This window comes from Opisthocomus hoazin, chromosome Z, assembly GCF_030867145.1.
Source record: "Opisthocomus hoazin isolate bOpiHoa1 chromosome Z, bOpiHoa1.hap1, whole genome shotgun sequence".
NCBI classification, from domain to species: Eukaryota; Metazoa; Chordata; class Aves; order Opisthocomiformes; family Opisthocomidae; genus Opisthocomus; species Opisthocomus hoazin.
The window spans coordinates 81,008,954-81,069,901 of NC_134454.1; the positions used below are offsets into that span (position 1 = coordinate 81,008,954).

Here is a 60,948-nt window from a genome sequence, read left to right on the forward strand (position 1 = left end):
CTCTCCTGAATAAGAGAAGTCCTCAACTTTCTTGCAGTGCTGGCATTCTCCTGTTTTTTCCCTGGGTAGGCATCTGGGTCCCTGTGGGCCATTCCCTTCCCCAGTTGACATGAACCCTCTCTCCTTTCCAAAAATCATGTCTAAGCTGTGCCTTGGGGCTATTCTCAACCTTACAGCTTATAGTCAAGTCCTGAAAATCTGAACATCACCCCACTGCAAAACATCCCTTCAAATACGCCCCTAAGCAGAAGAACTACCTCCTTTCCACCTGTGCAGCTCATGGATTCCCTCTCCCAGCTCTCTGTCAGCGGCTTGTGAATCCCAGGTGTTACCCTGAGCCAGGCAGCTTCTTCAGAAAAGTTAGCCCAGAGCTTTCAACACATCTCTGAGCCCTAAGAACATGCCTGCTGCAGTCTGTACAAGAGGAGAAAACTGAGAGTAGAGCCCGACTAGATTTTTCCTTTTCAGTCCAAATTGAATCAATTACTCATCCAACCGTGCTTTCCTTGTTATGCACTTAAGGGATATTCTCACTTAAGCAATTTCTGAGCCAGAGTCTTATTTGGAGGGTGTGTTATCATTCAGCTAGCAAGCTGGGGCAGCTCTCCCTGGCAAGCTCGAGGTACTGAAAGGATCTTGGCTTCGATAGATGAAGATAATTGGGGGAGACTGGACAAAGGAGAAAGAAGAGAGGGAAGAGAGCTTGTTTCATCCAGTTATGCATACAGACTGTTAAGTAATCACACAACTTGGTAGTAATGATTCATCTTGGTGATGCCTTATTAAAGTTTTGGGCTAGATGAGTCTTGCACCCATGTTCTAGGCTGAAATGGGGACAAAACCGGCTTGTTAAATATTGAGTAAGGGACTCAGCTCCCTTTTCTAGTGGAAGCAGAGGCTAACTCTGGAGGGGTTGGTGTGCGTGGCTCAGGGCTTTCGACATGGCAGGAGCAGCTGGCTGGTGGTGGAAGGTATCTACAAAATGAGGAGCGACATGTGCTTCTAGTCTGTGGAAAACATGGGGCTTTGCCAGCAGCCACTTTTGTCAAAGTGTGCTCTTTCCAACTGCAACATTGGCAGAGAGCACATACGAGCCATGCACATGCCTTGCTTCTGGTGACATTAATCAGACAGTGATTTCCTTTGGGGCCAAAGGCGTTTTGGATCAGTAGGAGCTGGCCTATTGTCCAAGATTACTGTCTTTTAATCCTGGCTTTGGTTTTATGCAGATTTTCTTCATCTTGCCTCAAGCAAACCAGTTCCTTTTTCTGCAGCCTGTAAGAGGAAGAAGAAGTTTTCTCTGGCTGCGGCATTATGGGTCCATAGTGGGGCACAAAAGGCGAAGGAAAAGCCTTATTCCTCTTGGTGTGAATGTTAGCCGAGCCAGACCAGTAGAGGAGGGAATTCTGTGTTACATGCACATTGTGTTATTGGTGACAAGTGCAAGTATCGCATTCTTAGCTTTGAATGTATAGGAAACCAAGACCTGGACAGACTGGGGCATAGGAAGGTCTAGGAAATTAGAATCACTAGTTCATTCCTAGAATGGGGATGTTGTAAGAGTTTCATGACGTATTTGAGTTTCTAAGTATTGAGTGAACTCAGTTCAGCCCCATGTGATGAGGAACTAATTTCTTAGCTTTCCTTGCAGGAGGGTCACTGAGTTCTGTCCATGATGGAGGTGTGCCCGCATCCCACAGGATGAACCTGTGTCCCAGTAAAAAAATCTAGGGACTGCAGGAATGATGGAGATGGGGGGTTGTGCTTCTGTAACCCTCAATACGCAGTCTGTACGCTGCTGGGTCATGTCACAACACAGATTTGAACAAAAGCAGGTTCGAGTCCTGAATAAATTTAAAATCACATAGCCAGGATACATAATACAGACTTTAGGCAACAGGTACGTTTTTGTACATGCCTGACCCAGCACACTGAAGACAGAGTTAGTGCATGATTGCCTGCCAACATCAGCCAGGCCAAGCATGGCCTGCTGCCACCTTGTCCTCTCTGTCCCTGCAAGCGTGGCCACATGGCCTGAGCATATCGTCCTCTTCATTGCTGGGTGAGTGTTAGATGGATGCGCTCCCTGAACTGACTTGGCAGTGGAGCACAAGAACACTGGCAGTGGCACAAAGGAGAAGCTGGAGGAGGAAGCAGAAGGAGAAGGAAGACGACACACAGGTCAGAAAAAATGGGAGAAGGAAGTGGTGACTGTGGCTTAACCACCACGATTTGATACTATATGGGCTTAGTGCAGTCAGATGACATCTGATTTGAGCTAGAGACAGCACAGTACAGACCATGCTGAGTCTGATCCAGAACAAAACCTTCCAGGTCAGAGGCAAACCTTGGAATAGATTCCTGCCAGCAATGTCAACTTCTGCTGTACCAGAGCATTGCTTCACGTGGCAACAGCTTATTTTTCTAGTACTAGGAGCCCTCTTGAACCCTTGGATGCATGTGGAGAGGGCACTGGCTTTCTGCTTACCCAGCTCGATCATCAAGTACAACTCAGATCTGACAGTCCAGTATGGCAGGAAATATCTATTCCTTTGCACAGACAAAAGGCAGGTCAAGACCTCTGTTCCCACAGCTATTTTTCCACCTGGTTCATAAATAGTAGGTCTTGATGTGGAAACCCATGTGAAACACAAAAGCTATTCCCTTAGCAACAGGTGGTATAACAAGACATGAGTCTAGATCGGAGTAGCGGGAGCAACTCTAGCATGATGCCACATGTCTTGGCTCACCTGTGCATTTCTTTCAGAGCAGGAGAGACTTCTTGCTGTCTTTAACCCTCCCACATGGTGTTGTCACCACAAAGGGATTGTCATGGGGACTGAGTGATGTAAGTACAGGCAGCAGGTCCCTTGCAGGAATGCTTTTGCCAGGGCACTTATGTTATCTGCGAGACCATGAGCAAGTCACTTTGCTCTCTGTGTTCAGGTATTTTCACTAAAGCATTGAAGACCTGGTGTTGCCTCTTTCTGTGCATACATACAGTGCTGGTATAACTGGATCTTGCTGCAGTTATATTCTCCTAGGGACTGTGTAAGGCACAGCAGAACCACAGAATCCCAGAATCCCAGAATGGTAGGGGTTGGAAGGGACCTCTGTGGGTCGTCTAGTCCAACTCCCCTGCCGAAGCAGGGTCACCTACAGCAGGCTGCACAGGACCTTGTCCAGGCAGGTCTTGAATATCTCCAGAGAAGGAGACTCCACAACCTCCCTGGGCAGCCTGTTCCAGTGCTCCGTCACCCTCAGAGGGAAGAAGTTGTTCCTCGTGTTCAGATGGAACTTCCTATGCTTCAGTTTGTGCCCACTGCCCCTTGTCCTGTTGCTGGGCACCACTGAAAGGAGTCTGGCCCCATCCTCCTGCACTATCAGAGCGTCTTGTGAATCTGTGGGTTGAATAACTTTGGGTCACCTGATATGGGGAACACTGTAGGGCCTCCAGGGATAATGCGATGCGTGGGTTTCTTGGATAGGATTCAGCTTGCAGGTTAAGACTCATGCATTTAGGTGATATTTCAAATGCTCTGAAAAATCCTCATGTCACTGTTAGACCCGACACATGAACAACTGCAAACCCATAACCGCAGCTTAGCATAGCATCTCAAAGTGACCATGCAGCAGATTTAAGACCTATCTCAACAACTCTTCAGTTCCCCATACCATCTCCGTCACTGTGGTGCCCCAAACCTGAGCACCTCTCTTCACCTTCAGCCACGAAACTGACAGGGGAGTCCAGGCCCCAATGCTGGGATGTGCAGTCTATGCTTCATCTATTTCTTCCATTGGTCTTGGGATGTGTGATAGAAAGAGTGCGTAAGTCTTTCTCAAAGCCCCAGCTCTCGTCTTTGTTTGCATCCTCTTTTGCCTCTGCACATAGAGCTGCACGTGCAACTTTTTCACCACTGATGTCACACCCTTTTCTAAGGAACTGTAATGCAACTGCAACTGTATGCAGACTACTCCTTCAAAGTGCAAATGCATCCATAATTAACAGATCACAAATTGGTGGTGCTTCATACCAACCTTTTCTGAGCTTTTTGCCCACTTCTATTAAAACGAACTCCCATGCCTGATTCAGGCAGGCAAGTGGGCATGAGAGAAGCAGCATTTCTCAGTGTTCTGTCTAATCAGAGCAAATTCCTCAGAAATTGCTCCCTGGCCTGCTGACCTGAGCTGTTCCCCACAACACAAACTCAACTACTGGACTACTGGATCTGCAGTGTTTGGCCACTCAGTGGCCTCTGGTTGGTTGGTCGGTCTGCACTGATCCTGTTCCTGATCTGCCCAGCAAGAGGGTCGAGATAATGTCTAACACTCTGCCCATGGCCACAGCACCCAAATGCTGTCATCCCACAAGGCAGTGTGTGACTGCCCTGTTGAAGCTCATCTCTTCCTCCAGTGAACATTTCCTTTTGCAAGAGAAAAGGGATAATGCACCAATCCCCTTTGCCCTGCACATGTAATTCCTTTCTCTTAATTGCCTGCATCCCTAGGCTGGAGGCAGACGCTGAACTCCCTTCATTGTGTTTTTCCTCATTTGCCTTTACTCTACACACTTCTACAGTTTGGCTACGTGTCACTAGCAGACAGAAATGGATGGGATATGCCTATCCACCAAAGGAACCCAGAGGGCTGCTCCAGAAGCTAGAGAAATCCCAATATATTCCACTTTTCAGAGCGTTTGCTCAGAGCTCCCCACTGCTTGCTGCAGACTTTCCAGTACGTGAGTTATCATGGCATCAGGTAAGAGACCAAGAGGAGAAATGTTTATTCCATGCATGACGAAATGTAGGGCTGGTGTACGCTGGAGTGCCACTGAGTGCAACAGCTGAGAAGGTAATGTTTTGGAGACTATTTGAAGAAAGAAATGTTTCGCTTCACAATCAGTCAAAACTTTAAAAAGCAGAAAGTGTTAAAACACTCTTTTAAGTGAAACTGAATCTCTCTCTACATCCAGAAGACACTGCTTCCTATTTTCACCAGTTTGGTTAATGAAGTGAAAGAATAGAAGGAGCAGTCTTTCCACTAGTCACATTATTGGCTTGCTCCTATCCAGGCACAGCCCAAGAGACCTCGGATATCTTCACATTGTCGGCAGGTCTTCCTTCGGATCATGATTTTGAGAAGGTCTTGTCATAGAGAAGAGGAATATTGCTCCCATGGTCTCACTCAGGTCCTTCCTGGCAAGAAGTCCCCTCCTGTAGCAGCCAAATCTGCCCTAGAGCCTCTGCCAGGACGCAGCACCAGTGTGCTACATTTGTTCTTTTGTGTCACCCTCACACTAAGGTTTTCCGTGTAACCAGTGAATGTAATTTTGGCTTTCCTTAAACTGAGATACAGCTATTTTAAATACCTCATGAAAACAATGCAGAGATCTGGATCTCAGTTGTATTCCTCAATCAGTCTATGTTCCTGTAAAAATTCAAATATAAAGATGACAAAAACTTTCTTGAAAAAAGTTATGTTAGGCAGGAAGTTTTGCTCTAATATGGAACTGCCCTAGTCTTTTAGTAATCTTATAATCCCCTTTTTACATATCTGCCTTTCTTCTTTCACATTTGTTTTTATTTTCATCCTGTATCCACCTAATTATCATTTCCATACATTTCATATCACTAGCACTGGAAGTTCCCATGTCTTATCTGTATGACATTATTTTTTATTTACTCATTATACTGCATGATTAAGTTGTTAAGTAAATTTCTTTTAATCTGTTTCCATAAAACCTAATGTCTCTGGGGCAGTCTCATTAAAACCTTGTGGTTATCCAGATGATTCCTTGAGGCCTAAAACACATACAAACCCCATCCATTTATCAGTGTATCACCCCTATCTGGTATATTTATAATACCCCAGGTTTGAAGATGTGGGGCAGACTAATTTAAGACCATGTTTGGGGGGATTTTGTTTGCATTTATGTCACTGATGTTAAGAAACTTTTTATTGGGACATATTCTTGTTGTAAAACTTTGATTTTGTATTAAAAAAGGGTTTGCAACGAACCCCAAGACATCCTGTAGCCTGGTCTCCTGACTTGCTGAAACCAGTCACTTTTTGGTTGGTGCAGCAGAGTGAGGGCCTATGTGTGAAAATGTATCTATTATCATACATTACCTTGGAGAGAGCTTCTTGCCAGAATGGTTTTTATCTTCACAACCAGGGTGTTTGTTAGGGAGTAAGAAACCCTGTGGGCTGAGTAGGTAGGAGCATGGCATCCATGGAACAGTTTGTCCCTTGCAAGGTTGCTCATCATTTTCTGCTCATCACTTCTGCCTGGCTCTTTCCAGTCTGCCCAGCTGAGGACAAGCAATGTCAAAGTCATTTTTCTTGTTGCATACACAGCGCTGGACATTGCCCACCAGGGGCTACCATTGATTTCTGACCCCTCAGATTCTGGTGTAACCAGGTGGGAGGCTGCTGTGTGAGCAGCTCCATGCAGCGCAGGGCAGCACCCTTTGCTCTGGACCCCGAAGGTCAGAATGGCACCCCCCCACCCAACCTGCTTGCAGGACCTGAGCTGATGTCTCCCAGCTCGTGCTGAGCTGCCACAGGTGTCAACACGCTGTGTGCTGTGGAAGTTTGCTTGGATCTCTCTCCCTGCCGTTCATTGTTTGCTGTTTCTGGGTATTTACCTGATGTTTGCTGTAATATTTGAACATCCCACAGTATTACAGCTTGTCAAACAGTTGTTTTGCCTGGGGGCTCACCCTTCCTTGGGCAATGGATGCATTTCCGCATGAATGTGTAAGAAAATGAAAGAAGAACATGTTTTCTTTAGCTCTTCAAAAAAAATAAGGCAAACACAACAACAGCTTTTGCTTTCTGAAAGTGACTGTTGACTAGAAAACTGCCCAAACCAACGCACACTTTGAGCAAATGTGCTCTTCTTAGTGCTGAATGACACACTCGTCTGGGAATACCTTTTTTTAATGATGTTTATCACACAATGAACAATGTTGGATTGGAAAGTGATGGGAAAGATGAGCATCATTTGGAAAGATGGGAACACGTCTCTTGGTGCTGCAGGGCATGGGTTTCCAGGCTCTTCCTTATGCAATGTCTCATGCTTCACAATCAGGGACTGGAAAGAGGAGGCAGAAGCTGGCACTGATAAGTGCACAACACCTGGGCTCATTAGAAATGATGTGTGCTTTGCACACAGAGGAAAAATCCTGCAACAGAAAAGAACGACATCGATGGAGTGAGGTCACACGTCTCAGAGATGGGATGCCAAAAATTGTAATGAGGGTTCAGCCAGTTCCAGATTACTTCAATTTAAGAAAAGGTGGTAAACGCGCTTGTCTGGATCTTCAGACTTCAAAGACCTCTGATGTAAACAGAGTCTCTACATCTGTGTGATGGTTCAAAGAAATACCTGCATGCAAATACTTCCCACTATTGGCAGATTTTGTAGCCAGAACCTAACCTTTTGTCTTGAGCCTATTGGTAACACATAAATTTTTCTGATTTGGCTGCATCTGCCCATTTCGAAGGCAGGTCTTACTCAGCCATGACTACTACTTTTGATGATAAGATCTTGTTTCCTGATGGTGGGACTTGGTTAGTAATTGACTAAATAGGAAGAGAGGATGGGAAAGTGATAAAGTCATATTCTTAAGAATAAATGCAATCAAGGGCAAAATTTAATCCCTTTACCCATTACACACCTTCTGTTTCCAAGTATCTTGTAGTCTGTTTTAAGGAGGCTTCCCAGGCCAGGGGTGCCCAGATGGGAGCAGTGGATAACCAGAGGGAAGGAGTGGGTGAGTAAAGGACTGAATGAGTCTTTGTCCTCCAAAATCCCCCACATCAGCCTAGCACCTACAGTCCACTATGCCTCTTCTGCAGGTTGGCTTTGGCTGGCTCCTTTTTTCAAGCACAAAATTAGGCTTTTAAAGGAAGTTTATAAATTCCCATTCATTTCATTGCTTCCTTCACGAAGTCCATTGTGATGCACAGGCAGTCACTTGTGCTTCCCAGCACTTGGGACCTTCAGCACCAACCCCAAGCTTCAGCTGTGTGGTAGGGGGGGCTCTTTTTACAAAAAGCAGCAAACAAGAAAGCCATTTAGAAGAGACAGAGACTTTCACATACTTTACGTCAACTTGCCAGAGACTTGGGGTCACGCCAGTTTGCCAAGGGACGAGAGCAGACACAAATTACTTGAGTGTCCATTTAGAAGTAATCCCTATAATGCTGAGTTTCTATTCCATTTCGAGGCTCCTAACCACTCCAATTAACGATAAGATGTGTGGCTATTAATACCGTACTAAAAGACTTCCCCTCCTCTTTTACATTCATTGTCTAGTGACACCAGCCCATGGCATCTTTAGCTTTATCTTAATAGACCATTTAAAACTTAATAGGCCAACCAGTGAACTGGTTGGCCTCAGCTACCAGCCTGGAACTCTTTTCGCAAAAAAAATCTGTTGCAAATGTTAACGAAGTTGCATGTTGGAGCAGCTCAGTGAAGAGGAGGTTGAAATATGCATATCTAATAAGGACTGTGAATGTCTAATAAGGACTTACTTTTTACATCATCCAGCAGTGGGTTAAGTAGTTGCTGTTGTCTTGATCGCTTGAAGATGGCATTGATGATCATTCACGCCAGAACAGAAAGTATGCTGAACATGCTAACATGCATATAAATCTATCTTCATTCCAGGATGCCTGAAAAACAGCTGGATTCCCTGGTGATTGAAAAGGTAATTACTGGCCAGGCTACAAAAAATACATCAGTGTTATTTCCATTGTTGCCATAAATGGTGTAGGATCAAAGGTAAAACAAAATGTCCCTTGCACTCCTTTAAAGGTCTTGATGTCTTGAAAAATGAAGTTACATGAATTGATAATATTCAGTAATTTGATTGTGTGTATTTCAATTGACACCCTATTACAGGTGTGCTGCTCTTCCAGCCACGCACTAAATTCCTCACTGAAAAACCCTTGGGACCGTGAGCTCCCATGTAGGCGGAAGGGATGGCTTTGCTCCTTTGAGCCATCTGGGTGCCACCAGACTTTCCTCTGCGTCTCCTGTTTCAAGCACAGAGCCCAGATCAGCAATAGGTGGGGAGAGACAATAAACCCCCTCCTCTCTGCCCTGGGGTCAGGTGGTGAAGCACTGCAGGGAACACAGCTGAAAGGGTGCCTTGTGAGCTGTTGGGAAGATCCTAATCAGGAGTGGCAACTAGATTTACACTGACCTCCCACCTCCTGGCTGGTTTATTAATTTGTGCAAGCACGGCTGAAACAAATGACCACCAAGAGCTTCTTCAGCCCGTAGCCAGCCAGCAAACAGTGAGATTCCTCTTGCCCTCACCCTTTGGGGCAGGCGTACTAATCCCTGCGTGGGGTGGCTGGGGTTGCTGTCTTCTGTTTCCTTGCCCGGTTAACCAGATTGGCAGGTTTTGCCAATCTCTGTTCTGGAGAACAAGGAATCAGCTCAGAAAATGGGTGGGTTTGATTCTTCTTTTACAGCCTTTTTACGGGTTGCGGATGACTTCACTGTTGAAATGTCCCAACGTGTTAGGGCTCTGTCCTCTGGCATCATGGGTGAAGGGGGGTAGGGAGATACCTTTGCTCTATTGCTCCGACAGAAGCTGTAGCTGGGCTTTTGGGACACTGACTTGTTCTCTCTTACTGGTGGTGTTCAAGTTGTTGGGGGTATTCAGGGTCCTGGAGCCACAGGCAGCACCATGCTAGCCTAGCAATGCATAAGAGTCAGGACTGTCCTCTAACAGAAGCAGAAAAAGAGGCATATTGTGGTTAAAAATGGCTTTTCTGGGTGTGATGGCCCCTCCAAGCCTGGTTCTGGAGCTGTGTCCTGGCAATGTGGAATATCATGGACAGTGGGCGACCGTACCTCGGTGGCTGCCACCAGCCTGGATGACCCTCTGGACCCAGCTGAGCACCCAGGCCACGCAAGGACCCTGTGTACAGGGCTTCAACCTGACATGATGACACGCATCTGACTACATTATCCATGACCTGGAGCATTCATGTGACCATATTCTTCCTCAGGTCTCTGCTTTGATCTGAGCCTCACCTACTCCTCCTCCCTGCTCAGCTACAAGCAGTGGCAGCAGGCACAATGGGGGCTGTTCAGCTCCACTCCTGTTCAGCCACCCCAACGCCATCAAGCTGCTGCTGCACCTGATGGGTGGCTGACCCGCATCCAAGAGATGCTCCTCCCTAGAGCTGGCTGCGGGATGCAGTACTCATGCTCTGTTGGGGTAGTGGCCTGGAAAAGAACCCAAACAACCGAATAGTGGATGTAAGCAGAGCCCTGAGGAAGATCAGAGCAAACATACTCCTATTTCCATACTGCTCTGCCAGCCCCAGCTGCTTCAGTGGTGGGGCTTCCTGAGTCAGATACAGTTTCACAGAGTTAATGACCCCCAGTGAACCTCACATAAATATGGACAGTTCCTCAAAGGTTGTCTGCAGACCAGGATATCTCCAAATGAGGCATTTGGTGAGACATATCAATTGGATTTAGATTGTCGATGTGAGCTATGCCCCTGAGCTGAGCAGTTACATTGCAATGGCCTCTGTCTGGGTTCTTGTTTTTGTCTATTGTTGCAGAAAGAGCTTTGCTGGCTTCCCAGCTGCTGGGAGGGGAGCCTTCATCATGGTGGTACCAACCCTTGGAGACGCAGTAACTGTGAGGGATAACGGCTGGCAGCCACAGTGCACTTGCCTGGACCCCAAGTTGTGTTGGCTTTGCCCTTGACCCAGGCACACGATGTCCTTCTGGCTCGTTCTCAAGTGTTTCATCACAGGAACAGGGTGCTTATCTCGGCCCCAGCTGATCTCGGCGCCAGCTGATTTCACCATCAGAGAGTTTATGCTTTGCTCTGATCTCACTTCTTCTTTCTTAAAGCCATGATTGTCATTATCCCTTGAACGTGTCCTTACACTTCAACCCCAGATAGGTCTATAAAAGGCTTTTGCCCAGCATCTCCTACACAAGCTGTACAGCCCCAGCCCTTTCTATATTTTCCTTTCTTTGTCACATCTTTGCCACTTTTCTTACTTTTTCCAGAGATTTCTGACCTGGGTTCTCCAGCTGTGATGTAAACCTGATTCATTAACTTCATGCTTTGATGACATATCTTTATGTTTGGGTTCTTAGAACGTGAGGAAACAGCCTCAAGTTGCACCAGGGAAGGTTTAGATTGGATATTAGGAAAAATTTCTTCACTGAAAGGGTTGTCAAGCACTGGAACAGCTGTCCAGAGAAGTGGTTGAATGACCATCACTGGAGTTATTTAAAAGATGTGTAGATGTGGTGCTTAGGGACATGATATCGTGGTGGACTTGGTAATGTTAGGTTAAAAGTTGGGCTTGATATTACGGGTCTTTTCCAAGCTAAATGACTCTATGATTCGATGAAACCCACTGGCCTTTTCTGCCACAAACTTGTATGAGAAATTCACATACGACTTTTGTCCATGCTCTAGCCTAGACGGTTTCTTCTGCTGAACATCTTTCTTTTGAATATATCCCCTTCTTCTAACCTTCCTGCCAATGTATCTGCAGCTGTGGATTTCTAACTTTTCTCACCTCACAGATTTCTCTGATCTCCCCAGCCTCTGCCTTACTTCCCCTTAGAGTGTGACTATTGTATTATCACCTTCCTCTGCTTCTGGAAACATGGACATGCTGCAGAAGACAGGTGCTTCATGCACACTATGAAATTAATGTATACGAACCAATTCAGAAAGGATCTTGAGAGAGAGTATCTAATCCACCTTTCAGCTCTGGAGCAGGATCCTATCAACTTCAATAATTCCCTAACCTGTATTTGTCTAGCCTGTTTTTCCAAGCCACCCAGGATGGAGGTTCCACACCTTCCTAGGCATTCAAGGTTCACTGTTGTCACTGTTGGATAAGTTCACTGTGCCCAGTGTAAGCCTCCTGTGACACTTTTTCCTACCCAGCCCTTGTTTTTGCAGACATATGTGATACGACTGGGTGTTCCCTGAGCACCTTTATTGTTTCCACCTTCTCTCATAAGTCTTATTTTTCAGGTCTCTTATTGCTGCAGATCATGGCTCCTGCTTGCTATGCTTGGTTTCATCTCTAAAAATGCACATGAAAAGCCTGCAGCTTCACACCCTCCCTTCACAAGAGGCGGGAAACAGGTGAATTCAGTATAATTGAGTGGGGCTAGTGCAGTCATGTCACTTATGGAAAATCCCCCAGGCACTTCAGTAATCATCTTAAATGAAAGGGCATGAAATTAAAATCACCAGAGACAGCCACATCCACCCATCTACCTCTCTGTATCTGCAGACCCAAATGTAGTTAAATGGCGGGATCACCCTGGTCTGACTGCCTCAGCCTACCTGGGGACAGGGTTTTATTCAGTCTGAGGTTTCAGACCAATGAGGAATGAATTTTAATTCTGGAATGGCTGCAGTCAGAGTTTTGACTTCATTATAATGTATCCACTGTGACCTGAGACAATTTCTAAGCTGAAAAAGAAATTAAAGGTGATGATATCACTACTGCTTATCTTCTTGTGATACCAGCTTTATGGACATTCCCCAGGGTTCAATACTTGGCCCAGTCTTGTTCAACTTATTCATCAATGACCTGGATGAAGGGACGGGGTGTACCCTCAGAAAATTTGCTGAGGACACAAAACTGGGAGGAGTGGCTGATACACCGGAACACTGTGCTGCAATTCAGCAAGACCTGAACAGGCTGGAGAGTTAGACGGAGAGAAATCTGATGAAGTTCAGCAACGGCAAGTGCAAGGTCCTGCACCTGGGGAGGAATAACCCCAATGCACCAGTACAGGCCAGGGTTTGACCTGCTGGAAAGGAGCTCTACGGAGAGGGACCTGGGTGTCCTGGTGGACGACAAGTCACAAGTGGTGTTCCTCAGTGCACAGTTTTGAGGCCAGTCTTGTTTAGTATCTTTATCAATGATCTAGATAAAGGGATTGAGTGCTCCCTCAGTAAGTTTGCAGATGACACCAAGTGGGGGGGCAGTGTTGGTCTGCTTGAGGGTAGGAAGGCTCTGCAGAGGGATCTGGACAGGCAGGATCGACGGGCTGAGGCCAACTGTATGAGGTTGAACAAGGCCAAGAGCCGGGTCCTGCACTTCTGTCACAACAACCCCATGCAATGCTACAGGCTTGGGGAAGAGTGGCTGGAAAGCTGCCCGGCAGAAAAGGACCTTGGGGTGTTGGTCGACAGCCGGCTGATCATGAGCCAGCAGTGTGCCCAGGTGGCCAAGAAGGCCAAGGGCATCCTGGCTTGTATCAGGAATAGTGTGGCCAGCAGCAGTAGGGCAGTGACCATGCCCCTGTACTCGGCACTGGTGAGGCCGCACCTTGAGTGCTATGTTCAGTTTAGGGCCCCTCACTACAAGAAGGACACTGAGGTGCTGGAACGTGTCCAGAGAAGGGCAATGAGGCTGGTGAGGGGTCTAGAGAACAAGTCTTATAAGGAATGGCTGAGGGAGCCAGGGCTGTTTAATCTGGAGAAGAGGAGGCTGAGCCTTATCGCTCTCTACAACTACTTGAAAAGAGATTGTAGTGAGGCAGTTGTTGGTCTCTTCTCCCAGCTAACTAGAGATAGGATGAGAGGCAATGGCCTCAAGTTGCATCAGGGGAGGTTTAGATTAGATATTAGGAAAAATTTATTTACTGAAAGAGTGGTCAGACATTGGAACAGGCTTCCCAGGGAGGTGGTTGCGTCACCATCCCTGGAGGTGCTCGAAAAACACGTAGCTGTGGCACTTCAGGATATGGCTTAGCAGCCATGGTGGTGTTGGGTTGATGGTTGGATTTGATGATCTTAGAAGTCTTTTCCAACCTTTATGATTCTATGATTCTATGAAGCTGACCATGAGCCAGCAGTGTGCCCTTGTTGCCAAGAAGGCCAATGGTATTCTGGGGTGCATTAAGAAGAGTTTGGCCAGCAGGTCGAGGGAGATTCTCCTGTCCCTCTACTCTGCCCTAGTGAGGACCCACATAGAGTACTGCATCCAGTTCTTGGCTCCCGAGTTCAAGAAAGATGACGAACTACTGGAGAAAGTCTGGAGGAGGGCTGCAAAGAGGATTAGGGGACCGGAGCATATCTTGTATGAGGAAAGGCTGAGGGAGCTGGGCTTGTTTAGCCTGGAGAAGTGAAGGCTGAGAGGCGATCTTCTAAATGCCTATAAATATCTTAAGGGTGGGTGTCAGGAGGACAGGGCCAGATTCTTTTCAGTGGTACCCAGAAGCAGGACAAGGGACAACGGGCACAAACTGAAGCACAGGAAGATCCATCTGAACACGAGGAAGAACTTTTTACTTTAAGGGTGATGGAACACTGGAACAGGTTGCCCAAGGAGGTTGTGGAGTCTCCTTCTCTGGAGATATTCAGTACCGCCTGGATGAGGTCCTGTGCAGCCTGCTCTAGGTGAAGCTGCTTTGGCAGGGGTGTTGGACTAGATAATCCCCAAGAGGTCCCTTTCAACCCCTACCATTCTGTGATTCTGTGGTTCTGTTGGGAGACCTAGGCTTTTATCCAGTGTGATGGCACTGATGTGCATTCTCATAGTGCTGTGGGTTTAGCTAAGATGAAGTCGCACTGGACTACTCAATGTATTTGGAAATGTCACAAGACCACTTTTCCTCTGAAGACGTTAGTGCCAAATGGAAAAAGCAGACAGGGAGGTGGGAGAGAGAAACAGAAAATCAAAGCAAAAGAGTGTGGAAACATGAGAGAGATCTGTGATTTTTCTCTATGGATTTGCAGGAAATCTTTGGTAGAGCCAGGAACAGCACTTAGCTCATTTGCGCATCACTAGGAAACTTCAGCAGTGAAACCCTCTCTGCTCCTTACCAAACACCTAGCCCTGCCAGGTTCAAGGTGAGAGTCCTTCCCCAGCAGACCAGATTTCACTGTTTCATGATACAACCACACGGGCAGCCCTTGTCGTGGGCTAGAGCTGCCCTGGGCAGCAGGATGGATTGGGTGAGCCTCAGAAGGTCCTTGCACCTTGTATTTGTGATTCATTACCTCTCTGTATTTGTGGTCTGAATGCCCCTGCTGTGGAAGACTTCTTGTTTGGGGTGCTCTTGTGTCTGGAGGTCAGATGAGCCCAGCACGCTGCTGTGCTACACAGGAATAAGTCTACCTGGAGCCATATCTCGCCCAAGGAGCTGATACTTCAGCTGAGAGGGGGCACAAGGGCATTTCAGTTCTTCCTTGCCGTCCGTGAAAAAAGTCCCAGAGGACCATAAACTAACTGACTGTGTCCAGTCTGGTGCAGTTCAGACATACAGAGAGTATCTTCAGGGTAGGGAATGGCTTCAGTGAGGCAGTACATCCCCATAAAACTTGCACACGGGGCAGGGAACCTTTGGGCCAATGGCAGGCTGATGGCTGCTGCTTGGCATTATCTCATCATGAGATCTCAGGGAATGGAAAACCCACTATAACATTACCTAAGCTGTGGCCAGGCTGTCTCATAGCCACGTCAATGTATTCTCCCTGCTGGCTGGTTTGATTTAAAAACCAGAGTTACACTAGAAGACTTTCTTATCAACTTCCAAGTGTTTGTTGTCAAAACCTGCACCCTGGAGGGCCTGCTTTGCAGCTCTGACATATTCACCCCAGGAACCGTTGACTGAGCCTGCTCCAAGGTGTGCATTGGCAGTCATTTTGCAAACAGAAGCTTCATGCCAGCTTGGAGAGGAAGCTCACTGCTTTGCCACTGTCTGCTTTGCTGCTGTATTCAGGGCATAAGAGCTCCTGACTGTCTGATGGGAAGGGAGATGGGAAACCAGCCAGCAAAAACTCAGCCACTGGCCCTTGCTGTGCTTAGCTTCTTTGGGCCTAACAGTGAGAGCACAACAGGGCTGTTCAAATCGTTTCTTCTTCATCATTCATATGTATGGCAGAGGCTGAATGTTGTTCAAACAAAGTCTGCACTGGAGACATACCTGATAGACCCCAGGCAAGCCAGTCTTTCCCCACAGGCTGCATACTCTAGACTGGGGAAAGACAAACAGCATTACTCATGTGGAGGAAAAGGCAAAACTTGTGCTTTAAATAAAAAAAAAAAAAGTGGTGTTACTGCTCTGCAGTTCTTCAGAACACTTCCCCAACGTTCACTTCCCCAAAACACCCTGTTTCCCTCCAGTTTATAAAGCCTTGTGGCACACAGTGCTGTGTTCAGCAAGACTTGGCAGCTCCCTGTGCTTACATCTGATCAGCATGAAAGTTTTCCTTGGTGTCAGCTTCTTCCTGGCTTTCTTGGACCCAGGTGAGTTTTCTGCTGGGACCTGCAGGTCTGTGAGACATGGAAGTGGTCTGGGAATGGGTGCTCCGCGTGTGGGGCCATTCCTGCCACCTGAGCCGTAGGAACCCCTCATCCAGGGGGTGCTTGCACTGCAGAGGTGTGACTGGTCTTGGGGGATCTTTGGTGCTATGAGCCAATGTGCAGATGAAGCTGGAGGCACTTACAATGTGAACCTTCTGTCTAAGCTCCCGTGGTGGTCACTGGTGATCTAGCTGGGACAGTCACAGGAGTGACTCGGGTTACTCTGAGGCAGACAGACCTTTGGTCATCTGAATCAATCTCCAGCCACCACTTACCACAAATTTAGGGGCTCATTTATTTCCAGGGTCATGTGACATTTTAAACATTATATGTTATTTCAGCTGTCCTGCAGCTCTGCTCTTGAAGAGCACTGGTGTCTTGGAGGTCTTGTCATACCTGCCACCCCATGTAGATTTCACAGCCACTCTAAGGTGCCTTAGATGGCACCTGGGTTTAGGGAAATGACACATGCCTCGGACCTGTTCATCTTGTAATCATGCTGGACCCTTGGAACCCAATGAGAATGTGTCAGGGAAGACATGCTGTTTGTCTTCTTGCTGATGAACATTTTATTCCTTTCTAAGTGTTTCACGCTGTCTGATATTCTGATCTGCTTAAGGTGTTCCAGCAGGCAGTTGGTAAAGTGGTTTCCTCTCATGACTACAAAGAAATATGCCATTCCCCAGTTTGTACATAGCACAGTCAATACCCGCTGGCAGCCTCTTGATCTCCAGACCTTTGGATGTCCCTGCTTACTTCAAAGAGAAGATTTGGGGCCTGAGAATCCAGGGACACCTGAATGCCTGTCAGGATGGAGGGGTTTGTGGGGATGCTTTCCTTAGCAACCCTGGGAAAACCAAGCAAACATCATTGCACAGGAGACAAGGGAGACTGGCTGGGTATTGGTGGCTAAAATGTAAAATGCTGTTCTAAAACGGCTTCCCCTTGCTTGCCCAAAATCAAGTTCATATTAGAATAAATAAAAATAAAAATAAGAAAAAAGCTCACTAATTGAGCAATGAGACAGGGCAAATAAGGAAAGAGGAATGTGAAAAGTGCTGATCAAATGCTGAAACAAACATCAATAAAAGGGGAACTGAGATCCCTCATTACTGCTGCAGGAGGTGGGTGCCCTGGCAACAGAGTATACAGAGAAGGCAGAGTTACTGAATGCCTTCTTTGCTTCAGTCTTCACTGTTGAGGCTGGCCCTCGGGCATGCCAGTCCCTGGAGGTAAGAGAGGAAGACTGGCGAGAGGAAGACCTTCCCTTGATTGAGGGGGATTGGGTGAGAGATGATTTAAGCAAACTGGAGACCCACAAATAGATGGGCCCAGAAGAGATGCACCCAGGAATGCCAAGGGAGCTGGGAGATGTCATTGCTAAGCCAGTCTCCCATCATCTTTGAAAGGTCCTGGAGAACAGGAGCAGTGGCTGAGGGCTGGAGGAAAGCCGACGTCACTCCAGTCTTCAAAAAGGTTGAGAAGAAGGACCCAGGGAACTGCAGGCCAGTGAGCCTCACCTCCATCCGTGGAAAGGTGATGGAGCAGCTGCTTCTGGATGTCATCATTAAGCAAGTGGAGGAAAAGAAGATTATCGGGAGGAGTCAACATGGATTCACCAATCATGCCTGACCAATCTGGTAGCCTTCTATGATGGCATGACTGCCTGGGTCAATGAGGGGAGAGCAGTGGATGTTGTCTGCCTCGACTTCAGCAAGGCTTTTGAGACTGTCTCCTGTAACATCCTTGTAGGGAAGATCTGGAAGTGTGGGCTAGATGGGTGGATGGTGAGGTGGATTGAGAACTGGTTGAATGGGAGAGCTTGGAGGGTTGCCACTGCAGCGCAGAGTCAGCGAAGAGTTGAATAGTCTTGTTCAACTTCTTCATCAATGACCTGGATGAAGGGATGGAGTGTACCCTCAGCAAGTTTGCTGATGACACAAAACTGGGAGGAGTGGCGGATACACCAGAAGGCTCTGCTGCCATTCAGCGAGACCTGGACAGGCTGGAGGGTTGGGCGGAGAGGAACCTGATGAAGTTCAAGAAGGGCAAGCGCACCTGGGGAGGAATAAGCCCATGCAGCAGTACAGGCTTGGGGCTGACTTGCTGGAGAGCAGCTCTGTGAAGAGGGACCTGGGAGTGATGGTGGACGACAAGCTGACGATGAGCTACCAGTGTTCCCTGGTTGGCAGTAAGGCCAATGGTATCCTGGGGTGCATTAAGAAGAGTTTGCCCAGTGGGTGGAGGGAGCTTCCGCTGCCTGTCCACTCTGCCCTAGTGAGGCCGCATGTGGAGCTGTGCGCCCATTTGTGGGCTCCCCAGTTCAAGAAAGATGATGAACTACTGGAGAGAGTCCAGCAGAGGTTGACGGAAGATGCTGAGGGCACTGGTGCATGTCTCATATGAGGAAAGGCTGAGGGAGCTGGGCTTGTTTAGCCTGGAGAAGTGAAGGCTGAGAGGCGATCTTCTAAATGCTTACAAATATCTGAAGGGTGGGTGTCAGGAGGATGGGGCCAGACTCTTTTCAGTGATGCCCAGTGACAGGACAAGGGGCAACGGGCACAAACTAAAGCACAGGAAGATCCATCTGAACACGAGGAAGAACTTTTTACTTTGAGGGTGACAGAGCACTGGAACAGGTTGCCCAGAGAGGTTGTGGAGTTTCCTTCTCTGGAGATACCCAAAAGCCACCAGGATGAAGTGCAGCTTGCTCTAGGTGAAGCTGCTTTGGCAGGGGGGTTGGACTAGATGACCCACAGAGGTCCCTTCCAACCCCAACCATTCTGTGATACTGTGATTCTGTGATTCTGTGACTGCTGCCCAAGGTTGTGTCTTCCTTCTTTCACCAGGGACCTCTCTTCAGTGTGAGGTTTGTCACAGCATAGGAAAAAGTTGCTCTGGCCCCATGAAAACCTGTAGTGGCAGTGAAGATACCTGTGGTGTTATTCTGCACGAGGTCATGATGGGTAGGTGAGACATCCACTATGGTCACTGTGTGGCAGCATGGCTTTTGGGGTGGGGCTGGGGGATGCGTGTCTCTCCTCACATCTGTTACTGCCCTTATGGTAAGTCCTTGGATAAGCTGTTCATTTTCCTTTTCACTGACAGAGGACCCAGAGATGGGTTGGGAAAAGTTCTCTATTCCTTTATCTCGAGCAGCAGTTTCCTGCTGGGAGGGCTGTGTTCTTAGTTGTGGAGGGGAGGACTGAGGCAGTGTACTGCGAGGAGACAATAGCTTTTAATTCTGGCCAAGGTGAGTAGCAGGGTCGGGAGGCTGGACCATGAGGGACTCTAGTCTGCTGGTATCTAGCACCAAGGGTACACTTGCCATGGGTGGAGGGAGAAACTGGCCTGCATCTGACTTTCTTCCTCGAGCAGGGAAGGGGACACCACGCAACCTGGTAGCACCACCAGGGCTGAGCTATCACCATGACCCGATGGCTGACAAGCCAAAAATGGGTTCTGAGCCTTGACACAATTGCGTGCTTGGTTGTGTTAGTGGCACGGCCTCGGTCATCGCCCAGCTTCAGTAATGTGACTGTTGGCTTTTAGACCGGAAGTGATCTCTTATCCTTCCAGTTTTGGTGCTGGCAGCTGCACTGCGTGTCTTCCCTCTAGTTTTGCAAAGCCACACTTTCTCCTCACATCACTGGTGGGGCCTCAGTAGTCTGCACTGTAACTGATCGGCCGCTTGTTACCCTTTTTGGGTTTGGTTCAAGGGAAAAACTAGACTTGCCTGTGTCAGAATGCTTGTGGCTGTGATTGACTGTGTGGTGTGCAGACTGTGCATGAAGAAACATGGGCTGTGGGTCAGATGCGCATGGGTCACCCCAAAAGCTCTGTGGCTGGGGAATTCTGGCTAAGGTGAACATCTGCAACGAGGCCAGTTGGCTGTGAGGAGCTGTGCTCTCCTCCTGCCTTTAAGCACAGTGCGGAGAAGGAGAAATTCCTCACTACTGTCTCAGATGTGACGGTACCCTCTTTCCTCTGAGCGCACCACCAGGATCACCCATGCTGCTTTTGGAGTGGCTCTGCTGTCCCCACACCCTTCTCAGGCTCCAGTGCAGCTGCTTAGCAGTTGCTGCTGTAGGAACTAATAGGAGAAGAAGAGAGCTACCTTGTGGTTAACAACTTGGTGCTGCCTTCCACTTTGTTGCAGGGGGGATGGCAATCCCTTCGTCCATCAAAACCTGCCTGCCATCCAGCATTTGCCAGATTGGCCCTATCACCATGAACTACGGCAAGGTAAAAGCAAGGAGCCACTTGGCTTGCTGCACAGGTGCTGACTGTCGAACGATCTCTGTCTCATGTAAGCTCTCTTTTCCCTTATATATCGACCCTCACTATCTGCCCCGTCCTGAGGTGAGGCCTTCCAGGCTAAACCATCACCTGGCTCATTCCTCCTGTTCCCTCATTAAAACTAATTATGGCCCATCTCTTTCTTTCCAGTGCCACCAGAGGACAACATACCTAATGGATACCAGTGTCCCGCCTGCTACAGCGTGGACTCCTTCCAGTGTGGTAACGAAACCGTGAACTGCACTGGATATGAAACCCAGTGTGTTGACCTTGCTGGGTTAATGAATTCTGGTAACTGCCTATTATTTGGGGCTGTCTTTCATCTCTTTGGTTAAATGGGTGAAACCAGTCTAAGGTGAAGCATCACAGAGAAATAAAAATGGGCAAAAATTGTGAAGTTAAAAAAAAGGAAGAGACATGGAACTGAAAGGGCACATGCTTAAAGCTGATAAAAGGGTGTGCTTTTTTTCTTCCTCCTTCCCCGTCATGCATGTATAGCTGTTGGGATTCCTCATAACATGGCATAACTGAGGTCAAGAGCAGAACTGGACTCCTGAAGCAATCTGATACATGGGCATGTAACAAATCTGACCAAAACCCTGAACCTGCTGGCCCTAGCTAGGATGCATGAGGATGCATCTGGTTGTAAGCCAGTTGCTTACTTTGTGGAGGTTCAGGTGAAGTTAATACAGAACCGTTGGCTCTCTCATGAGGTGACTCTGGCCACTGGAGAGAGGACACTGTTTGTCATATTGGTGCCTATGCTCCTAGAGAACCACGGACACATCTCTCTCTCCCCATTAACACTGCAGTTGAGCCTTTGGGGTACACAAAGGTCTTACCATCGAGGTAACTCCAGCCTTTGAATGGCTGTGATCATGAGCAGCATGTAACACTCTCCTTCAGAAATCTTTTTCTCAACTCATGAGCTGAAATTAGAGAGAGAAAAATAGACTGCAAGCTCCCTGGTCACTGCCCTTTCCTCCCCTTCCGCAAGTAAAAGACTTCCATATTTTACGACAGTCCCACTTCTGCTGCAGCAGGCAGGAAAAGTAACATGGAAATTAAGAGCAGCGGCACCTGCTGTAGAAGCAGTCTGGAAAAAAATTCTCTTGTGTATGGTTATGGATGAAGTTTCTCTGGGTTGATAATATTGCCAGCCTGAAGGTCTTTGCTACACACTTTATAGATGTGTTGTTCAAACCCTGAATTAGAAAGTGTTTCATAGAGCAACATGAAGGAAAACAAGAGTTTTCTTAGTCGCAGCAATGGAAGTAGTGTGGTGGAATTAATTCAGTGTATCATTGAAATAAAAAATGCTCCTAACTTGTCTTGACTTGATTATCGGCCACTATTAATAGAGGAGACCTGTGCAGTGCAGTGAGCTGTGCAGAGGAAACAGTGATGTAGGGGAGCAAAGGAAGGTGAGGAACTAGTGGCGTGCCCTTATACATTATTTGTATTTGAGTTAAGGAAGTCCATCAGAATATTCCAGAATTCCATAGCATCTGCAGCAGAGAAACATGAGCAGTGGAAGCAAAAGCAAGCAACAGGAAGAAATATATCTGAATGGGGAGTTAGGCACCCAGCACTTTCTCGGGTCTCCTTCTCAGGTAGATGCTCCAGTGTTGGTAAAGGCCAAGTTCAAGTTTCAGGCTCCCACTCAGTAGACATATGAGCAGGGTTTCTCTGTTGGTTTGGCTAAACCCCGTAAGGCCTTAGAGAATGGACTTATCTGAATAAATGACTCAGCCTACAATGTCTTTGAGATTTCTCACCCGCATGTCAAATTTGGCTGAGAGACAGTCATCCAGTTCAAATGTCATGAGAAGGTCACAGAGAGAAGGAGACAGTGAACACCCGGAATACTGTCTCAGAGCCCCAGTTTCTTTAGGAAGCTAGGCAAGGTTTGAACAGAAGAATCTTTGAATGAGAGAAAAAAAAATATTTAAAAGCTTTTCAATTTTTAAATGTAAAATGTTTAGATTTAAAAGAAGAATCTTTATTCAGCAAAAAGGAATAAAGGACAAACCCTAAACCTTTTGTATTTCAAGTCAACCAAGGTGACCTTGCCGCTTCTTCAAATTGTTTCAAGGGATGGGAACAGACAGGAATGGGTTGGGGAGTTTGGAGCCAACAGGACGTAAGGAATGGACAGTTCTTGGAGTGGAAATGGGGACCTCTTTGGCCAGGGAGGGAATAGCTATGGAAACTGGTTCCCCTGATGCATGGTATGTACTTCTTCTCCTGTGTAGGTGGACTGTCTCTGAAAGCTGCCATGAAGGGTTGCACTACCATTTCTGAATGCAATATTGTAGGAGATGGAAAAAACAATCTGGGGATGATGGACATAAAGTTAAGACGGTTCCAATGCAAACCAGCTTCTGTTTTGGCCAGAGTGACTTCTGGGTTTGCCCCTCCAGATGTCCTCTTCCTCCCTGTACTGTCAGGATTCATCCTGGAGAAGGTACTTTTCTGACTCTCTCTAGTACAGGGTTAAGCAAAGCCCACAACAAAGTCCAGATGTGGTTTGCACTGTGTCCTGTTTGCTGTGGCTTCTCCTGTGTGGGGAGTTTGTTTAGCTCTTGTTCTTTTGTAATTTCACAGAATAAAGACAGTACTTACACTTCTGTCTCCTCATTGATATAATCAGATTTAAAGCTGCATAGGTTTAATTGTGGCTGGTTTTGTGTTACATTCTCTGAGTGCTTTGTCCACACTGGCACCAGGGGAGACTTCATGAGGTGCCCATACACTGCACAGGCAACAGCAGCTTTCAAGACAGCCTTAGAGTCTACATCCACTGTCTCAAGATAAGGGATAAGTTTCAAAGCCACTTCTCCAGACTCTGAAAAGGACTGGAGATGAGTTCCTGAGAGGTTCACTCTGGTTAGAGGTAACTTGCCCCTTTTTCCCTCCCTTGTGTGCCATTTGTTCCTGGTAGGAGTTCCTCATCTCCAAGGGCTACTTGTGGTGTCTGGGCAGCCCTGAAGTAGTCTGTATTTCAGAGGAGAGTCAGCAACCCTTTGCTACAAGCAAACTGCTCCTGGCAAGATAGCCTTTCTCCTCGTGTTTTTTCTTCTTACCTTACTTGACATTCTCCCATTCTACCTTCGGTTTCACAATTGTCTGAAATAAATGTTTACCTTAGGAAGGTTTTATTTCATAAAATAGGCAGTTTTCTGTGGTGACAGACCACTGGGAGTCCAAGTAATAGGAAGCTTTAGCTCAATTCCTATTTCCTTTCTGTTGGCAAAACTACATCTGCAGCTGGTACAGCCTTCCCTTTTCTACATTCACCACCACCTGGCTATTCTGCTCCAGCCACAGCTTGCCCTAGTGGGTCTCGTCAGGTTGGTCCCACACAAAGGCATTGAACAAAAAACAGTACGCCAGGCAGCATCGCTGTACCTCGGAGGTAGTATGAGCTGTGGGCAGAAGGATAAAGCAGTGGGAGCTCTGGGAGATGCTGAGGTGTAGAACGTAGGAGGGGTGTTAGCAAACTTCAACGTTTCACTATGCATCTGTTCCCACACGAGTGGCCCATTTTTGGAGCAGACTACAGGATTATTAAGCAAAGTGCATGGTTGTGTCTGTTCTTAATAGCCCTGTCTCACAGTGCAAGTGAGCAGTGTTTTGGGCATGGGGTTACAGTGATCAAGCAATGCAATTTTATCTCCTAGTTCAATGCTGTGGGACAAAACACTGTAGAAAGCCTTGACTGCTGAGACCAGACCATAATGGGTGGCAGTAGTGAGATGACTACGCCTACATATGTACGTATGAACATATATGTGCCCAGCTTTTAACTTGCAGCATGGGGACTGAATGTTCCTGTAATTTCTGTCTCCTCCAGACTTTCTCTTCTACTCAAACAGGCTGAAACTCCTTTCTTCCTGATATTCCCACCAAATTATTTGGGAGAGAATTTCACTTTATCTATTATAATAAAAGGGGCGTGGGTCTGAGAGTGAAAATTAATTTTTGGGGTGGGGATTGAACTAATAATATAGATTTAATGCAGGGAAAAGAGTCTGGTTAGGCTCAGTTAATTATTTGCAGAGGCTGTGCAATTACAGTGTTGGACGTTGGAGAGGGAATACAGCTCCCCCTTCATGGTGTAGCAAAAGACTGATACTGCAGCGACCCACTCATTCAGCATTTTTCCAGATCTGATAACTCCCTGGAATTAAAAAAATTCTCTATCTATACAAGTACATTATCCATGAACACATCTCCTGCACGTTCATGCAGAACATTAAATTACTGTCTGTGGCACCCCAATGGCAGATCTCGATCCGCTTCGATGACTCAACCCTTCACTTTCTGTTCCGCTTTGACCTGTGATATTATCGGGACGGAAAAGCTACATGGGTTTGTTCAGCCTGGTCAAGACTTCGGTGAGACAAATCTGGAGAGCCATAGTGCTGGCATGGTATTCAGGGGAAGACAAGAAGAAGGAGAGCAGACAGCAATGTTTCTGACAAGGGTTTGTGGTGCAGAGAGCAGAAGCAGCTCAGTTTTGACCTCTAACTCGTGGCAAAAAAAGCTGTTGCAAACTGTGGCTCTATAAATGGGGGAGTGATGAGTGGAAGCAACCCTGCATCTTTACAGCTGATACACTGGTGCTTGGTCCTGTTCCAGCATCCACATTTTTAAAGGCTATTCAAAATAGAACAGGTGAAATAAAATGCCTTGCAGTGAAAGTCTTCAGGAGCATAAACCTGTGATATTACTGCAAGGAAGATAGAGAGTTGGCTTATTTACTGGCTATAAACACACTTCTGTGGAAATGATAAGAACTTAAAGGGCTCTTTTGTACATGAGAGCACAGCAGAAACCTGATCAATCCAAAGGAGAAAAAGTCACATCGTCACCGTGCGCCGACTGCAGCCATTAGAGCATGGGGGTCATCAGCTTTTGATGTCTGCAAATCCAGCATGAAGGTCTTTCAGAAATGGATGCTTTAGTTGCACACAGGTTATAGGCAGTTCAGGCAGAGCTGGTAGAAATGTGATAGACCAGGATATGGAGGAAGGTGATGCGATGATGAGCCCTTCTTGTCCCAAATCTGGCTCCTGGGGAGTGAGATGATGCTGGAGTGTGTTCAGATGAAAGCAACACAAAAGACATAAAACAAACTGGTGGAGCCAATTTAGAAAGCCAAATCAAACAATGGGATCCTGGTATCTTGAACTAGGTGTGACGAATGAGCAACACTTGCCCCTAGGTATATGCAGGGTGTGAACACCAGAGGAGAGGGCATATCCAGTGATTCCCTGTAAAACAGCCACAGTGGTGAAGATGGGAAGCCCCATTGCTCACAGGGTTGAACTGTGGATATGTACTAGGGAGCAGCCCTGACCTCATAGGCATGTCAGGGAGGGGCAAGGAGAGATATGGCCAAAACTCATCACAGTAAACAGAATGACTCCTGTTGACTTTAATGGGCTTTGAACCAGGCCTTAGACACCAAACTGGGTTGTTTCCATCTGCAGTTTCTGCGTATAATATATACAAACCCCACTCCCACACAGATGCACACACGCAGACATGTAAATACCAGATCCTCCCTTAGATCTTGCAGACACTTCAAGTACCAGGCATATGAGATACAGACGCTCACAGCCCTGGATGGCCGGATGCAGCCTTTCTTACCCACAGTACTGACCATGTCAACAACAGCTTTGATCTCCCCCTTCACATGGAAAAGAGAACTCAGATCATTGTCTTCCTTCCCCAGACAGCGGAAAATTAGCCAGGTCCTGCCATTCTCTCTCTCTGCTTTGAAGTTTCAGTTCTTTCCCAAATGCTGAGCCATTCAGAAAGCCTGGTGGCAGCCAGAAACCTACTGGTGATCTCATAAACGGAGATGGACGTGCAGGAATTTTGCCCAACAGGGTGGTGATTTTGTAGGGTGAGGGAAGGTGAGAATTTAAGCTGTCATTTGGTGGACACAGCCCTGAGCTCTGTGGGTGAGGCAGGGCAGGAGGAACTGGGAAGAAGGGGCTGTGTCTCTGTGCAGCCACACACCATGCAAGGCACTTCTTATCAGCTACTAAAACTCCTTGGCTCCTTCTTCCTAGCATATCTGGAGCTGGGAATGGTTTTTGCTTCCACTATTTGTTCCTGCCCCCAGCAGTTGTGATCATACCAGGAACTCAGGACACTGGGACACAGTTTATCTGGCCAGAGCATGGCCTGGCAAAGAAATGCAAAGTTGTTGCTGTGTTTGTTTTATATAATGACCAGGGCTCTTGTAAGAAAATTTGTCCATCACCCTGGGCCAGCAGGTCCAGTAGGTATTTTGGGGATTACATTTCTTCAAAGGCAAAATGAAGACAAACAGTGAGTGAACAAGCGATCTTTCTTGCAGACAGGAAGGACATGTGTCCTGCTGCATACCAGAGAACAAATAATTTTTCCTGCTTCTTTGAGGAAAGTATAGCAGGACTGGGGCCCTCTGACCAAATGTGGGCTTCTGCAATGTGTATATGTCTCCATCTGAGCATGTCATCAAACTCCTGGGGTGACTGAGTCAATACAGCCTTTGGAGATCAGGTTGACCAGTTCTAATCACACTGCAGGTTCCCACTTGTACTGAGAGGCCCACCACTGACAGAAGCAACTCCATTGTAGACACACAATGCTAAGTGCAGAGAATCCCATCCCAGGATCCTGTCTTTTGCTTGGAGAACACATTTTACCTCAAAGCTGTGGAGCACAGAGAAGAAATGCTCTGCAGCCCAAAGGAACAGGCTAACCTTGTGCCACAATGGTCTCATCTCCTAACTCCTTGGACATCTCTACTGGGTCAAAACCTGTTGTTGTCAAACCTTCACATATTTTCTTTTCTCTGGATTGTAGATTGTGAAGAACAGCTCTTGCTCCCCATCTCTGTCGCTGCCATATGGAAGAAGCATCTCTCCCTCCCTATATATTTGCAAACTGTGGTAGACCGTCTTGTTCAGACTCATTGGAGTTCTCATGCAGATGAGCAAATGAAAATAAAATTCACCCCTGCAACTATCTTGGAATCAGCTAACAAATCACTCCAAGCAACCATACCTCTAAGACTTCTCAGTTATTAGGATGAGAACTGAAGCATGTATCAGTGGTGGGACTGGATACTTCATTGCTGCCACTAGAGACAGTTGTTCTGTTCTAGGATGTTGCAGATCAGAGGAAGGGAAAGTTTCTTTCCGCAGTTCACTGCCTCCCAGGGTCACACCTCATGTCTGATTTCGTCTCCAGGGAACAAGCTCTTGGGCCTCCTGCCCAGAAGCCTGTGTTGCTGCAGTGACAAATTCAGATTTTCTGCTCCAGAAGAATCAGGTAGGGAATATCAGATCATAGCACAAGTTTTCCAAGCAGGCTTCTGCTAGAGACCTCCTGGGATGGCGTGGCTTGCCAAAGAAAAACATGAACACTATTGGAGCTGATGTCCAAAAGACTAGCTGGTTTCAGGTATTAGACTCTGTGCAGGTTGAAGTGAGCTGAGAGGTTACAACTCCAGGAAAATATAAAGAGTGTTGCAGAATGCTAATCTACAGCATCATTGCAAGGCTGAGAGTATGCTTAAGAACTTAGGCGTTCAGTATGTAGTTATGTTCCCTTACAATGTGTCTGTAACACGATGGATTTAAGATGTTTTATTTGGTTATTTCCCCCCTTGCTTATTCTTTGCTGTGTTTCTCAGTCCATGGATGAGTACTCACAGACAGTGACAGTGGCCTGACACACAGCATTCCTGGCCAGAATGTTTTGAGAAGTGTGACTCAGTCTCCTTGGTCTAAGACTGTAGCTGTGGCTTGATTTACATGCCTTGTGGTCTCAAATTTTTATGCTTCACTCAAGAAATTTGCAGACACGAGTGTGGGAAATTATTTTTTCCAAAATGGGAGCTGAGATCCTAAGTATTTGCATCATGACAAGAGAGGTGCCGTAAGAAATTCATTATAGTATTACGAGATTTTTCAGATTACTGGAATTAAGCATAATGCAAATTATACACCAGACTTGCTAAAAGCTGCCAAAACACTAACAAGTACCATGTGCCATGAATGGCCCCAGACTGAAAGCACATGGTGCTTAGGACACTGAAGACCTACAGGAAATATAAAAGCACTGTACAATAGAGGCAGACCTGGTCATTAAATAACCTCATTCAAGTGTTACCAAGTCATTAACCAACCTCATTCCCCATTTCCAGCTTCTCTTCCCTCCAGTTTTGTGTAGAAACTCCTGACTGTGGGCTCTGTTCACACTGCCTGGTGGGACAGGTTAAAGCGTAAGCCAAGACAGATAGTTATGCAAACTTCTGGTTTTAATCCAGGTGGCTGAAGTTTGGTCCCTGCAGAAAACCCAGCCAGTTTGGACCAGACCCAGATTGTGCATCTTGCATATGTCTTTCTCACCCATTTTCATGAACAATTATTCTTGCTCCTGGTGTTTCATGGCCAGTTAAGCAACCAGGATGGTCACCCAGGCGTCTGTCCCACAGGATGGTGACTCCCACGCTCTTCAGGAAAGTCCTGAGGAGGACAAGGGGAAGGACTGACGGGAGATCAGAAGTTACTGGGCTCTGTAAAGCACATTCCCAGTACATATCCATCCTCTTCCGTACCTCCACCCACCCTTCCACCACGGTTGTGGCAGTTCCTCTCTCCACAGCCCATCTGGGGCACATGAAGAACTGCTCAGCGCTCCCTTTTCTGTAATTTATTGGAAGATGGCGTCTGCCTGGTGGTCTGTGGGGTGTGCTGGAGCACTGCAGCTATTTCTGGCACAGGCTCTTCCTTCCCCTGCATTTAGAGATCCTGCTGCCGCAGTCCCAGCTCTGGAGCAAACCTTCTGTGGCTGCGCTGCACTACCACAAAACCTCCAAAGCCACAACAGCTCAGCTTTTCAGCAATTTGGTGCCTCAACACAACCCATGGGAAAGAGCCAGAGCGAGGAGGGCTGGTTTAAAATCCAGGCAGTTATGTTGATGTAGGGTTTCCAGTTGAAATGAGAGCTGACTGGCAGCTCAACGTAGGGAAATAATGCACAGGATATCTCTAAGAGAAACAGGGAAGAGAAAAACAGTTTGGTTTTTTTTTTTTTTTTTCCTGAAAAGATGCTTTTCTTTGTTACTGCTGGCAACTCTATGGGAAGGTTCATCCCTCTGTTTCTCGGCCTGTTTTGTACAATCACCTCCCTACCCATGTGGTGTTTAACTGATTGCAACAAGGAGTACAGCTTTTTCAAGGAGGATTCTCTGGGATGACATCGGTTGGCAGCAGATTCACCTCCTCCCTCTGCATTTCAATTTTTGGGTTTCAATAAAGGCTGGAGGTCTTCATCAGGACAGGAGGCCCACAGGGATCTTAAAAGAAAGAAACCGAGCTTTTGATGCCCTGAACTGGACTGTTCACCTCCTAGTTATTATGTAAACAGTCCTCAGTAACAAAAATGAAAGTGAGTAAAATAACCAGAGTAAAATTCATTAGCAGGGGTGAATGCATGACATAGACCTGGAAAAAAAAGTCAAAACTTCAAAAAAAAAAATCATCCTGGCAGACAGGACTAGTCAGCTGACAAATCTTGATGACTAGGGGTGCTAAAGCTCTCTTCCCTATTCTTATTCTTCTCTTTTTACTGTGCCCTGGATTAAAGCAGCAAAAGACTGTAATGGTAACGGCAGCAGATGTGGAGAGTGGAGCTTTCTAAAATGATTTTGGCTGTCTCCTCTTCCAACACTTCACAGAGTGGATTTTCAAAAGACCAATGTTCAACACCTTCAGGGAAAACCATAGTATCCCAGAAAAACAGAGATGGAGGAAACTCAGGAATCATCAGAAATCATGCCCTCCTGAAGTGCCACAAGTTGTGAGCCTCTGGGTTCACTGTTTTCTCTGGAGCTTCTCAAGCAGGTTGTCAGCCAGGAAAGCCAGAGTTCCCGGGGGACCAGGTGAGCTCTTGAAGGGGGTCACACTGCATCTCCAGTGAGGCTGCAATCTCTTCGCCCCTTGTGGAGATAAACTCCCCAACACCATGCCCTCTCAGTTACTCATGAGCAAGGGGGATTCCCATTTCTCTCAGCCATGTCCTTTTCCTGCGTAGGAGCGCACACAATTTAGCAGCTGGTTAGAGGTCATCTTTCAGCCTAGATTTTATTACTGTATTTCTTTTTTTTTCTGCCCCTCCATCTTTGGCCTTTCTGATAATTACTCACACTTCCTTGAAATTAGCTTGAAAGGGATTTTCATGGGCCCAGCAGATCTGCTATAGGTTGCAGCAAGTGTGACTTCACACTTCCACTGTATCTGTAATGGATTCCTATCGATATCTGCAGGCTATCCTGTGCTAAATTACTGTGTAAAGTCCATGGTAGTGCCATTTGCCAGTATTTTAAACCTAATTTCCCAGGGAAATGAAGCTTTGTGTTCTCTCTTTCCCCTCTATTTGTTTCCCCCTGCCCCACTATGCCTCTAAAAAGCTTTTGAACCCATAGTATGATTACTACCTTATTTATCATCTGGTAAAAGATCTCCACGATATGAATTTGCTCACAGTTTTGTGAAAATTGGCATCCGGATAGAGCAGAAGAATCCACATTACTGCTGCTCCCTGCTCCGTCCCCGCATGCTGATGGCAGAGTTCAGCACAATATACAACACATACCCTGCAGTGCATCTCCCTCTTCGCCAAGGATCGCTTCCATCCTGGCTAACGAAGCAATGCAGGTATAGCTCCATGCCAGCCAGCCGCATCACAGGACTCAGATCTCCAGCCAAACTAGTAGCAGATTCTGGAAGGAGCTGAGAGTATCGTGGTGGAGGAGACTGGAGGGGCAACTGTAGGTAAGCACATTTAACTCCATCAGTCACAGAACAACCATAAGCCATAAGGCTAGAAAGAGTTTCCTTTTCTTCTCGCTTTCTAGGCAACATTCCCATGTCTTTAGTAGCTCTGTCAGCTCTGGATTCTTTGACGCTGCATTTGGTACATGCAGCACGGTGCCAAAAGCGGTGACAGACCACAGAGAAAAGCCATAAAAAAACATATAGAAGCTGCTGCTTGATGTGAGCTGTAAGGAATTTATAGGAGGAGTGGAGACAGGGGAGGAAGCTGGCTTCCACAGAGATGCTGTAATTGTCCCTTCCACTACTGGAGCTGATCGCCCACCTCCTTTTGTTATCATCTCTGGCTCCCATTGGAATCACCGCTTGTCCACATGCACTGCAAACTGGGAGATGGGTGGAAAACCAGAAGATTAGCAAGAGAAAAGCGGACACCTTTTGAAACGCTAACATTGTGACCCTTCTTGGCATCGGATGCTGAGCTGCTTTGAATATCTGACTGCGTCTTTTGTGCCTGAATGGCAATTGATCAGTTTGAGAAATCTTCTCCAGCTCTGGATACTGGGCAGTTGGGAAATTATTTTCCTTTATTTGCTTCATTTTGGTCTACCCAGACGTTGCTGCACAGCCTTGGGAGATTCCACTTATTTCCTATTGAGGGCACAGTGCAGTGTGTCAGCAGAAGGCATACGGCTGTTTTCACCACATCGCAGGTGAACTTGCTTTGCATTCCTCAGGTCTGTTGGCCACTGGGGATCAGACTGTGGGAAGTCATGGGCAGGACATAAAGGTAAGAGGACAGTACTAGGAGTTGAATGTACATCCAGAGGGGAGGGGTCATATTGCTATCAGTTGTAGCTAGTAAAGCAGGAGATGAGTCTTCTTTTCCTGCAGAAAGTCTTGCTGTGTTGCTTTCTGGTTTACACAGTCTTCACCTTAAGCAAATAAAATAGGTTTTGATGCATCTGCTGACCAAAAGAGACTTCCTCTGGGGCTGCTTGCTAGAATATGTGATGGGGATGAAGGAATATTTACAGAAAACCTTCAGAGTGTATCTCAAGTCACAACGTACGGTTGTGAGAGACCTTGGAAACCATCAAAACCCAACTGATCAAGTGGGGGCAGAGTATTGTTTGACCAAATCTCATGACTTTGCTGCAAGTTAAGTTTTTTTAAAATCTGTTCCTTTAAATCTGATTTGTGGAAATAGATAGAAATGTATGGGCTTTTAAGTCTGTCTTGACTTAACATGGTTCCCTTCCCCTATGCCTAAGATGAGTATGAAACCAGCAGGACTGCCTGTGCAGCCTGTCTGTGCTGGGCCTCTAACAAAGCTACCTCTCCCACTTTTGCTTTCTCATATTCCCATTCTCCTCTGCCTATTTTAGAAAGGAGAGGCTGGAATTGTTTTCTTTTAGTCCTTGGGAAACTCGGAATAGTCTTTGGAGGCTGTAACATATGGTAGAGTTGACCAGAAGTCATAGGATGAGTAAACTCCAACCCAAGTGACACTTTCCATTCTTGAATACTGTCTTAAAATGAGTAAACACTCAGCTGGCTACTGTGAGCATGTCTCAGTGAAGAACAAAGTACTCTATGAACAGTGGTGAACGACTTTGTGAAGACTGGAGGAGAAAGATGAAAATTGTGTTTTTAAGGCCAGAGTGGTTGAAAAATTTTGAATTCCCACACTACACTTTCCTGTCAGAAAGTGAAATGCTCTTCAGAAAGAACATTTTTCTTGGGAAAAAATTTATTTCAGCGGAAGTTTGGTGTAGAGAAATTTAAACTAAGGAACTTTGTTGGGTCAGCTTGACAGTAAAATCTGGGTCCATTTAGCCTCCACAGCTTCTCACAAGAATAATTTCAACCTGTTCTTGTCTCTGTTGCTACTTATCAGCTGGGTACTTCTTGCACGGATGACATGTCACTGGAATTTCTACCTCTGCCTCTAGTTTTGGGAGATGAGGAGGTTTCTGTGACACTTTTTGGGCTTTTCAGGTGCTTTCAATGAGGCTCAGCCTGACCCTTGCACAGACGGAGAGGTTGCAGAGTTAAAGCAGAGGTTGATCAGGAAACATCTGAGGATAATGTGATGAGCATGGTAGTGAGAAACATGTTTCATTTTTTCTAAGCTGTGGCTCCTGTTGGAGAGTTATTCTCAGCTGCAGCTGAAGTTCTTTGGTCAGAATTACCTTCTCAAATCAGTACTCTAAACATGAACCAACTGTAGGTGGGTCAAAGAGAGCCAGCCTGTGTACTGCCCTTGGTGTAAGCTATCTCTCCCTCACCAGCTATTTCAGCTCACAGGTCTTTGAGAGGTATAACAGTTAGTGAGAAAGATTAATTTGGATAAATTAAGGGCTAAAATGGCAGCCAAAGAAGTAACGGGGGTATGTGTGTGTGTGTAGGTACAAGCTGACAGTAGGTGATACATTTGTTTACGACAACGACCGGAAAAGGCCCAGCAGGAGCATTTTGAATAACTGCACACCTTACTACCTATGCTGACTTCACCTAGATTTTGCCTTCTGAATGCCATCAAGTACCTGGAGGCTGGTGGCTGTTGTGAGAGTAACAGTTGTCCTGTGCATCCTCAAACAGGTAAACCGGCAGGACAGATTTCCAGGGAAGGATCTGTGCAGAGTTCACTCATGTGTTTGAAGTCACTGTCTGGAGAGGCTTTCTCAGCAATGCAACTGTCTGGCAATGAACCTTGGATTTCCGACAGCTTCTTTCATACTATGCTCAAAATATCGTTATGGGCAAAGAGGAACTTGCTATATTAATGTGCAGCCAAAAGCTTAATTAAAATCTTAATCTATTCAAGACACAATAAACTTGTTGTTAGTCCAATTGCCATAATACTAACACTTATAATACAGAAAAGCCTCATTAATAACAATACTCTTAAAACTGTTACAACAGAAAACTTACTAACAGCTAGCCCTCTTCTTCAATGCTATCCTCACCTTCAGATGTCCCTCTGAGTCTTGTGGTTGGTGGCACCAGCCTTCTCAAGCAGAGGTGGTGGGCTGTCTCTGTGAGTCATCAGTGTCCTGAGTTCTTAACCGGGAGAAGCACAATGTTCATGGTGGAGGTTTCTTTCTCCTCAGGCCTGGAGTCTGCTTGGGGCTACTTTTATGGGTTTTTTCTTCACACTGTCTTTACTCCTTGGTGGTTTCCAGGTAAAGTTTGAAAGTTGCTCAAAAGCTTCCCCCAGCCTCAGTTAACATAAAGGGCTATTTCCTGTCATGCAGTGACTATCTACGTTTGTCAGACGTTTTGTCATATATGGTACCACAGAGATAAAGCTGGAACAGGTTATATAGAAGTTACTTGACCACTAGCTATCGTTAAACTAACACCAGCTCAGGTCCTGAGATGTCAAAGCCTGCATCTTTCACTAACAATTTCAAAAACTATGTTTACTGGGCTACTTCAGTACCTTGACAGATACAGACCCTCAAATACTGTTGTATCCTATGGCTGAAAGAGGATATCCCCAAACATGACAAGCTGTCATGGTCAGAGACCACAGCACCCTGCCTGGTGAGTCTATGAGAACTGTGTTCATAAACGGTCATGTCAGTGTTGCTCCTGCTCACTCATCCCAGCAGTGTAATGAAGCCGTCAGCGGTGTCACTCATGACTGGCACATTGTTGCTAATTTTCTCAGGTGAAAGTCACACCACTACAGGGTTGTACTGAGAACTGGTGGGACAGTTTTTGTCACAGAATGCAAGGAGATTTTGTCTATTCCTGGTTCTCTTCATTTTCTTTCCCATTACATGTTTGGTCTGTTGATGTTGTACTGTCTTTGGGACAAGGACTATATACCTTTCTATTTTCTTTCTTCTTTCTCTGAAATACGTTTACGACTTTGTCTTCAACGTTCAGTCTCAGAGATGTCCGGAGAGAATCCATGCAGCTGATATTTCCGCAGAGGTGCTTTTAATCAGTAGTGCTGGCAAGCTTCCCCTTGGGAATGATGAGCAGAGACTCTGGGCTCATCTCAATCCCAGAAGGAATTTTCCCCCCTCTATTAACATGAAAAAATAAGCCACATGTAAATAAAGTTGTGTTTTGTTTTGTTTTGTTTTGTTTTACACCTTCCCTATGCCTTCTACTATGCTTGCCTACAGTGCTAGGCCCACTGCAGCTGGTGGTCTGTCCTAGAGATGCTGAGGGTGTCCGAGTGGGTCAGTGTGCAGGTGTCACAGGGTGTCAGGGTGTCCGTCCTCCTGTTCCCAGAGCAGGAGAGCGTGTCAGTCCCACCCAGGAGCAGCTTCCCAAAGGCAGGGGTGCTGCTGCCACCTCTTGGAGCTGGGAACAAGGGATGAGCCCAGCGTGGGAGGCATTGTCGTCGTGCACTGGAAGAGGCCAGCCTGTGGGAAGCTCTGTACGGTCACTTCTTCCTTTTGCTGGTGCTTTTCCCCTGTCAAGCTGTGCTCTGGTGAAAGCCAAGGATCTGAAACAGGTGTCAGTTCCTTGCTCTCATCCAGACCCTCAGTCAGCACAGGATCCTTACCAACATTTGCTTTTTCAAAGGGTTTTTTTCCAAGTCAGATTTTAAAGGGTGCACGTGATGTGCCGCTGTGTAGTTTCCAGAAGAGGCTGTATATCAGTGCAAAGAATGTCACCTTTCTGAAGCTTTTATTGCCTCTAAAATGCCATTGAAATGCTTCACTGCTATATGCATTACCGTAAATGCTCCATCAAATGGAGGGATGGAAACCAGGTTGTGTTAAAGTCAAACTAAGATCTGACCTGCTCTCTGTGTAACTAACATCATCACTTCTCTGCCTCTCCTTTGCTATCTTGGTTCTTAAGTGGTGCTTATCGGCATAATCTCTGTGTGCTATCTAGGAATGCATTAAGCAACAGCTGTTACATGTTTAATTTTCACCCTGCTACGGGGGGGAAAATATGTGTAATTAAATTGTTTTGTTTTAAACTCTCATTGCACCGAGTCAGTCTCTCCCTTGCTTTTCCACAGAAATGCACATGCGGATGCACAAGTAGAGCTCTCCTTTTATGCTCGTGGAGGTAGACCAGAAGGTAGAGAGGTTTAAAAGATGGCTTTTAGTTCTGGGGAAATTTTGCTTCACAGCATGTGGCTGGTCCCACACAGACTCTTCCTCCTACACAGAGGGACCCAGTTCGCTACAGCGCAAAGGAGCCAAAGGAGAGACGCTGTCGAGGCCAGCCTTGCTCCTGATGCCACAGGCTCTTTTAAATAGTTTGGGCTCCTGCTGCCAAGACCTTTGAAAGCAGGGAGAAAATGTGGTTTGCTGCTCTCTGGGAACGTGGTGGCAGCTGATGCTGTTGCTCCTAGGAGCCCAGGCTTCAGAGGGAGCCTACCAGGGTCAAGCATGTCCATTCCCATTTAAGCATTGAGTTATTTTGGAACAATGGCTCAGAGCAGTACATTTGAGGCAGTGATGGGAAGGCTCCTTCCCTCACTAGCACATTGCCTGCTCCAGCTGTGAGCAGCAGCAAATGCTAGTGGCAGTTTCCGAACTGGAAAGAACAGAAGTCAGATTTGGAGGCACTGGCCTCAGACTCAACAAGGAGTATAGGTGACCTTCTCACAGTTTGAGTTAATACTTGAGTCTCTGTGATCAGTCCAGCAACAGAAGGCGATGGTTCACTGCAATATGTAGCAGTAGGCGATAGGGTCTGACAACACAGCACTGACAAAACCAGCAAACCATGCTGGAAATCTCCTGAAGACAGCTCAGGGGTGCACAAGAGCACATTCAATAGTCAAGAGATCTCCAGAATCATCTGCTTTCCTGGTTGTTAAGAGGACAATCTGACAGACCCAGATGGAACTGAAGAGCTGGTTTCCCAACCTCTCTTCAGTACTCTCTGTACTGTGGGTCTCTCCTTGGCCAGCCAGATAGGCTTCTGATCTTTCCTGTTCAGGTCACCACCAGCTTTGAAGGTCATGGAGCTGTCCATGATTTTGCTGATCCACTCCCTACTGAACTATTTAATCCCATCCCAACCCAACCAGATCAATCTCATGAACTCAGGAACATCTCATGAATCTCAGGAATGGCCTGGAAACATGCACAGCTGGGATATTAATTTGTGGGAAATTCTGGTGAATAAGGAGTAGAGGATCTAACTTTCACTGGGACAGAACAGGAGTAGGTGGGCAACATGGGGTCTGGCTCATTTTGTGAGTCTTGTTTATTTGGCATTCATCTGGGCTGGACAGATAGAGAAGGTCCTGGTACACCCCAGTCTCCGAGTGCTCCCAGGATTAAAGCATGGGGACCGAGTGACAAGGTGGGGAGTCCTGTAGGAGCCCAGCATGGATTCATTTCCTGGACAATCCCACATGACATGTAGGGTTGATCTGCCTTTCCTAATCATAAATAGATGGTAGTGCAAACACAAAGCAAGGTGAGTGGCCCTGCTCATCAGCTGTGCAAGGCTTGGAGCTGGTAATGGACATGGCACACTCTGACTAACAAGTGGCCAAAGCTGATCTGAGCTGGGCTCAGTGAGATCTGGGCTGGCACTTGGCTGGAGTCTGGAGACCACAGTTGATGGGCGTCACCTTACGGGGTTACGCAGCAGCACTTCAAGTGGACCTTACACGCCAGGAAAGAAAGCCACATGGGGGTCCTCCTCCAGCACCCAAAGCTGCAGCAGCAAAAAATGTTTCCTAGGGTCTACTGTGGCTCCTCCAGCGTGCTAACACACAGAGTTCATGGGGTGCATGCTCACCGGTTTGTAACAGATGCAAAAATCTCTTTGTACATCCTCCTTGCTACAATTCATGCCGGCACAGATTGCTGTTACAGCAGTACCTCTAGGCTCTGCCTGACTGTGCCAGACCTACACAAATGCTTTCGGAAAGTCAGTCCTTGTTCCAGAGAGCTTATTACAACCAATCTGAAAAGGGTGATGTGGAGGTAGCAGGCAGATCCTCTGTTCAGGTATGGACTCTCCATCACTGCTTTTACAGTAGTAGAGAGAATAAAGGATGTATTTACTATTCAGGCAGGTAAAAGTATCTCAGTTACAGAGTGACTGCTCTTTCACTGCACTGCGTTTGTGTGTATAAACATGTCTACTTTGTGTGTGTTTCTTTTTGTGGCTCAGACTCAGACACAAAATACGCAGGAAATCTGTGCAAATAACACCACGGCACTTTCCAGTCAAACTTGTCTAAGGTTTGCACGTAGTGCCAGCAGACCGGTTGTGCCTCGCCAATGGTGAGGCGGTCTTTGCAGCTCACTTGTGTACATGAAATGTCATCTCCATCTTTGCCTCTGGACATGGTCTGGTTTCCCAGTCAGTGTCTGACGTACATGGTGCAGGTCTTGGGCTGGGAAGCTGCCATGGCACAAGGCTAATGAGGCATGCTTTGGTCTGATTAACAGCGGTCAGGGTGGATGGTGGTGACTGAGTGGCCAAGTCCCCATGGCACAAGGGGGTTTGAAATTTAGGGCTGGATACGTTGGCATTTACATTGCCCATATTCACTTTAGCATGTGAAACTGGCTGTTCTGCAGTCATTTAAAGCCATTCAGGTGGCTGACTGGTAAATAAACGCAGTATGGAATCATGCTGACACTGGGCACTTCTCTCTGGAGCCAGGACCTTGGCCAGGAGCTCGTCTTCCCTGCTACACTGGCCAGAAGATCCTGCATACTGATGGACGAGTGCACCTCCAGTTCTCTGAGAGGTTGCTGCATGCAGCCTGGGTGAACAGACCTGCCTTTGCTGCCTCTCCTAGAGTGGGACTGCTCCTGGGCACCTGTAGAAGCATGGGCTCTGTCCTGGGCCCACCCAAATCCACACATGGTGGAAACAGCAATTCTGAGGGGCAGCATAGGAGCCATCACCTCACCTATGCCACCCAAAGTGTGACAGCAGCAGGCAGCACACCTTCCTGTTGACTCTTCCCACCTCTCTTCCTGTGAGACTCAAAGCAAAAGCAGTCTGGTATGACCTACAGCTCCCAGTGCAGGGCAGAGGGTCTGGAAGCCCCCGTGTGTGGCCCTGTGCTTTTGCCTCCCATGGCCCTTCTGCATGAGCGGTACCAAAGGGAGTCTGGGCACAGGGACCTCCTGCTTCCCAGCCTTTCCCTCTTGGCTTCCCTTTTTCTGTCCTAGCCTCCTTTGTTCACCCCTGCCCATTTGGGATGGTTGAAACGGGAGCTGAGCTAAAATCTACCCCTCTGTGAAGGTCCTTGCCTGCCTGAGAGCAGCCCAGGACAAAGCTCAGAGCAGGGACCCTGCGGTAGAGGGGCAGCCAAGCGCTGTGTGTTGAGCTGTTGCACATACGACACACGATACCGATGCCGCAGGATCTCTGCAGTACAGCTGTTGGCTTCTACCTGGGGCTGAAGACACCATCTCTGATTTGCAAACACTCTGTGCCCTGGACCTGTTGCTAGCAGCAGGACTTCTGTCTGGATCTGCAGATCTCCAGCTATTCAGCTGTGCTAGTCCTAAATTCTGGGGAGCTGAGATACTCTGCTGCAGCTCCTGAAGCTGAGGCATATATAAATTTGCTGGATCAGCCACATTTGGTGTCCCTCCTTGGCGTCAGGCTACCCCACAACGGTGCCAGTGGGTTAGTTGGAGATCTGCTGCGGAAGGAATATGCAAAACACTTTTCAAAGGGCCTTCCTTTGCTCTCCAGTGATGATTTGAAAAAGATGTTTTATTATAACAAATTCTATTAAAAGGGAGGAGGGTGTTAGTAGGGATTGGACTGGAACAGGGTAGTGGGGCAGATAACTATAACGTCCATGGCACATTTTAGTCAATCATTTATGGAAACCATGAAATTATACTGTATGAATGCTGGAGAGGGAATACAACAGCCAATTTTTGTGGTATTTTCTGTACACAACCATTGACTGATGCTCCAGTGACTCATTCACATGGCGTTTTTCCAGATCTGATAGTATCTTGGACTCTGAGCAACTCTCCTGGCTATGTAGATATTTTTTTTCCCTTCTCAAGCATATTTCATGCACCTTTGTGCATAACACAACATTGCTGTATGTGTAACTGCCTATTCTAGATCTCTATCCACTGTTTCTATCCTTTGCTTACGTTTGTCTCGGCTTATGATCCTATCAGCTGCTGAAAGCTAAGCAGGACTGATCCGGCAGGATGGGTCAGTGCTTGGAAGGGGAACCTCTGATTAAAGCTGAGTGCTACAGCAAGTGGTGACAGCATCTGGGGAGGGATGTGCTCCTTTCAGACAGACAGCTGGTTGGGTGGGATGCTGGGCGTGGGAGCACGATCTTCGTTATATATTTGACTTATGATCGTCCAAATCAACGCACCAGCTGATGCTGTAGGACACTTCTGTAGGATCTGCAGTTCCTTCCAGGTTCTGGGTTGTCAGCAGACAGGGAGAAATTCACAGGCATTGGAGCTGCTTTTGTCAAAGCATATATCATCATTCCAAGAACAGATGAGTTTTATGTTCTCTCTTATGAGTTAGCTAATGTAGACATGTAGACAGAACACTTTAGGCTTTGACCCTGGGCTACAGACTAGGGTCAGTCTGTTGAGAACTTAAAGGTGATTATGATTTAGTAACCTCTGTTTCTCCGTATTGACTGGTCTTGTTATCCTGTTAGCAAGTGTGAATCAACAAATGCAAATTACGAACATGTTTTTTTTCTTGGTGCCGACTACCTAGAACAAAACATGTTTTTGTCACTGCTAGCTCCCATCTCACTCTGCACAGATGCTGGTCAGGGCAGGTCATCTTTCCGTCAGGCTGTTGCTTACGGGTGCAAGGCATTTGTGATGGATTATTTTGGCAATGCTTCCAAACAAGTCAGGGTCCAAAAAACCATGGGGTAATTGTATGACAGAAATAACAACTAACCAGAACTTATCTAAAGCTCTTGAACAAACACATGCTGCAGCCTAAGAAGATTAGTATGAAGCTAGGCATCTATCTCCCCCTGTACCACCCTGTGGCTACATACAATAAACATGACATATACCACAAAACTGTCAGTCTTAAGATTTTCCCTTTCCTTCTTCCACAGTGATTGACCGTCTGGGCTTAAGGGAGGTCTTGTGAGTTCAGGGGACGTTGTTCGTGTCCTAGATTTCCAGGAACCACTAGCATAAGGGAATGGGTGGCTGTATGGGGCATGCTAACCCCATGGCATATGCAAAGGAGGGAGGCCCTGCTCTGAGATGCCTTTCCCCAGACCACAGCTTGCTCATTGACCAGGGACCAGACTGACTAGGAGGGAGGAAGGTGCAAGCCCTAACCCTGGGCAAAGTGGAGGGAGTCCGGTGAGGCTCCTGAAACCCTCCTGTGACTCTGGCACTGCTTCTTCTCCTGCAAGCCCTTGTTGACAGTGCTGCATGACTACAGTGTCGTGGTGCCACATCCAAAGCTGCCGTCTAATGGGACTGTGGAGAAGAGATGAGCACAGGAGGGGAGATGATGCCTCCACAGGGGAGGTGGCAGGCAAGTGGTGAGCAGGCTTTCTGCTCTGTTAGCTCGCTTTCACCCGTGAAATGCTGTACAAACAGCAGAGGCAATAAAATATGAGATGAACACGACAAAGTCAGTTATTTACTGCCCTAAAGCAGTGCACAATTGTTCCCCATGGGAGTTTTCAAGTGCCTTTTGCTTCCAGTCTGCTTTTAAATGACGCATATGATGTGGCTTCCTCAGCTCCCGAGTGGAAGGAGCCGGCAGACTCTACTGCAGTGCAATAGATCTCCCTCTTCTAAAGCTTCTGCTGTATCTAAAATGCCATTGAATTGCTGCGGGGCTGTAGGCATTACAGTAAGTGCTCTGGTGAGCTGAAGGAGCAGTTCTGCTGGCTTGACCTGTTGTGCATGTGAAGGGCTCTCCTTCTTGCTCTTCTGACCACTGGCCTCACAGTAGTGAAATGGAAGCTGAGATACGTATGTCCTCGGCTGTCCTGGGACTGGGAGCAGTCTACATTGCACAGAGGAGGCGAGAGCAACAAGGAGGTGGATGACTTAGGACGACCCAGAAGCTGATACCGTTTCCAGCACTAAGCTGGGGCAGGTGTTTTAGTAAGGATCATGCAGCATGCTGTGAGCAGTTGCAAATCTCTCCTGTGCCCACCCCAAGCTGTTTCTGAATGAAGTGCCCTGATCAGGCTCTGGGGATGGGGAACTGAGCAGGGAGGAGGAGTGACAGCTCAGGACTCACAATTGTGAGCAACAGAGCAGTAATATATTTCAAATATCCTCATTTAAACTCATGACAACCCAGCAATTTGAGAACATGCTAAGAAAGGCTGCTAATTTTCTGTTCCTGTGACTGAACTGGTGGACATCCTATTCCACAGTCAACCAGGCAGTGGTCACTGAGAAGGGTTGGACCCATGGAGGAGATCCTAAGTATGATAGGAGAAGAGTCTGTGAATAGAACAAATGTATTTCCCCAGAATTATTTTACAATCTCCAACAATTCACAGCTCAGGGATCACTTGTTACAGAGGGATGTCCATGTTTAACAGCCATCGGTGGATTGTTACCTTCACGAATTTGTATAACCATCTTTAGGTCCCTTTTTAGCACCTGAGGCATCCTGTGCCAAGGGCTTCCAGAGATGCGCTACACACCCCAGTGCACGAAAAGCAGTCTGAGCTTATTGTGAGGGTGAACAGTCAAAGCCCTGTGAGCAAAGCAACGTATTTCCTTGCAGATTCTTTCGAATTGGACTGGCTGCTCCTGTAGGTGAGAGCTCCAGCCAGGGACTTGCTGTACCTACTGCTACAGTTTGACACATGCACGAACACTTCAGGTGCAAAAATCGATACCTATAGCCTCACAGAACTGTTGAGAGTTGTGTATATGTTGCTCTTGTGGCAGATTCTGGAGGCTGTGTTATTGTCACCGAAAATCCGGGAATAAACCTCGTAACACCAATGTAGTGTTAAAAGGCAGGCGTTGTTTATTGCGACGTCGGATGCACGGGGGATAATTCCACCGAACGTGCATACCCCATACCCTTTCCGTGCAGTTTATATAGATCAAAATATACATATTCATCTGATTACATAAGCCCTTTCTTTCATAGTCAAATCAGTCCATTTTCATACACTCCTCCCACACGCGCTTGCGCAGTGCCTCCTAGTGGTGGTCGTCGGGGGTCCTAAGATGAAGGCTTATCCTCTTCATCACAGTTTCTGCGCAAACTCAGTCCTCTTCTGGCTCTTGTCCCTGCGGCACGGGTCATCTTGACCAGTTCTAGGCACCTGCTGGTTTTAATTAAAACTAACTTCTTTAGGGGGAGATGTATGACTTTTTGCTTCAATTAATTCACACAATAGATAGGTACCACAAATACACCTGCAACCATTTGGTAACGCTATTTCTATTAAAAATCCCCCTTCACGTTTAACATTAATGATTACCTAGGGACTAAACCCTCTGTTCCAGACCTAATGTCCAGATGGGCAGGGCTGTACAAGGGACATAGCAGCATTGTTCGTGCTTTATGATTAACTAATTCCATCACCTTGGTTACTTTATGATCAGAGACCCACCACCTCAGGTCCTGTGGAAATACACCCTGAGACAGCTCCAGAGGGCTCTAAATGGTTCACTATGGGAGGGAGTGACAGATCCTCTGCAATTCTTATGAGATGGTAAATTGGTAATTTGACCCCCAAGGAGGTTCCTATGAAGTAAAAATTGAGAAGGTGGTAAGCAACAATTACTTCTTCACCAGGAGATTGCTGATATGGATGTGTGTGTTTGTGTGCCTGTGTAAAAACAAACATAGGGCCAATACAGACCAGAGACAATATTTAGTATTTGCCGTGGGTTAGGAACATCTGCACTGCCAGCAATGATTGGTATGTGGTGCCCTGTTCTTAGGGAAATAGACTGCACGTTGGTGCCCTGCTTAATATGGGCCAGTTTGTGAAGCTGCCATTTCTGTTATGCAGGACTTGTGGTGGAAACCATCTGAGCAAGGAAAACTGACTCTTGTTGAGGTGACACCTGAATAGGATGGATTTTCAGCTTCTCTGGGTTCCTCTGGGTCTGTGGCTTTTCACATAGGAACTGATAGGATGGGAATGACCAGAGAGCCATCCAGATCCACCACACCTGGCACCTCTTTCCTGTCTCCCAAAACAGTACAAGAGGCCAAAGGGGCAGGGGGGCATGAGGATGACGGGGTCTGGCCAATTCTCGAGCAAACCTCCATCCCCACTGGAATGCCTGTAGGGCTCCTTGGGGCCCCAGGAGAGGCTGGGCAACATCCGAGGGGATTTGTGCGTGTGTCTACAAGGAATCTGTGGCGTCTCCTCCCCACCATGATAGCAGGAGCTTATCAGGGGTTTCCTTCAGATGCCTCCACGTCTGCGTCAGTGGCCGCTCTCTGGGCTGGTGTGGGTTGGTTCTGAGGAAGCACACCCAGCCGCCTGCATCCTGGCCTTTACCCACCCTGCAGAGAGAGCAAGGACAACTCCACGTGGCAGGCATTCTCACCGCTGGTGTGAGTCATACCAGCTGCTGGATGGTCTTTGGACACCCCGCGGAAGGTGTGTTATGGGAGAACACAGCTGTGTGGCTGGCAGCTGGGGTTTGGGTAATGCACTGGTTACACATATGGACAACGATTAATGCCACCAGCTGGTTCCTTGCCCCACAAAATAGCCGCATCACAGCTAGTAGTGAAGATGGTCTGCCTATGGGTTTACCATCATCTCTTCAAGGATTTATAGGTGTAGCTTATGAAAGTGGCCTGTACGGATGCAGCCTACACTCAAACATCTGGTGGCTGTGAAGGACTGTGTTGACTACCGGTTCAGCCTTGCTCTGCCAGTGGAGAGGGAGAAGGCACGGCTGTGTTCCTGTTGTTGGCCCCTGCTCCAGGTATGCTCTTTGGGTCTGTTAACACAGGCTCATGTTTTTTGGTGCTGCTTAGGGGGATGCTGGACTGGTGGGTCCGTCAGACTGCTCTGGACTGTAGTGTCTGGAGAAGGGATGAGGCAGAGGAGACAGCACGAATTGAAGCATGAGCAATTTTGCTGGTGGCACCATCTGTAAGAGTGAACTCGTTGCATCCGGAGGGGAGGACATAGCCATACTGTTTTGTCTGTGGGGCATGGCCAGAGGCAGAGGAATGTTCAGATTAGCGTGCTGGCTGTGCCAGACTCTGCAACTTCAGGGCCTCCTCCAGCTCACCCCTGCCCCCAGCCTGCACCTTCTCCCCTTTAATCTCTCCTTTCAGAGCACTGGTGTTCACACACCTCCAGGAGAAAGCCTGGCTTCTCTTATCTCCACAGTGACGATGTCCTGTGAGCCCTGTGTTTTCCCCAGCTTTCACCTTATCTGTGGATTGAAAGCAGACCTGAGCAGGCAGCTCAAAGCCTGGTGGGAGCTCTTGCACCCGCAGAGCCTAGTCTCTGCCTGTGTCTGGCGGAGCCCGGCAGCGTGGTGCCAGGGCAGGTGCGGGGATGCTCCCACATGCAGAGGTATGGTGGGACCCTGGCCGTGAGCAGGTCAGGAGAACAAGATGCTCACAGGCCAGGGATGGGGCAGGGAATGGGGGATGACAGCAGATGAGGAGCTGGTAAGACCTTGGTAGAAATCACACAGGTACCCCAAGTCTCCCCCCAAAGTGGGATGTGAGGTGCCCCTGTGCCTCTGTTTCTCTCTCTCTGTTAAATGCCCTATACCTGTGCATGGGGGAGACTTTCCAGGGTTTTGCCCTGATGAAAGCCAGTGAGGTGCCTTGAAAACCATTATGCTTTGCTGCATACAAAAACGATCCAATTCTGTGAGTAAGCCAGATGAAAGCATGATGGAAGGGTGGCCCAACGTATTGATGCCCAGCAATGGGGCCAGTGCTGCCCCAGGTGACCCCTTCCTGGACAGCTCTTCTCTGCCTAAGGACCAACAAGAGCCATGTAATTCCTCTCCTGCTGACACTGCTGTCTTGAGGATTACCTCCAGCTCAGATAGCTTTAGTAGTCTGGGGCAGCGGGGCACCATGCCCCTGGGGAGCAAAGCAGCAGGCTTCAGACCGGAGCAGGATCCCGCGGTCGCGCCACCACACCCCTCCGTCGGTCCCTCCAGTTCCCAGTTCTTCCCAGCAAGGTAAGAGCTAGCCTGGCTTCACTGGAAAGGAGCACGTGCGGGTGATGTGCCTTTGGCCAGCTTCAGGGCAAGGGGCGATGGCGTGCAGGGTGAACTGGAAGGCTGTGGAGAGAGATGTCCTGGGAATGAGGAGATGGGTAACAGTACAGAGAGCAAAGCTATCTGATGAGAATAAATATCTGGGGCATCTGCGACCCCCTTAGTGCCTGCCATCCATAAAGGAGAGGAGGAAATAAACCATGAGCATTAGATGTGAGACCAAGGGGTGCTGGTGCTCTAGGGTATGTCAAGTGGAGTCTATCCTGGACAGCTAAGGTCATACCAGTGCTGTACTGGTCTCTCTGACATGGTCTCCCTTTCTAAAGGGGCCTGGAGATGTCTCCATGCCATGTTCATTTGGTCTGATGGAGGAGCAAGCTGTCCTCATCCACAGTGAGGAGCTTCTCTGCTGTGCTGCCTGCTGATGCTCTTCTCAGCCTCTGGGGAGAAGTTAATGCTCCACCAGCAGGGCTGAAGATAATGGAATGGCAACATTCCAGACACTGATTAGCACAATTAAGAGATAAATGACCTCCTGGGTGCGGAGGAAACATGTGCACTGTCAAACGGAGTGAGAGAAGTTATTCCTTGCAGAAGCACATCTGCCTTGGAGTCCCTGGGTAGTCATGCTTCCCAGGGCTGCTCTAGCAAGACCCATGGGGGTTGTTCCCTCCACTCTTCAGTACCATGGGTATCAACACCAGCACAGTTAATGGGCCTTGACTGTGCCAAAATTTTCCTCTCCAAAATGAGGCCTTTATTACTATTCCTGACAGCTCACCTGCCTCCAGGAGGAAAATGGGTTTCGTTTAGCAAGTGGTTGCTTAATGTGCAGTGGAAAACACAGTAAAATCTTTGTAGGGTCAATGTTGAGTGAAATTTCAACCTGTGAGCAAGTCAAGGTAGACATCAGGAGGTGGCACAGAGCTAAGCGCAAGCAGCTGTCTGTCTTCTAACGAACCTTACAGGAAAACTTTATGGGATAGTGCCTGAAAGGAAGGAGTTAACTCATGACTGCGATGGGGTAGCACTGGCTCATGAACAAATGGCTTTGAGAATTCAGCTGAAAATTAGGAGAAAGTCTCTAATCTCAGCAGGAGGAGTTGGGTCAAAAAGCACTTGCCCCTAAAATGGAGACGGTCCCGGTTGTGGAACGGACGTAGTGTGGCTGCTCATGCTAGTAGCCAACTGTATTTGGTGACCCCGAGATCCTTGCCAGACCTGGGTCTAAGTGAAACTGTGCAAGTACGAACAGGTCACGCCGGGCAACTGGCTGTTTTTCGTGCTCAGCCCTTGTCTCGATCGCATGGTTGGTTGTGCCGGCTCAGGGTCACCACATCTGGATGCAGGGAGGAAGGGCAGTCCAGCTCACCCGGCGGTAGATACCTCCACGGGGGTGTGCACGCTGGAGCCGACAGCTCCACAGCCCGGTGCAGACGCTGGAGGGAAACTGCCAGCATCCAGCATGACTCACAGGTCTGGCCTCAGATGCTTATTTTAGGTGGAGACGAACTGCCCTTTGGAGCTGCCTGTTTTTTTCCGCTGACTATAAAGCGGAGGGTGACATGTGCAGGGTCTCTGGCTTCGATTTCATGTCCTGGCAGAGCAGAGGTGCTCTGCCCTACAGGACCTATAGAAAGGTGTTTGGTTTTGTTGTTGTTACATGCCTTGAACACTGGCAGATCACTTTAATGTCTAAAAATTCCTGGAGGAACCCTGAAACTAAAGGCTTCTTACATTTTCAGCAGACAATAGAGGAACCCTTCCGAACACTTTTAAGGGAGCAACTAATGTCTCCGTGCCATCTTGTGCAATGACCTGTGTGAATGGGGAATCAGTGGCAAGCGACACACCCAATGATCCATGATGCCCTTCTAGATGCTTGCTGGAGTTTTAGGTATTTTGGTAGTAATATCAGGGTTATGCTGCAAATATTATCACCAAACCAAAGATTTCTATTGCAAACTGGGATTGCCTTTTTCCCTGAGAGGACTGCAAGTCCATGGGAGCCTGGTGCTCCCAGAAAGTACCTGTCTATTTTTCAGCCCAAATTAGAATATGGAGATGCCTATAGTTAATGCTCGAACACAGGAGACAAAGCCTTTTAGAGACACAGCAGCTTTCTTGGCCCACAGGGCAGAAATCTACTTGGAAGACTCCCTGAGATCTAGGAGTGAAAAATGAAGTTACATGTCCAGTTGTGGGGGATACTGACCCACTCACACCTTGTCCATCTGAGAGAGGATGTGAGCTCTCCAACACATGCTGACACCGGGACCTCAGCTTTACATGACAGCTGGAAATTATCATCTGCAGAAGAAACTTCAGGCTCTTGCCATCACCCTGACCTGGTGCTCCAGGGCCTGTATTTGTGTGCTCCACCAATACATATTTGAAGGGCAGGGAACGAACTGATTTGGAAAGATGTATTGGCCACTTTATCTATGCCACAGCATGGTTCTAAGACTCATAGACAAAAAATATTCCCACCTTGAAATATGCTGTAGGAACACCCTTGCCAGCAGCATGATTATCATCCGCCATGATTAAATAGTCATTAGTATCAGAGACAGACTAGTAAATTACTGCATATTTAAGCCAGGTGTTCACTGAGGTCAATAGCTAATCTGTTGCTGGAGGAGGGCTTACCCCAGTGCATAAAACCCTGCCCTGCCACAAGATAGACAATCATCTATGCAGCAGAGAGGAGAACTGGGTTCCCAGGTTCTTCCCTACAGCTGCTCGGTGTCCTGTGGGTGAAAGAGCAGCTCGCGAACGTTTGCAACGCAGTAATGCAGAGGGAGGCAACAGCAGGGCAGCGTGAGCAGAGTGCTTCATCCCCATCGGGGCAGCTTCTGGTAACCCCTCCAGGGCTGTGCAGCGTGTCCCCTGCAGAGCCACACTGAGAAGCTGCAGCAGGTTGAGACGGAGGCAAAGAAAACCAGCAAAGAAGCAGCGAAGGCTCGCAGAAACAGGTCGTGAGTGTTCAGTGTGTTTAAGCTTTTCAGTGATTAGGCAAAGGTATTAAAACCTTTTCACAGTGGAGGGGTAAGAGCACCTGGGGAGCAGGGAGATAAGCAGAGGAAATCAGGGGATGCAGGCGGAATCAGGACTGTGAGGGTTCTGCTCTGGCAGCCAGATGAGATGGAAGTTCTCTGGGGACCATGGTCGGGACTGGTCTCTCCTTGCCCCACCCGCGAGGACAGGCAGGGGAGCTGGCAGGGAGGCTCTCCACTAGCGTGATGGGAGCTGTGGGGTGCAGGAGCATTCAGCAAGAGCAAATCTTCAACTTGAAGCAATGCTTAAGGGGTTGCACTCTTCCCAGCTGCAGACAGTGGTGCACACCAGCTCCAGGCAGAGCATCTTCACTGCAGGCTGGGCATCCAAATAGTCCTGCAAAGCAAAGGCGAACAGTTCTGATCCCACCTGTTAAAAAAAAATTAATGGCACCAAACCACTGGCCAGTGTGTCATAATGCACAGCAGAGCCAAAATTGCTGTTCAGTTTCTGTAGAAAATGTTATGGAGCAAGATGGGCTTTAGGAGCACACCAAGGTAATCTGTAAGTTCACCGCTCTGGAGAGAGGTTGCTCCTGGGCAGAGGCACAGTGTTTACAATGCCCCTGTAGCAGAAATACTGCACCCTTACCAGACAGTTTTAAAAGGATGGTGTGTATGTGGGAAGACTTTGAAGCTAGCGGCTACATTATTGGCTTGTTCATCGTTAACCAAATGAATGAAGGTGTCTGGGGGTGAAGGGAGGGTGCCAAGTTTCAAAGGGTAACTTAGCTCAGCGCATTGAAGTGTGCTGTCACAACAGGAGTGCCTGTGACTGCAGGCTGGAGCTGGAGAGCAAAATGCTGGAGAAGATACAGAAGGCCCTCACGATTCGTAGCAGCACTGTCAGGGAGCTGCTGGCAGAAGCGCTGGGGATGTTCATCCTCATGGTAAGGAGGAGATGGGCCCAGATGTGCATGTCTGCATGTGCGAGCGCGCGCGTGTGTGTGTGTGCAAGGCAGGTGGGAGGGTAAATGTTTGCAGCAGCAGTTTGTAATCTGTGGCTTTCTACCACACCCTCAGGGTGGCTCAGCAGCTGGTTGCTACGGCTCACCCCTCTGCTGTGGCGGGGAGGCAGCTTCCCATCAGGCAGACCATCTACCAAAAACCTTCTGGAGGAAGAAAGCAATGTGGAGGGTGGGAGATGGATGCTGGGAGAGGGTGAAGCAGGTGAGGATGAGCCACTGCTTCAGTTCTTTTGTAGCAGAAAAACAAGGAAAAGTCTGGGAATGAAACCAAAGAGCAGTGTCTGCTCAGACAGAGCATTGTTTGTGTCAAACCCCTTGAAAGAGCCCATGCAGCGAATGGAGGCTTTTTTTCCTGCTGTCCCGAGGTGATGGTATGGCTGGGGGGTCCTGCACAGGTCTGGGGAGCAGATCCTGACTCCGCTACCACTGACAGTCTCCGTGAAATGAGAACATCATTCATCCGTCTTCCTTTTGGGCTTGCCAGGGTAATGAATGCCTGTGAAACTCTCCACAGCCACAACCCACCATCAGGAAACGTAATTACTGGGTGTAAAGTATGCCATGATTTCGCTTTCAGTTTTCTTATGCTGGCAAATGAACTGCTCACCCAAATCATACACAAAGTCCCCCCTTGCCTGAGGGATCTGTTTCATGAAGGAGAAACAAAAAGGTTTTAAGCTCTTGGGCTGCTTCAGAGGTGTTTGGGGAGAGGGTGAGGAAGGCTTTGCAGTTGGAACTGATCCCTGATGGGGGTAAGGTGCCCACTGGGACCAGAGCCTTCATGTGTGGACCAAAGTAGCAAAATGAGATCTTCCATCTGAAAAGGTCCAGAAAGTGTCTGTGCCAATTTACTACACCTGGGCTTAGCCTGCAAGCATTGCTGGGCTGAGAGAGATGCCTTGGACTGGACAGAGACTGGCATGTTAGGGCTGAGGATAATCCCAATGACTTGTAGTTGGAGAATTGCACAGAAGGAAGATAAGATGTGTGTAAGCATGAGGACTTCTTGTCACAGCTGTCTGTACAGATACAAGTGTTTATTTTCAAGGGCAACAACTGCACGTGCAAAGAAGGGATGCTTGCTTTTTATCACATCTTTTTGCACTTGCAGCTCCTTGAAGTTCACTCCTATTACACAGGTAGTTCTGCACGCATTGGAAGTCAGAGTACAGACACCTGTGACTCCCCAGCAGCAGCTGAGCAAACTGTTTTCCTTTCCCATTCATTTTGTGTTTCGCTGGTGGAAGTTTCCAGCTGATAAAGATCAAGTTCAGGGCTGTGCTGCCAGGGCTGACTCTGGGAAGCAGCATCAGGAGGAGACTTTTCCCTCCACTCTGACAGTCCAAGGCAGATTTTGGACCCTGCAGCTCATGTTGTCTCTTCCCTCACTGATCCTTATGAGTGAATAGAGTAGGAGGAGGGACACTGCACACAAATTCCCACCAAGGGCTGGCAGTGAACAGCACACAGCATCCAAATGCAGCATCCAGCATCCAACTCTTTGGAAGCTCCCCGGCCCTTACTGCAACCAGGAATGTGCTGGGATGCCAGGCTGGCTGCTGTTTGGATGCCTGACAGCACTCAGCCAGGGCCTCTTGCTTTAACAGACAGGCGTTGTTCATAAAGCAGGGAACCAGACAGAGGGAGTAAACAGCACAACGAGTAGGGAGGTAGGAAAAAAAAAAAGCTATCTTGGGACTGTGAGAACAGAGGAAGAGACCAGAGGTTTGGATCTGTGCTGAAAAAGAGATTCTCTGGCCTGTCCTGTGTTTTTTTGAGGACAGTGCCGTTCAGCTGCAACGGCCATGTCTCCCACCCGGCACTCCTCTCTCTGCACCTGCGTGCTGTCCTGCCAAATCTGCACCTTATGCATCTGGCTTCTCTTGGATGTGGCTTTGGAAAAGCTCACAGAGAGTAGGCAATGTTTTTATAAGGGCTTTGTGGATGCTGGAGGACATCCCACACTCTGCTTTTGGGGGCTTCTGCTGAGGCAGACTGAGAGAAAGGCTCACCCCACGCAGGCTGCGGATCCGTGCAGAGCACAGACTGTGGTCTGTGTATACGAGAAAGATAAGAACACTGCCTCTGAGGAACAGGGGATTTTGGTGGTGTCTGAAAGGGAAGAAGGAGAGGAGACACATGAGATAAAAGTTGGATGCAAGCAGAACAGCCAGAAAAGATCCGAGTCAAAACAGGACAGGTCAGAGCAGAAGGTTAGATACTGAAGCACATGCTGATTTTTTGTCTTGGAGGCATATGTCACCCTGGATAAACATCAGTGCAGTCCAAGAAACAGGACACACTCTCCAAGCCCTAAGTGGTTTCTGAGGCAGAGACCTCCAGAAAAGCTTTGTCCTTCTCCAGATTTTAGCATACGAGCAAAGAACTGATTTTTCCACCCCTTGACCACATTAAAAAAGTAAAGTAGAATTTACTTTCAAGCCAGAGCAATTTCTTGAATATGTCTGTTTCTGCTGGAGAGTGTTTACTTTTCTTTTTAATTTTTTTCCCGGTTCCCCTTTAGTCACTAAAAAAATATTGAAACTTTGGTTGTTTTCAAACTGAAACTATATGTGTTGAAAGCAAAAGTCAGCCCAGAATTTCCTTCCTTGTTTTTTTGCCAGAATAAGTTACCAAAATTAGAGTCGATTCTAGAAAATATCTATGTGCTGCCCAAACTACATATTTTGTCAATGAATTTCCTGACGGGAAAAGAAAGACAACAAGAATTTGCCTACCCTCCTTCCATCTGGCTTGGGCGCTGCGTCTGGCCAGTCTGCGGTGATGCTTCCCTGGCTCCTGTCCCTGGCTTCAGGCACAGACACCCTTACTGCGGCTGTGCGAGTGGTCCCAAGCAACACTGGGACCTCGGTGCTGGTGTTGGGGGTTTGTCTCCCTTGTACCCAACCCAGACCAGAGTGTCTGGTTTGGTGTGATGGGCACCAGTGAGGAATAATCCAGTGATCCGTTCAATTTTCGCAGAGGAGGGTCATTGCCTCTTCATCTCCTGATCATGGGCACCTTAGAGTCTCCCTGTCTTTGGGAGTTTATTAGTGTTGCAGAAAAAGTAGCAAAGAAGCTGAGTCCACCACAGCAACAACATCACTTTTAACACTCCTTTCTTGCTTTCTTTTTCCATGCGTTAGGTCTTTGGCTTGTCTTCTGTGGCACAAGTGGTACTAGGAAAAGGAGACTTTGGGCAGCATCTGAGCGTCAACTTGGGATTTGGCATTGGCGTTACCTTGGGCATCCACGCGGCTGGAGGGATCTCTGGTGAGCAGGACACTCGAGCTCAGGACATCTCTATGCCCCATAGAGGCCACACGTGTTGCAGGCGGCCGAAAGGGGCTGCGGAGGGGTGGGTGACGGCATGGTAAGGTGGAGCAGTGTCCTCACCAGAAAAAATGGCAGTCCTAGGGTCCCCAAGCAAGAAGAGCAGAGCAGGTCTGGTGACCATAACCAGAGTCAGCCTTATGACCCAGTGATCAGAGTGAAGTCTGCAGGGGGCAGGCAGGTCTGAGGCCAAGCCAAGGAGTCACGATGGCCCAGCAAGCTCAGGCGAAGCAGGGGACAAGGCAGGCACAGCGTACCTACAGTATGTTGACCCCAAACGTGTGTCCTGAGCTGAGGCAGGGGTAAGCGGGACCGGGAGAGCGGTGGAAGTTCGGTCATCCCCTCCTGTTGCAGCCAGTGGAGCCAGGTTTCAGCAGTGCCCCCGTTCGGTGCTTGGGCATCATGGCCCAAGGAGACAAGGAGCTCTGAAAACACGCTGCCAATCTGACCCATGGGGAAGTAAATCATTTATTGCAAAGCAGACCTTACCGCTGACCTTACAACAAGGAACAGTATGCAAATTTTCTTGTTATCATCCACTCCCATGCTCACACACCCCACGTGAACTCAGGAGGTGGTATTTCAGGGCCATGGGGTGATATCTCTCACATGACAGAGCACTACCTTTGCCTTATGCAATTTCTGCATTCATTTCCACCAAGAGAAGAGACTGAGGGCTCAGGTTGGCAGAAGATTAAAGCACGTCCTTGCTCGTGAACTGTTGGAGCAGAGAGATGTCAAGGCTGGGGCTGGCTTGGAAAGCAAAATTTTTCCACAGAAGAAGGCAGCTCTTGGTCTCCCTGCCCTTTTGGAGTTGGTGGAGATATCCTGGTGGAAGTAGGTTGAGGAAAGAAGGTCCTTGCAGTTCTAGGTGGCATTTGAGATGGATTTGATCTGTTGAGGCCTGAGAGGTGGGAGGAAGGGTCTCAGCATAGCCAGCAACAGGCTGGCTCTGGACCCAGGTTCAGAGCTTCTTGTCAATGTGACTTGGCTTCATTTGTGTCACAAGATGTTTCTTGTGATCTCTGAAATGGCTGGTCATGCCTGCAAAGGATCAGAGGATCAAAGAAAAAGCTGTCTCCCTCCATTTCAGTTGTGGTTGTGGGACTGTAGCAGGCAGTACACACACTTTCATTCCACTCTGTCTTGTACTTTGACGAGATGGTGTGTGTTTGGCTCTCACCCCTTTCTGAGTCTGGAGTAGGAAAAGGCCACTAAGGTTGAAGTATTTACTAACCCCCAAAGTTTACACCTACTAGGCAGGAAAAAGCAAGGATTTCCTTTGGACTAGTGGGGAGATGAGGCCTGGAGAAGAAACATGGACCCACTTAGTCTTTCTCCAAAAGCACCATTGTGACAACAACGTCCTTCACAGAAAGTATCCCCTCAAAACAGGGAAGACTGGTCTTGCACTGTATGAAAGCCATGTACTAAAACATGTAAGGAAATACAGTCCAAGATTACAAACTCTGCAAGGGAAAGGACAGGGTCTGCTCCACGATAGTGGGAGCAACCATGGTCTGGCTAGGATTGACCATCCTGGTAACCTCTTCTCAATGCAGTGACATCTAAGAGCTAACCTGAGTCCCTGCTAACAGCCCTGTGCAGGATTTGCTTTGCAGACATGAAGGTATTGGCCATCAGTGGTTGATTTTGCAGTTATTTCTCCGGTGCCTTGCCTGCCAGGTGTGCTAAGGGCCCTCAGCTCCCATCAGCTGGGGTTCTCAGCTGTGCCAGGATGATGCCCTCCTTGTCTATCACATGTTTTCAGAAGACCTTGTGATTGTTTGGGGTAAGAATTGCCTCATCTACCTGTAGCCATATAAAAGGTGAATGATGAGCCTAAGTTCTGGGCTCCCTTTAAACTGAACAGAGAGATGCCCATAGGGAGTGAGACTCATGCTGTGCCAAAAGAGGTGTCTCTGACAGGTGAGAGGACCCACTCTCTAGAGGCAGCCTGTGGTCTACAGAGAGTAAAGCAGATGTTGTCCAATTTTCAGAGGACTAAAGCTAGAGCTCTCTGCCCTGCATTATTCAGCTGTCAAGGGAAAATGAGTCTGTGCAGGAGTGAGATCCTGCCCCAGGAGAATCTTGGTGTTCTGGAGCAAGGTCTGGGTGGTTGCGGCGGGGTGTGGAGCATGCTCTAAAACAGCTGCATCAGGGCTGAGGCCACTCTCTTTTGCTGTGATTTTGCAGGAGCTCATCTGAACGCTGCCATCACCTTCACATACTGCATTATAGGAAACCTCCCCTGGAGAAAGCTCCCAGCTTACCTGATCGGCCAGTTCCTGGGCTCCTTTACAGCAGCAGCCACTGTCTTTGGCCTCTACTATGGTATAGTTGCGTCTTTATCACAGAGATTACTGTGGGCACCATTTCAGTCCAAACTCACAGTTCATCAAAAATGTTTCCTTTTACAGTGCCCAGCATGAAGTCAGAGTGAGGAGGGCGAGCTCCTGGCTTGTGGGACCAACCTTTATGGCTGGAGGCCAGAACAGGGCCCAGACATCTCTGGGAAGGATGTTCCTGGAGAACACAGCTCCTTTTGCTCAGAGCATCCCCACTGCCAAAATCTGTCCTCAACTCGAGGCCAGTAGCTGCGTTTTGTCAGCATCTTTTTTCCAAGGACTGCAAAGGCTGGAGTTAGATGGACTACCATGTGTTAGGTACAGCTGGAGCTCTGGGGGACTCTGCTGCTCTGTGGAAAACAGTACAGCAGTTATTTTTTCATCTGTGGCTTTGAGTTGTGGGTAGAAGACCCACCACCCATTGGGTCTCAGTCTCAAGGGGCAGAGGCCTCCAGCACATCCAGATCATCCAGCCTGCCCGAGACTCCTGGAGCAGGGACAGGGAGCGGGTGGGTGTAAAGAAGCAACTGAAGACCAAATATCGGTGAGATCATGCCCTGCAAGGTGTGTGTCACCTCCATCGTATATCCTGTTGCCTCTCTTCCCCTTGGTGTCTGTGCTGGCTGCAACATGTGGACTTGTGTACGTGTCATGTGGGATGAACTCTGTGCTAACTTCTACAATTCCCATTTCTCCTAGATGCTCTGTACGACTACACCAAGGGGAACTTTACAGTGACTGGACCAACGGCCACAGCGTCGATCTTCTCCACCTACCCCGCTCCCTACGTATCCTTGCCAGGGGCCTTCTTCACAGAGGTCAGTGGAGACCACTGTGGTGTGCTAGGAGAAGGTGGGTGGTAACAGGCGCCAGTGCAGGTTTGCTACAGGGGACTCACAGGGCTACTTGTGCAGGCACAATCACAACCTCTACTCCAAGGAGCCCAGGCAGGTGCCTGACAGGTAGCATCCAAGGCACCTTGGTGGCTGAGGAAGTCTAAAGGGTAACATCTGCAGGCTGCTCTGCAGCTTGGTCTGAGTGCCCTCCAGGCACCTCCCCTGCACGCAGCCCAAGCAAGAAGTGAGAAGCTGAGCTGTATCAGTAACCATCTCCTCTGGGCTCTGGGCGGTTCCCTGAACTGTTCTTCCCTTCCGCTTTTTGGATCCCACACCCGCTCCAGGCTCCCAGGCAGCTCTGCTAGATGCCCCTCACTGGCACAGAGGGCCTGTGACTGCCTTCACATGAACACAGCCTGTCTGGATTGAACCTCTAGGCACTGAACAGTCCAATTCAGACTGCGCACAGTTGATTCCCAGCACACAACACAATGTCCAGATGCCCAGAAATAAGAACAGGATGCTTCAGGGGAGATGGAGCACTGGGACACCGAAGGAGGAAGATTCACTTCCAATTAAAATTAAAGGAAGCCTGTGCTTTTGTCTGAGCTGACAAAACTCTTGCCTGGGCATGATGAGGAGGATGGTGAGGGCGAGAGAGCCTACAGGTGGGGACCTGATCCCTGGGCCTCCGGTGGAGCATGCATAGCCCTTGCTATGCAAGAAAGCAAATGGCAATTACAGCACTTTGCCAAGAGCTGCAGAGTTTCTGCTTTTGCTGGCAACTCTGCAAGCAAGTCCAGGGCTCGCCAGCTGCATTTTTTTGAAGCAGAAAGAGACAGGAGTCATCACCTCTATTCAAACCACAGTTCCTGATGCCTTGGGCACTGCAGATCTACAAATGCCAGCTACGTACTGTCACAGATGGGAGACTCAGTTTCCCAGATGAACATCTGATATCTGCTTTGAGTCCCGAAAGCGCTAATGCAACAAGCTATGTAAAACACCACTCCCTCTAGGGATGATCTAATTTTTCTCGTTCGCAATTATGGCTGTGCCTTTGTTAAACAAAATGTACTTAAAATAACTCATGACCCGATCTTGAATGGTGGAGGGAGACGATGGTGCTGAGAAGTTCCTAGCAGTCCTAGAGCACTTCCAGTGATGGAGACCTTTGTGCTAGGAAATGAGTCAAGACTTTTCTTCAGTCCACCTGTGAGGAGGGAATAACATTGCGGTCCACCCTCACTTGATCAGAGACCATGACTCCCACCTGCTCTTCCATTCCGGGAATCCTCTTCCTCTTGCTGAGCGAGATCCTTCTGTCTTCCTCATTCTCTCTCTTGAACTGTTCTCCCTCTCCTGCTCCTGCAGTTTATGGCGACAGGGATGCTGGTCCTGGGTGTTCTGATCATCCACGATGAGAAAAACAACGCAGCCCTGAAAGGCACACAGGCCCTGCTCACGGGTATCCTGGTCCTGGGCATCGGCATGGGGATGGGGATGAACACAGGCTACGCCATAAACCCCTCCCGGGACCTGCCCCCCAGGGTCTTCACAGCAATTGCTGGCTGGGGAATCGATGTCTTCACGTGAGTGACCCTTTTTGCTGTTATACTGCTCAGCTAGCAAAGAGAGGAGATAAGCCCAAGACAAAAGTTCGCGCAGCCTTTTTCTGCGGACCAAGCGATGCCCTCATCGCGGCGTGCATTCTCAGTTTTCAGAGAGCAAGGTCTGTGCGTACAGGAGCCCCATGCATTATGTACACATAATTTGGGGTACACTAATTCTCCAGCATGGGATTCATCTTGCCATTCAGATACCTCTATTTGGGCACCAAATTGGCTACATTTTAGCTGGAGATCTACGTGGTTATTGCAGTGACTGGAGAGCCAGAGACCGATTCAGCTCACCTGAAAGCAGGTACTTACAGCTGCAATGCTGAACAGCTCTCCTAAATTTAGATGCCTGAACTTGGGAAATGAAACCCTGCCTTCCCCTATCTAGTAAGATGCTACCAGTAAGATCTAGTAAGCCATGCTACGGCTTTTCCCATGGTCAAAACTTTAGCAGAGCCTCCTGTCTTGGCTGCCCACTTTGATTAAATTTCCAGAAAATACCGTTGAGACCTTGGTAGAGGCAGTGCAGATGTTATTGGAAATGGGGAGGGAAAAGGGGGGTGTGTGTCTGTCTGTCTGACAGTCACACTCATCAGGATCACACAGACTGTTTCTGTAGGAGAAGAAACCTGCAGACAGTGCAAAGCCACTTTCTCAGACCGATGGGGAAAATGACCCTCCCTCCAGCAGCAATGCTGGTGGATACAGAATTTGTCTAAGCCAGCTGTAAGTCCCAGTATGTGAAGCGGGACTGGACACCCCTGCTTGCACAGCCCGCTCCTGTCCCAGCAGACTCCGCTCACCTCACCTTGCGCCTTGCGGCAGCAGGGCAGCCATCCCAGTCCAGCTCACCATCAGCCCCTTCTGTGTTTCATTTCAGGGCTGGACATCACTGGTGGTGGGTCCCACTCGTAGCCCCGACACTGGGAAGTCTTGCTGGTGTTTTAATCCACAAACTGTTCATTGATTTTCACAACCAACCTGATCTGGAAGGTGGAAATGAGAAAGGACAGCCAGTCGTGGAGACTTCTACGCTGTGATGGCCACACGCCCCAAGGAAAGGGCCTGACAGCAAAGCCTGTGCGGACATATGGACTGATGGCCAAAGGGTAAACACGTGGGTAAGGGGATAAGCAGTGGTGCTGCCAGAGCACACCATGTCTCTGCCCTGCAGGTGGAGAAACAAGGGACTGCTTTTCAAAAAAGCTACTCTGCTTAACCAGACAAACTGGGTCTCTGAGACGCTGGACAGACCCAAGCAGGGCTAGACCTGTCTGTGACCTGAAGAAATTATTCAATCTCCCTGTGTAAAAATCTACCAAAAAAAAAAAATCATCACATTCTGCAGAAAAGCAAAGCAGAGCTGCAAGGCTGCAGATACCTGTGCATTCATAGCAATCAAAATACAAGATCCAATAGGGCTGAAATAAGGCTTAGTCAGGGGAGCACGAGTGAAAACCACGAACACCTACAGAGTGGCAGAAACAATTAATTAAAGACATTTTGATTTGGAATATTCTTTGTTAAGAATATACTATACCGATGGATCAGGGGCCTATACTTGCTTTCATTTGCTAACGTGCCAACCTAATACCTAGTTTGACAGAGCAAAGAGAAGAGCAAGAACAGTCTAAAATAGAAACCTGAACCTGATTTTTTTTTTTTTCGTTGGTTTTGGTTTTTTGCTTTTTGATCTGAACATTCAGGAAGCACCAAAAATTAGCAAACTAAACTACAGGTTCTCCTGCATCCTGGCACAGCTCTGCTGGAACACGTTGGTGTCATGGAACCATGTGTGTTACTGACAGGCTAGACTTTAACCACTACCATCTGAAAAGATTCAGACAGCTTCTGTGGCAGCATCTACAAACACTTAAACAAAAACACTCCAGCCTTCTCTCTACTCCAAATGCATAAGAAACATGCTCCTGCAGGAGTTCTGCCACCTCCATCTGAATGAGGAAGTGGGCTTGCAACAGCCTTACAAGTTTGAGGCATCATTGGATTAAAACGGTACCAAAGCTGCCTGTCCCCAGGCTGGGTGACAAGAGTCTTCAACTTTTCTAGGAAGTGCACAAGCAATTATGGTGCATATCTGAAGTATGTGACAGCAGTCCCGGGGCTGGGTACCCTGAACACACAACACGGATCTCCACGG

At 47.9% G+C, this 60,948-nt stretch overlaps 2 protein-coding genes across 3 annotated transcripts; both read left to right on the forward strand.

Moving 5' to 3' along the window:
• Window positions 1-16,168: 16,168 nt before the first annotated feature.
• On the forward strand, window positions 16,169-23,254 carry LOC104327328 (phospholipase A2 inhibitor gamma subunit B). Of its 2 annotated transcripts, XM_009932229.2 has the most exons (5): window positions 16,169-16,284; window positions 19,191-19,307; window positions 20,501-20,650; window positions 20,791-20,931; window positions 22,896-23,254. In XM_009932229.2, exons 1-5 carry the CDS (start codon window positions 16,236-16,238, stop codon window positions 23,117-23,119), a joined length of 681 nt encoding a protein of 226 aa, XP_009930531.1. In that variant the 5' UTR covers window positions 16,169-16,235; the 3' UTR covers window positions 23,120-23,254. The 2 variants fall into 2 exon arrangements, with proteins under 2 accessions (XP_009930531.1, XP_075267606.1); XM_075411491.1 differs by lacking the exon at window positions 19,191-19,307.
• An 8,961-nt stretch (window positions 23,255-32,215) lies between these two features.
• On the forward strand, window positions 32,216-60,030 carry LOC104327332 (aquaporin-7). The gene is made up of 7 exons (XM_075411487.1): window positions 32,216-32,274; window positions 50,450-50,576; window positions 53,801-53,927; window positions 56,184-56,321; window positions 57,035-57,153; window positions 58,546-58,763; window positions 59,671-60,030. Exons 2-7 carry the CDS (start codon window positions 50,487-50,489, stop codon window positions 59,828-59,830), a joined length of 852 nt encoding a protein of 283 aa, XP_075267602.1. The 5' UTR covers window positions 32,216-32,274; window positions 50,450-50,486; the 3' UTR covers window positions 59,831-60,030.
• Window positions 60,031-60,948: the final 918 nt, after the last annotated feature.

Bases quoted from the DNA above. Each gene is read 5' to 3' on its own strand.
- LOC104327328 (XM_009932229.2), top strand. From the start codon at position 16,236: ATGAAAGTTTTCCTTGGTGTCAGCTTCTTCCTGGCTTTCTTGGACCCA. The intron at 19,308-20,500 runs GTAGGTGAGACA...ACTTTGTTGCAG, and splicing joins TCTGCACGAGGTCATGATGG to GGGGGATGGCAATCCCTTCG. The intron at 20,932-22,895 runs GTAACTGCCTAT...TCTCCTGTGTAG, and splicing joins TGCTGGGTTAATGAATTCTG to GTGGACTGTCTCTGAAAGCT.
- LOC104327332 (XM_075411487.1), top strand. From the start codon at position 50,487: ATGCTGGAGAAGATACAGAAGGCCCTCACGATTCGTAGCAGCACTGTC. The intron at 50,577-53,800 runs GTAAGGAGGAGA...TCCATGCGTTAG, and splicing joins TGGGGATGTTCATCCTCATG to GTCTTTGGCTTGTCTTCTGT. The intron at 56,322-57,034 runs GTATAGTTGCGT...CATTTCTCCTAG, and splicing joins TGTCTTTGGCCTCTACTATG to ATGCTCTGTACGACTACACC.